This window comes from Strongylocentrotus purpuratus, unplaced genomic scaffold, assembly GCF_000002235.5.
Source record: "Strongylocentrotus purpuratus isolate Spur 01 unplaced genomic scaffold, Spur_5.0 spur5_scaffold_7, whole genome shotgun sequence".
Lineage (NCBI taxonomy): Eukaryota > Metazoa > Echinodermata > Echinoidea > Camarodonta > Strongylocentrotidae > Strongylocentrotus > Strongylocentrotus purpuratus.
The window spans coordinates 30561780-30633868 of NW_022145613.1; the positions used below are offsets into that span (position 1 = coordinate 30561780).

Consider the following 72089-nt stretch of genomic DNA (forward strand, 5'->3'; position numbering starts at 1 on the left):
AATGCAGTGAGAACAGCGGGAATTTTCTTATTCCGGAATAGGCGCTAGTACGGGACTAAAAACAGCGAGTGTGAAAAGCCCAAAAAATAGTCCGGGGTTAAGGATAGTACGGGGCTAAGCAAAACCAGTGTGAAAAGAAAGTAGACTATACTATAATGAATGCTCCTTAGCTTCTTGTTTTTGGAATGATGAAAAAAGATTCTTTAAAGGCGTATCTCTTCACTATGTTATCCTTTTAGCTTTTTTTTTGTTGGTTGAAATGATGAAAATGATTCCTAAAAAGCGTATTTTTTTTTACCTTGTTATCCTTTAGATTTCTTCTTGTTTAAACGATGAAAAATGATTCTTTAAAAGCGTATCTCCTTTAATACCTTGTTATCCTTTACAGATTACTATTCTGAGACGTGTTCACCATGTTTGATTTTGTAAACACTTCCTCCGTGCCGCAAGAGGAGGAGGACATGGAGCTCGATGTGGAGAGCCTGGGTGCTCGAAAAAGCCTGGCGGGATGGTTGGGCTCCATTGCTGTCTTGGGTTTCTGCGGGAACTCCCTCGTCGTTCTCTCCGTCATCCTGTACCCGAAGCTGCGTACGATCACCAATGTATACATCACCAGCCTTGCATGTAGCGATATCCTCTTGAGTTCAACCATACCCTGGATCATCGTTGGGTTGGTATCTACCCGGGGTTGGCCGCTACCGAATGAGACCTGTATCTTGGTGGCTGTACTGCGGTTCACCTGCAGCGGTAGCAGCGTGTGGCATCTTGTTGCTATTGGTTTCAACCGCATGTTTCTCATCACCACTTCAAATGCAACGTATACAAAGGTATCATTAATAAGATCCTTGCTGCTGCGTGTTTTTTCCTTTTCGTTTCCTTCCTATCCCCTAAGGATATTAAAGAACGCAATTACTGTAACCAGGGGAATTGGGGTTGGAAAAAAATACTTGCACCCTCTGTTGTAACATGTTAACTCATTTTCACATTGGTCAAATATTAACTGGATGATTTCGTTTAAAATTTATTGGAATAATGATTTAAGTGTTGCTCATATAGTACGCTCGAAAATACATAATTGGTAGTAATTTTATAATAAGCCTTATTTAATTTCTTGTTTCCTCCTTAGATATACAGCCGTGTTAACACAGGCATCATTCTCTTCTTCACCTGGCTGATCCCTTTCTCTGTCATCATCTTGCCTTACGCTATCGGTGCAACGGATCTGGGCTATGATAATGGACCTCATCTCTGCAGTGATCTGGAGGATAGGCCAGACGGAACGGAGAACCTCATACACACCTATTTGGCTGGCACTTTCTTAACTGCTGTACCATTGTTCATCGTATTATGCGTATACCTACGCATCTACATACATATTAAACTGCACGTGAGGAAGCAAAATGCATGGTCCTCTGAGCAGCAGCAACAGCAGAAGGATACTGCGGTAGCCACCGTTAGTTCGACCGTGCAAGGCGCGGGATCAAGCGACAAGGAAAGCGGTAACAACAAGGAAAGTGGTGGTGGGAGCAACGCAGATGGTACTGAAGGCCAAGGCAACTCAGCAAATGAAAAGAACACACGGGTATGAATCGTTAATTTTTAGGGGGTATTCAGTCTTGTATTCTACATATCCGGACCTATCCTATTCCTTCAAACGCGCATTGCGATGTATATCATAGTTGGAGATGTGGTCCTCTGTCCTAATTGGTTTGGGTACTGAGCATTTAACAGAGTCGGATGGCTCAGCAGTTTCCTAGGAAGTAATTGGTGCCATAGTATACCATTTCCGTCATGAAATTTGTTGAATGTCTAAGGCTTGTGGGGGAAATTACACCCATCAGGGCACCTTGTTTGAAAGAATTTCGTAGCGCTGACGAAGATTGTTTGGAGTCATAAGGGCATTATTAATCCATACACATTAACACACAGTTAACACCCTTCTTGAGCTGACCTCCCATTGTACGACATTTCTTGTAGTACTATAAGGCAAGAGCAATACGAATGTGAATCCGGAGCTAGTGCGGTTCCCATTTTTTCGTTACGACTTCTTTGTCACCCGCTTCAATTAATGGTTCAACTGTCTTTTCTTTTATTTGCTCGTATGCTTTCTCAACAGAATCCCACCGCTGCCGCCAAAAAGCCACCAGCTAAGAAAGGCAACGATCTGGAGACCCGCATCACCAAGAACACATTCTACGTTGTCATTGGGTTCATCGTGTGTATTGTCCCATACGGCTTCAACGTTCTCACCAAAATCGGGCCTGACGGTACACCTTTAGGTCAAGCTTTCCTCCTGTTCAACATATGCATGAACCCGATAATCTACGGCACCAAGCATCCGCATTTCAGGGCCGCCATCAGAAATATCTTCACGGGACGAGTTTCGGGTCCACTCGTCACGTCTAATACAGTTGCGCCTGTCAGCCACACTCAAGGGACCACTTGATTATCCACTTAAGGCATTTCTATTTGTGTCTTGTCGTGCCCAACGTCTGACCATAAGCCAGTACACCATTACAAAAAAAAAAATCGAAGTTTTAAATGGGCCGAGGTGTGACCATTCTTTCAAACGTTCATGGCATTTATTATGTTAAATGAACCCCTAAAAAATGCTAGATCCGGCAATATAAAGGTTGAATCTAATATGTGCAAGGTGTTTATTTTTCATTTTGAAAGTGCTGTCACTCCTCGACCCTTTTTTTAATGCTCGTTTAACATTTGTATAATATACTTGCACTTTCTATAATGTAAATTTACATGTGTGGACCTTCTAAGCGCCATTTGCTCATAATTTCAAAGTATATTTTAAAAGCTTATCTGAAATGTTCAAACGTTCATGGCATTAATTATTCAAATAGTAATCATTCCCATTCTGCATTAAAAAAATTATTTGATGTTTTGCAGAGAATGCATCTGCCTTTAAAAAAGCTTTATCTTGTGATTATAAACACTGATATCTTGATATTTACTACAGTAAAAGGGGACAAAAATGAAAGGGCTTGACAAAATCATATAACTTCTAAAAGATTCTATTGTCCTAGTACTGAACCCTATTTCATAAAACTTATTGTTCATACAACTTATTATTGATAATTGATTTAATCAATGAAATCCTTGAATTCGATTGACTGGGAGGAAATTCATCGTATATCTAACAATTGGTTATTTGACATTCATCAATTTCTGTTTTTCACGCATCAAGTGACATTTTGTGTCCATTTTGTACAGAAATAATCTGTACCGTAAATGAGAATGTAATCTGAAGACGCGAAGATCCGATGGAAAGAATTAAGCCAACAGAGAATGCAGTCTCCGATGTGACTACGTCTTTTTCTGTCGTCACCCCTTCATTATTGCAAGAAATAGTGGAAACAGACACATTAAGAGAGAATATCAAAATTTTACTCTTGCTTTCCTCAAACATCCCTTTACAATATATCGTACTACATAAAATGATATTTCATTTACAATAATAGATACCCGAACCTGTTAAAAAATGGAATGGAGCCCAAAACCCAAAAGTGAAGGAAGAAAAACAGGTAGAAATGAAAAGAACTAATTTAGATAAAAGTGCATTTCCAAAAGAATTCACAATTATCCTTCAGTTGAAAGTATAATCAGTATTATCGAAAAAAGCCCCTGGAAATTCGTCAGCCTTATATTATAATTATAAGCCTACAGTTTTATTTATATCGCCCAGATTTTGCTTGGTTTGTCAAGTATAATTATGTTTTTAGAAAGAGTGAACGTATAATTATAGCCAATTCAAGGGCTTTTGCACTATAATCACAATACATGTTTATTTTATCGAGAACGTTGATGTTTTATTGATTTGTAATTTGCATGTCAGTCCTTGATTTTACTTCGGCCTAATGAGACATTTATACACGTATAGTGCATAGACGAGGTCACGTTTACTCAATATAACAGCGTCTATGTTCTACCAAGGATATAGATGTTTATATTCAATTATCATTCGGATACAGAAGCACTTTCATTTTGTCACATAATGAAATAATAATGACTTTTTATATAGTGCAAATCCCGAGCTTCTGAATAAATTACGTAATTGATTCTGATCGCACGGGGGAGGTAATCCTTTCAATAATTATGTAGGACACAGTAGGTCACAATGATATACAAAAATGAACGGAGCTTTTGCATGAATCAAGGGGTGAAATATAGATTAAGGGAAAGGGTCCTTTAAAAAGGTCTTGTAACAATCACTCAGGTAATCACGTTTCGAGTACTTTCGTAGAACACACTATCTGACGATAACCAATAGTAACCAAGAGTACATGTAAACTAATATAAAAAGAGTAAATATACAAAATATACGAATAGTTTCAATAACAAGCACTTGTACTTTTTTAAGTGGTAAAGTCTAGGGTTCATTAAGTACGAAAAGAGTTACGTCATGTACTCGCACAAAATGTGAGTGTTCGTGATTTACCGGCCTGTAAAAGAAACCCCGAAGTGTCGACCCTACCCTTCGAAGATTAGATAGCTTGGATCTAAAACATGTTACATGAGTGATTGTTATAAGCCGGTCACAACGATCTACAAAATAAAACTACAGTGCTTTTGCATGAGGGATGAATTACAGATCAAGGGAAATTAAAGATCATTCAGAAGGTGGTGATATCTCATTCCGTTAACAGTGTATACAAAAGAAAATCTGTTTCAGTTTCAGTTTACTTTACATATCAAGATGAAACTACTTTCATTCTTAATACCCACATGTTTGTTGACACAAAATCAAATTACACAATTGCAATCTTAGGCTAGCCAGTAATGATTTAACATAAATACATGTATGTGTCATAGGCTCTTGATATAAAGACGTTTGCATCGATTCTGTCTAAGGTTTTTGCAAATAGACACATTCTTCATTATTCATGTATTTTGTTTCTTTACACGTATTTTTCCATATGTGGATTCAGAACTCCTGGTTCGGGCTCGATCTAGCCTGAAAATATTTTTTCGACAAACACTCAAGATAATAGGGAAGCAGAGAGAAAGGGAGAGAGAGAGAGAGCCGAGAGAGAGAGAGAGAGAGAGAGAGAGAGAGAGAGAGAGAGAGAGAGAGAGATGAGGGAGAGAAGGTTTCACGTGCATTAAACAAAAGTCTATTTCTGTATAAATGTACTGCGGGACACATTTTCATTTATATGTACTAAGTACTTAAATGTGCCAGATAAGGGTTTTCATCCCCCCCCCCCCCCTCCCGTGCGATTTTCATAATATCAGAGGAAAAGACCACATAAGAGCTTGTTTGTCTCAATCAGAATCATGATTGAAAATTTATTTTCCCTTTCAAAAGCCATAGTAAGTCTATGCTGTCAGTCAGAAGGCTCGTGGTGTAGCTGTAGGTGGGGGAACAGGGGGCATATATATGCCGACCATCAAATGAGAAAAGAGGTGAAAAAAGAAGGAAACACAAGAAGAAGGGGAAAAGAAAAAGGAGAGGGACAATTAAAGGGGACGTGAAATTAAGATGTTTCGTAAACCCCACCTCCTCTTACACCCTCTTCTAAATATAGGCCTACTTTATTAACTTGAATGTCATCGACCGAGTAAGAACGCCCCTCCCCCCCCCCCCCCCATGATGCCGGTGCCTCTCAATGTCTGGACCCATGCATGAATGCATGAAGCACTTTGGGGCATTCGACGGCAAATTCTCATTTCAAGTACATATTTTCCTTCAGTGGTGGCAATAAAAAATGGTTATAAACATAATGAAGATAAATAATGTCTACATTGATTAGATGCAGTGATGAAAACATTTGGACGTCCCTCTTTAAATAAATGAGAAAAAAAACATGGACGGCCCTTTTTCTTTTGATAATACAATGTTGCCCTCATTGTTTGCTTTCACGATTATGGGGAAAGGTTTTGCAGATGCATAATAATTTATCATTATACAAGAATCTCTCTTAATGCCACTGCAGCAGCTCATAAATTATACAAACCCCCTTTTTTTGCTGCAAAATACCAACTTAAAACCTAAAATAGCGATTTCAATGCGGATGTTGTGAGAGACTTTATATGGGGTATGTATGGAGAGCAAGAAGACGTAATAATTTTTTAGAGAGTATATATGGGGAGCGTTTCCATTTCTATTTTTTAATGAAAGAATGAGCGGGGAAGAGAGTGGTATCAAATTTAAAATGGACGAAGTGGTTTGATGTACATTATTGTTTCAGGGGATGCTCTCTTCAAAATTAGTCAAGACTAACTGCTGCAATTTTGTAAAACTTTATGTTTGAAATATTTGATTATATATTAAACATATATAATATAGAATAATGATGAAATAGATCTATGACTTTATAAAAGTTAAAGTTTGACATGTTATTAGAAAATATGTGTTTGATGTTAAAATAACACAATCATTAAATAAATGTTATATTGTAGGTAACGTTTGAGTCGTAATGAAAAGTATGATTTGCGTGAACATCCAACGTGAAATGTGGTTTATGTAAGGTAATCAAACGTATATGTTCGGTACAATGCCTTTTGTGTCAAATTTAGTTTATTTATACGATGTATTTGAAATATTACTGAAATTCTGTGTACATTTTTGAAAGTGAAAGGGAAAGTCATCCCTGGTATTAAGTTGGTTTTAATAGAAATAGAAAAGTGCGAGAAACAAATGAGTGGAAGTTTGAGCAATATCTGATTATAGATAGAAAAGTTATGTTTTTGGGGGTTATTGTTATCAGTGTAACACAAATTGGCAACACTATGACGTATCTTGCGAGGTCCTCTCCTATTTGCTATGTTCATAACATTTCATAAACTTTCATTGTCTTAGTTATTGATGACGGAATAGATTTGTTTTATACAGGGGTTGTATAACATATTTGCAATGAATATAATTTAGGGTAGATGTATGATTGACATTTTCTTATGGGAATATATATGTATGTTTTTTTAGCACAGGGCGAATCGGAAGGGACCTCGCAAGATACGTCACAGCGTTGCCAATTTGTGTTTGATAGATCGCACCTTAAAATACTGTAGTCATAACTTTTTTATTTTAATAGGATTTTGCTCAAAATCTCACTGACCTGTTTCTCTATTTTATTATTTGTTTTCTTCTATTAAAACAAACTTAATATCAGGGTGGACTTCCCCTTTTACAAAGCACATCTCCCCCCCCCCCAAAAAAAAAAAAAAAAAATCTCCTGAAACCTCTCTTTTCTGAAGTGATGTATCTACAAAGAGTGTATATAGTTCATACGTGGTTTGTCACATAATAAACGGACTGTAAATTAATGCATTTTTAAACATTTTCACAAGTGATCTTATTTTTGTTATAAAAGACTAAAATATGTAAAGTAAACAGCGCCACCAGTCAATGTACTTATTCACGTATATTTAGACAGATTAACACAATTTCAGTGACTGGAGAAAAAGGCATTAACGATTTGTATACGTCTCTAAAATAGATTATGAAGTATATACGTATATTATTTACTAAGAAATTAAAGGAATAATGTTTAATATTGTTCATGTTCTAAATGTGATATGTCGTATAGTGATGTCATGCAAAGCGACTAAATGAGGTTCGTTGAGATTGAGAGAGGGACACAAAAATCGAGATCGGGGTAGAGAGAAGGATGGAGATGTAAAGATGGAGAAGTAGAGAGAGAGAGAGAGAGAGAGAGAGAGAGAGAGAGAGGATGACAAAAGAGATAGAGAGGAAAAAGGGGGAGGTGAACACCTAGATGTGGAGCGAAATGAGATGGAGGGAGAGGGATGGAATGGAGAGGGAGACAGAGAGTTATACCAGGGCTGAACCTTTGATGGAAGAAATAAGTGGGTAAAGTAAACACGCTTCCCATACGACTTAATTATATTTATTATTATAACCAAACTTTTTCACCCAGTTATCTAAGAATACAAGCCTTGCTTTTAGAGTGACTCCTCCAATAATACATGCATGTTTTCATTATTTTGTTCAGATCATTATAACATACATGTACTTAGTAGGCTTTATTACCATTGTAAAGAGTAGTTTTAATTTCTTTGGTATTACTTCTCATATTCATTTTGTTACGTTTTCTGACTATTTTCGAAGTGTATTAAAAAAAAGGCAAACTCTGAAACTTACAAATTGAAATAGGGCAAGCTAGGCACATCGAAGCTATATTGTATCAATGTTACACAAATTACAGGAAAATCATATAAGTATGATTTGACCGCACGAGAACATAAAGCGTAATCAAAAAAGGAAATAATATCATATACACACTGTACTATAGGTAGTGGCGTAAACCTTTGCTCGTGCGTTGTGGAATGCTCTCTATCGAGAGAGAGAGAGAGAGAGAGAGAGAGAGAGAGAGAGAGAGAGAGAGGTAACGAGAAATTCGTGAAAGCAGATCAGTTGAAGTGATTAAAATGATCTTAAAACGTATTATTTTGTTCCTTTATGTTTATTATCCAGATGCTTTTATGTAATCTCCTTTTTTCCATACAAGTGCGCCTTCAACCAGTGGCGGATTCAGGGAGGGAGAATTAAACAACGATAGAAAAGAGGTGCAAGAGCATGAGGAATTGCATTTCTTTAAAAAGAAGGATGGGATAACAACCAGGCGCGTCGCTAAAGGGGGTGGGGGGGGGGTGGGTGCGACACCTTCCCACCTGTCAGGAAATTGGCGGCAAAATTGCCCTGCTGTCTGGAAATTGAGAAAAGGGGGAGAGGGAAAGGGGAAAAAAAGAAAAAGAAAAGGAAAAGAAAGGAAGGAAAGGGAAGAGAAGAGAAGAAAGAAAGAGAAAAAAAGAAAAAGAGGAAGGAGAGGAAAGAAAGGAAAAGAAAGAAAAAGAAAGAAAAGAAAGAATAGGAGAAAAGGTAAAAAAGAAGAGAAAAAGGAAACAAAAGAAACGAGGGATGAAAGAGGGGATAATAGCCTGAGAGAAGAGGGTGGGAGTAAAAGAGAGAGAGAGAGGGGGGATGATGGGTGGAGTCACCACGTCGAGGGGGCAAGAAAAATACGCATAGATAGTTTTCGTTGCTTTGTCGGGGTCCGCTGTGTCGGTATTCGTGCTCGATCCTCGTGTACTATATCAATGCAGAAGTCGGTGAGATGTACGTCGGTCGGCCGGCAAATTTGTTTTCCCTACGAACTGTGAATGATATCGGACAAATTCAGACAATGATTAAGAGTCGGTACAACGAATCGTCTTCTTTCCATTATAATTTAATCAAACGTGAAAGCTTCCACGCTTCGCGCGGGAGGGGGAGAAACTGAATTCAGACAAGGATTAAGAGTCGAGAACGATGCTACGAATCGTCTTCTTTCTATAATAATTAAATGAAACGTCATAGCTTCTGCGCTTCGCGCGGGAGGGGCGAAACAAGAAGTAAGAGTCAGGAACGGTACAACGAATCGTCTTCCTTTTCTAATAATTTAATGAATAGTCAAAGCTTTTGCGCTCCGCGCGGGAGGGGGAAACTGAAAAAGAACTTAGTTCCTGGCCCCGGGTTTATAGGGTAAAATTTGTAGACATTGGGAGATTGGCATTAATATATTTGGCGGTAATTGGTGGCTAGTTTTGTCGGTAAAGGGTGGCCTCTACAGCCACCCCCCCCCCCCCCCTGCTGAAAAGGTCTAGCGACGCCCTGATAACAACACGGTTTGTACACTCGAGATAATTTTTGCAAGTACTACTAGTCAAGTACCAGACCATCGTCTTTGTGCATTGTGTAGCAACGAACTATATACAACGTCTCGCGACGTGACAGATCACTTTTCTTTAACTTCTAACCTATCAGGAGGCCTCGTTTTTTCAGGAAGTCCCGGTGCACTAAATTTGGTTCTCAAATTGCAAAAGATCCCTCTACTGTTGGACGGGGTACGAGAAAGCAATTTTCCGTCATATTACTCCAGGCTTGGTCGCAATGGCGTAGACAGGTTCGTACACCTGGGGGATGACTCAGGGGCGGATCTAGCTTTTTGCTAAGGGGGGGGGGGGGTTGACCAAAATAATGACGATGCTCTAGCCGCGAAGCGGCGATCCGATTTTTTTTTGGGTGTTTATTTGAACCCCGTAAGTGATGTTTTCCTGGCATCTATTAACACAATGGAGACCATAAAACGTCATGATAACGTCTTTTTAAATCAAGTAACAGTTAAATACACAGTTATATCCAGAGTTATCATGTGTTTGGTTAAGTTACCAGATGAGTTGAATATCTTCTCACAATATTTGCACTTGAAAGGGTTTCTCTCCAGCGTGCGATCTTTTTTCTCCTTTTTTTTTTCTTTCTCTTTTTTTCCTTTTTTTTGTTTTGTTTGTTTTTTGGGCCGCCCAAGGGGGGGTTTTTAACCCCCTAACCCCCCCCCCCCCCGTAAATCCGCGCCTGTTTAATCTTGTGGTTATCTTGTGGTTTCCAAACCACAAGATAACCACAAAATACTTGTAAGATTTTCTTTTTTTTACCGTCTGAATTGGCTTTCACCGTGTGAATGCGGCTAATAACAATAAACACAATTACAATAATGATGAGGATTATTATTATCATCATCATTATTATTATTGAATATTATTATTATTATTATTATTATTATATTATTATTAATATGAACGGTGACAGAGCGCGCTGGTCGAGCGGTTTAAGGCGCTGTTTTTAGTAACATCACCTATTGTTCGCAAGAGTTCGAATCTCATCTTCGACAAAAGTTTTTTTATTTTTTATTTTTTATTTTTTAGTCTATTTTTTTTCGGCATATAAAAGTATTAATGACTGCTTTAATATTCGAGAAATAGTTGTTTTTATACGCTCTCGGGAAGGTTACAATTGGGCTATTGCCCTCGGCACGCCTCGGGTAATAGCACAATTCTAACCTTCCCTTGAGCGTATAAAAACAACTATTTCTCTCAAAGCAGTCATTAATACTATATCATTATTAATATTATAATTGTTATCATTATTATTATTACTATTATTATCATCATTATGACTTATTAAAGGTACTATGTCCTTTTTGCAGGCCAAAAAATGAAAAAGTTAAATTCCAACTGCATTTGAGAGATAATACTTATCTAGAACTTCCCTAAAAAAGGTGGGGCTTGAAAATGTCTTTAAGTGGGAAAATAATGACTATTAGTTGTCAAATCGACTTTAGGGCTATAGAGCCAAAAAGTAATAGTCTTGATTTTCAGACAATTGTACCGAATGGTCTTACGTTTTATGTTGCGCAAAGATTCAATCAGTTTAATCTTGGCCATCACAGAAGTGTGTTATTGATGTAGACAAATGCTCATGTACCCTTTACAACTCTTTTCATGTATGTTATTACCAAAGAAGAAAAAAAGCCAGTCAGTCACTCAATAGTGTCTGACAGTGAAGTCTAGCAAGTAAACGGGTTTCCTTGCATAATTTGAATATGAGGACACTGCTAACGTTTAAATTTTACAGATAGGACATACATGACATATTCATAATTCCTGCAAAGTTCTACAGAATTTGAGGTTGGCTTCCAAAGGAACAGTACCTTTAAGTAAGCAAATATCATTCCCCAAAACCTAGGGGGGGGGGGATGATTGTACATGCCATCCCCCCACCTTGTGAGGTGGGGGGATACATCCCCCTCATCCCCCCCCCCCCCCCCCCGTTGTCTACGCCCCTGCTTGGTCGCACCGCTCCCTCGCCCTTGACGCCTCGCTCCATCGTTTTTCATATATTTCACCCGAAACGATTTTGTTCCCCCGGCCCCCGGTAAGAAATTCCTGGATCCGCCACTGCCAACTCTTGATTTCAAGTGTATTCGGCGCCGTATAAATCTCATATTATCATTATTATTATTATTATATGGGCATCTTGCGGTTTCTGATTTTTTGTTTTTTTCTTCGTATACATTCTGATCGACGAGGAAGTGATAGTTTGCCATCGCCTGAAACCAAAAGGTGATTATTTGCTTTATATTCCACATCTAAAAGAATTTAACTACAAAAAAAAAGGACATGTATGCATCTACATAAAAGACACCAGGCCCAAATTCACACCAAAAAATTAAAAGTTTAACCTTACCCCTTGAGGGTACGGTCCGCGCATGTGTTTGCTTTTATTGCGCTCATTGGTAATGCTGCGCTCATTGGTAATGCGCGCTTAATTACGCCTGTTTTAGTGCGCTTTTGGATAATCTTCAGTGAAAGTGCGTTGCACTGTGTAGGTAGTAGTACTATCTACACAGTGTAACGAACTTTTTGCTTCACCCATAAAATAATAATGGGCGAACTATCTTTCATCACGTGATTTACTTTTGACCAATCGTAGAGCAAGATTCTTAGTATGTGGAATATAATACTTACTAGCTCTATATAGTTAAGTCGATTCGACAACTCGTTATTTTCCAACTTAAAGAAATTTTCAAGCCACCCCCCCCTTTTTTTTAGGGAAGTTCTAAATTAGTATCATCTTTCAAATGCCGTCGGAATTTAACCTTTTCATTTTGTTTGGCCTGCAAATGGGACATAGCACCTTTAACGACGCAGATCGGATCACCACAAAACATTTTTCGGGAATCGTTTAATGTTCCACTTATAATTCACTGTGGATTTAATTTAGGCCTAAGACTTATCAAGGAGTTATCATGTTGTTCCCAGGCGCGTACGCAGGGGGGGGGGGGGGTGTTTGGGGGGTTAACCCCCCCCCCTTGGTAATTTTATGTGTGTAAACCCCCCTAAAAAAAAACCTAAACCCCCCCCCCCCCCCTTTGGATTTTTTTTTTTTTTTTTTTAATTATTAAAAAAAAAAAAAAAAAAAATTACCCCCATGGCTGACCTAAGAAAGGTGACCTTACCCCCCCCCCCAACGGAACAAAATGTCAAATTTTCAAATTTCAAGACCCCCCCCCCCCCAAAAAAAAAGTGTCCTCTTACCTCTCTCCTCGTTTTTTGTTATGCCATTCGATGGGAGGGGGGGCACGTCCCCCTCCAATAGCTACATGTACGCCACTAATTATGAGAATAAAAATGTATGCGGCCTTTAATTGTTTATGGTTGAGACTGAGAAATTAGGGGCAGGGGCGCTGCCCGGACTATGAAATGCAATTAGATAGGATTTCAATTAATCTCAAGTGTCGTTTTGGGAGGCAGGTTTATGTATTGATTTACATATGGTCAGGGCTTGAATTAATCAGGCCACCAAGGCCATGGCCGTGGATGCCCCTTTGATTGGCCTCAATGCCCCTCTCATTGGCCTTGGAGATTTTTTGGTGCCCTTTCCAATTCTTCCTATTTGTTCTGCAATATAGGAATGTGCCCTACAGAAAAGTGGCCTTGCCCTAAAAATATTGAAATATAAGGCCTGTATGGTAATTAGAAAACATAAATTAAACTAATGATTTCTACCTGTGTTAACAGAATGATGCACTTCCGCACACTAATTATCAGCTGTTGTCTTCTATGCTTCTGTTATGCATGTAATATGTATACGAACAGTACGTAATCAGGATGATCAGTGCATACACGCCCACCGCGCAAGCGCAGTTTTGTCTGCACGGGACAAGATGGCGACCCGCTAGTGGTAAAGTTTCACAGAAAATACACTCTTAAAAATGTGTTTTACTGTCATCTAAAGTTTGATATTATATGAGGTAAAATTGTATGTGTACGAAGTTTGAGGGTTACTGGTTCACTCCTGTACTATTTGGATCGATTATATAAATAGCAGTATTTACGGTCCGCTATCCATTTATTATTTTGGCAATCTTGTGAATGTGAGTTGTGTTGTGTACGGAAGCGGGAGTGACTTGTGGCCTGTGGAGAGTGAGTATAGTGCAGTGCACTGTGCATGTGTGAGCTGTGACTGCCCTAATATCAGGCTAATGACTAATGCCTTTACTTTTACCCGAGATTCTGGAAAAATGCTGAGTTCTCAGTTGTCGGGCTTCCAGTGCAATTTTGTGTTTCTTCCTTCACGTAGTTGGGTTCGTTCGTTCCCCTTGAATCATTACATGAGTCGATGATCTCATTGCAGTTTAATTATGTGACTCTGTCTTGGCGTGCGTCTGTGTCTGTAATTCTGTGAAACTTTGAAATGGAAAGGTTGCTTTGAATCATAACCATATAACGTAGAGTTGATATTGTCATTCGAATTGAACATGTGAACTTGGTCTGAATGATATTGATAAGTGATGACTGATGTTGAGCTGTATATAATTGTAAATGGAATTGCCTTTTTCTGTTGGAATTGCCTTTTTCTGTTGGAATTGAAGGTGAAGCTCCTTAGTCTTGGGCTGGTCTTGAGACTTGGGCTTCACTTTAGGTCTATTAATTGTCTTAGAATCTCTAAATCTACGCTTAGATGTAATGTTGATACTGATCGAGTTGGGCCAAGACTGGCAAAAGAAATGATGATTTAATATCTTCTTCATCTCTTCTTATTTATCTTGCCATATTTTATTATACATATTGTGATTGAGTTTCGACATTGTCCTTTTATTTCATTTTTGTTGTTGTTAGCTACTACCACTAGAGTCTAGGTTTATATTAAATTGACAGATATGTACGAAACTATAATATAATGATAATATTTTAAACATTTCTTAAATACTGATTTTGCATAAATTGAAGTAGACTTTTTTTTTTTCTTATTAAACAATTGCATGCAATTTGGGTAATCAGATGCTTAAAAATTTCGGAATAAAAAAATAAATAAAAAAAACATGCCTTAGGTCTATATGAAAAATACACTTATATTATCATTTGTTTACCATATTTACACACATGTAGTAATGTGTATGAACATGCAGTTTGAAGAATGTACAATGATGTCATAGTTGAAATGATTTTAATCTTGATTTTTTTCTTTTCTTGCTTGGACCTCCCTGTTTTTTAGCAGAGCTATATTTGAACTATCAAGATGGCTATGAGGGAAAATAAGGATGTGGCCAGCTACTACACTACAAAGCACTCATGGAGAGGAAAGTAAGTAAATGGATGCCTCGGCTTTTTAAAATTGTATTACTCCCTTGTAGGTTATTTTGCACTTTCACTCTCTACCAGTCCTTTCACAATCCTCTTGCCCCTCTAAGTCCCAATATCAGAACTATCAAACAATGAAGATGATTATAAAACATAAATTATGTTTTTGATACACTTGCATCAATTCCATCACTATGTTGTACTCATTATTTTCCAATTTGGTTAATTTTTTTATTGTCTTGTTGTTGACCATATTCAAATTCATTTCATTGGTTTCTTTGTCACTAATATTATATATCCATCTATCTATCTATCTATTTATTTATCTGTGTATGTCCCATACCGTAGTCTTGAAGGTTGTTTGGGCGACAATGAAATGGACCTTGAGCAACAGGTTCTCCATTTAAGTGCTTCCCGTCTTCAGCTGTTTTAGTCAGCTGCTGGAAAGACATTCCCGTCCACTTCTTGATGTTATTAGACATGTCCTAGTTGGTCTGCCCCTCTTTTCTGCCCCTCTTTCTTCTCCCATCAGTTCCCCCTAGCGGTATGGTGTTTGCCAAGCTATTCTTCCATCTAGTTAAATGCACAAACCCCTGTAACTGCCTTTTTTTCACAATTGTCACTAATCTAGAGAAAGATACATTTATTAAAATAATTATATATTTTCATGTTTCCAGATACAAGAGGGTATTTTCAGTTGGATCCCATGGGGTCACAACATACAATCCAAGCACCATGGAGGTCACTAATCAGGTACGTTATCTTCAAATTTTCCTCTTCCACTCATTTCTACTTCTATTTCTCAATCTCTTCCTTCCTGTTTTTTCCTTTTTATTTTCCTTCTTTAATCCTTAAGACTCTGTTAAATTTTGCTGGAGAGACACAACTGTTGAGGTATGTTTGTTTAGTTGAAGCAAGGGAATGGAGAAATTAAATATGGAACTTGAAGGTATTTTTGATAAGAATGATGATGAAGGACAATTAATTCAAAAGGAAATTTAATCTAATATTTGAAGTCTGTGGTATTCAAATACCGTTGCATTTTTTAGAAGTACATGTACATGTAACTTTAAAAAAAGTTGTATACCAATCTCCTAGAACACTATTTTATCATTTTCTGTACTGTATTTACAATGGACTTCCACACTGTTTTTTAAAGCTCGTGCTAAAGTGATTTCTATGTTGTCCCACTCATTTTGATACTCCCATTAGTATTCTCATCCACTTTAGAAACATTTGGCTACATGTATCTTCATCATTCCACATGTACACTGTAATTAACCTTTGTGACAGTTATTACATGTTATTACCGCACTCACTCCCTCAAATCTACGCTTCATTTTACAGTGGGCATACAGTGATTTCTATGGGATTGCGCCGAACACGAAAGCTCAACTGAACAACGAATTCACCATCACCATCAAGAAAGGGGGTAAGAAAGGAGAAACAATGAGGTTCTCCACGGAACACAGGGCAGACATCATCACAGAAGCTCTGGTAAGCAAAGCAAGTCATTAATCTACGCGGTTCATGATTCTTTCTAGTCTAGCATACAGGTCTGCCAACCCCTAGGAATAATCCAGAATATTCTGATTTTCTGGATTTTTAGGACCTGAAAATTCAGAATACTCTGATTTTTCACATTTTTTTTGTTTGTATGTGTGTTTAAGCCAAATTAAGCTTGTTTTATCATGTGCCGCGATTTGAGATTTCATGTATTGCGTTCGTTGATCGGCTTTATGATCAAGCAGAGAATTTGTATTCGCTTTTTGGTACAGATTTACCATGTATTGCCACTTACACTGCCGCTGCAAGTGAGATTTCTTATTTTTGCTAAAAATTCCTAATTCTCGTTTTCAAATGTTGGCAGGTATGGTCTGTGTTTAAATCATGTGACATTAGGTGTGTGTAGGGCCTAGGAAGGAAGTAGATATTTACAGGTGCGTGCATGAGAGAGCAGATAAAAAATCTTCATCATCATCTTTCAAGATCCGTTTCACTTACGTTGTAGGGTTAGATGTTTCATGTTTTTGTATGGTCTTTCTCTATTAAAGCCTTCAGATCTTTAGCAGAACAGGAAAGATAAATTTGAAAAAAATAAGAAAATGTACATGTCCAAGAAGATGACTGGCTGCAAAAAAGAAGAAAATTTAAATAATGAGAGGTCTATAAGAGAGTGAACGTGAGAGAGAAAGAGAAAGAGGAAGAGGAAGAGATAGTGAAAGAAAAAGAGAGAGAGAGAGAGAGAGAGATAGGAGGCAGGTTGAGATACAAGAACAACTAATAAGTGAAACACAAGAAAAGAATATCAAAATAGAGAAAGATTTATATATATATATGTACATATATATGATAAAACTGAATCATTCATTTAAAAAGTACTTGACTAATTATGTCATGATATAACACTGACAATAGTATTTGCAATAAGCATTTACATTGAACATGCCATTGGAACCAAATAAGGGTCAGATATACAACTAAACAAAATAAAAAATTGTGGTTTAATAAAATATCTTATTCTGCTTTGATTCAAATGTCCAGAAATTCAGATCACAGTTTGGAGGTGGCAAGCAGGGAGTAGAACAAGTAAGTGTCCATATATCAAATTATGTTGTTTGTAAGTTATAGGTTAGTTATTTATACATTCTATCTTTTAAAGGTACCTTTAGCTGTGAATTACCTGCAAATCATTCAAATATTGGATATTTCATGTTAACCGTTCTGATGATCACAACTAACCCACATGCTTCAATTTAAACTCTTAATATTGTCATGAGTATTATGTATTTTCTGTGTTATAATACAAGTACATGTTGGTAGAAAGTTAAGTCCAAGATGATGAATATTGTACTTAAGTGTGTATTGATAATGATTTATTATTTCTGCAGGTACACATATTTGGATTTTATTTGTGATCTCTCTTTCATGGGTGATGATGCAATAATATCGAAAAAACAACTTACAAACTCTTTTCATGTTCCTTGACAGAGGTACAATGCATACAAGCACCACTGGAGTGACGCCAGAAGGTCTGTTGTTCTTGAGGTGACTCCATGTTCCATAGACCAGAAGGATCCTACGTCGGGAAGAGTCATCTGCTCCTACTACTACAAGGACATTGAGGGATTCACACAGGTGACGGGGTATCCAGGTGGCTTTGCCATTGCCCACGGGGGCTTCAGCAGATTGGTAAGTTTCTTACTTTGTGCAACACCTTATCTGGGGGGTGTTTCACAAAGACTAAGATCAACTTTAAGTTGGACTTAACTATGGCAGGCTGTTTATGCCACTGTTTGCTCTCACCATTTACTGGCATTGGTCTCTCAAGGGAAGTACAAATCGTGGTCACAAATCTACAGAATTTATCTTTTTTGATAGTTCATTATTGAAGGGACAAGTGTTATCTAAAGATCCTAATTGAGAGACCAATGGTAATAGCAACCAGTGGCATGAATGGTCTGCCATAGTTAAGTCCAACTTAAAGCAGATCTTAGTCTTTGTAAAACACCCCCTTGATCTGGCGACAACAATCACTCCTTGCTAACATTCTGCTGTGAACAGAATTCCAAACTTCATCAGTGATACCAATGCTATACCCTAACTTTATACCTAACCCAATGCTCAATCACAACATAAGCCCTAAGGCTATATCATCAAAGATACAAAGACTTGAATGCTTTTCGCTGGAGATATCTTGAACCATTCTTTCTTATATTCTGAAGCTAGTCACCTTGATTTGCTGAGATGCTTATGTTGTTCATGCATTTGTAAAAGTTGAAGTAGACACCTGCAAAGATGTATATATTGACAACGGCATGACGAGACCCTGCGATTCCATTGCCGATATACTTTTGTGTAAGGATGTAGTTAAAGTGTATCAAAATACTTATCACTGCATCACATTTGAATGAGTGTATATTAAAGGGGATATAGCTTGACAAGAATACGTGTTTTTCCCGTGGCCTGACTAGGGGCCAATCGGGTATTATACGACTACGGACGACGCGACCGCAGTATACACGTGTGTGCAACGTACGCAAAATCAAAGCGTGAGGAGAAGTTTGGTCTGTTTCGCGCCCTTTTGCGATTGCTAGCGCACTGACCCAGTTAATCAAGTCCATTTGTTTATGTGCAGTTGTCCGAAAGAGGTCCTAGATGGCATTAACCAGTATTTGCCATAGCACAGCCCCTTTTACTGAACCGTACTTATTCTTCCTCTGTGTTGCTCTATTATTTCAGCACCTCTTTGCCACAGAGCAGAAAGACCAGCTGATCAAGCAATCTACCGAATTTGCTGCCAATTACACAGGAGTCATCCTGAGAATACGCAAAGAGCCCATTTCACTCGAGCAGTTCACCAACAACAGACTCGGCAAATACAAGTAAGTGTGACATGGACCCTCAGAGAAATGTTAACAGAAGTGGAAACGGTCTGAAAATTATTCTTCAAACAGTTATAATACAACTCAACTACATGAACAAAACTGCGCTAAAAGTACCAAAGATGAAATAATTAGTGTGAAATTGCACTGAACTCCTATTTTACTCCAAGCCCAAAATGATATATATTTTCATATTTATATGTTATATTTGCGATATTGTGCTGATAGATATAGCATACCTGTCAGGCTAAGCTAATGCAATATGTGTACCAGATAACTACGTGTAGTCATCACATTGCCATTTACAGAATGAGATGTAGAGATCCTATACAATATTATTGGAACTAGATGATTAGATTTCTTCCAATTTACTTATTTTACCTGTAATTGTGGTGCAGGTCCTATGCAGACCTACATGTAGTTCTACAATGTAGGGAGACAAGAAAAGTGGTCTTTATAGGTGGGTGGTCCTATGTACAGGTTTCTTTAGTACATGTTTCAATGAGAAACCATTTCCAAGGGAAACAAAAAAAGGGTGGTCTTTGTACACAGGTGGTCACTAAAGCAGGTTTGACCGTAATTTAATTTCTTCTATTTTATGGATGTTCACTGTAATCGTGGTTTGGTTCTCTTTCTCGTAGTGGGGATGAGGCGCTGACATCACTAGCCGAGTTTGGGGTTCAGAAGTGGACACCACGACACAACGAGCCACAGAGAAGAGTGCTGTGTCTGACAGAGACGTGTATAGTAGAGAGAGATCCTGGTAGCTATAGTGTTATCACAGTCAAACCTCTATGTGATGTAAGTCAATGTTATCAAGGGGTCACTGACACAAAGACGTAACTCCATTTTTGCCATTTTGAGAAAAAGTGGTTTTTGTGTCACTTAGCACTTCGGCCTTAAGGACTGAAGTCTATGTTTCACTAGTCATTATCTCCAATGGGGTGTTGGTTGGAGTTATGTCTTGTGTTTCCTGGAAAACCCACATTTTTCTGAACATTTTGATATACTCATTTGGCAAAATATGGAGTTATGTCTTTGTGTCACAGAACCTTCGTTATGTGATTAATATTGTTGAATAGTGACTTGGGGGTTTTACGATGTGGAGGAAAGAGTCTAGAAATAAGGAGAATGAAAGAATATGTCGTTGCATGCTTGGCTGAAAGATGTGAGCTGGGGAAATATGTATCATTTCATGTTTTGGAATGGGAGTACCATTTGATGCCCTACTACCAGGTGCACATTATTTTAAAGTATCCAGGAAGAAATATTTGAAAAAGGACAAGACTACCAGCCATAATAGAGAGAGGAAGGGGAAATGCAAGAAAGGGGGTCCATGCAGTATGATACCCGCAGGATGATAAACAGTAATGTGTTGAAAGTCTGTCAGAAAAAGAAAAGTATGACAAACACATCTTTTTGTTCTAGCTAATTGTTTGTTTGTGTTTTTTCACTTTGTAGATATTTGCAATAATCCGTAGCCAAGACAACCCACAGATGTTCTTTCTAGAGTATGTCAAAGGTCAAGTTAGAAAATACACATCGACAGATAGGTAAGTTTGAAATTTCTTACATTAGCTTTCATATTTTGTCTTTCAAAATAATGTATTAATATGTATTTGTAGGAATAATTCTGTGTATATAATTATCAATAATTTAATTGTATACCTTCTTGTAATTTGTTTGATATCAAGGTATTGAAGGAGTCCTTGTAGGCAGTTTTGACTTGTATATATGAATGATAGAATATTAGAACATCACGCATACATGACCATGTAAAGGGAAAATATTTCTCCGTTTGGTTCCAATGTAGTTCCTTTGTAGTTTTATTTTAGTGCCAGTTCAGATTGAGAAAACTTTTTTTGTTAAAACCCCGAATATCGTAAATCTCTGTGTATAAGATGTGCCTTTTTCCCGACCTCTGCAATATAGTGGTCGCAAGCTATAAACACGAATACACGTCCGTACTTGATTTATTAGCTTCATTTAAACAAATTAAAACCCAGTCATTGTTCCAATGCATGCCCGACAGCAAAGTCTCTGTTTTTGTTCAGTGATTTTTTTTTCCTTCCAATTACATTAATTATTTGTGAATATTGTGATTTCTTTTGATTTTCCTATTTAAAAAAAACAACAACAAAAAATTAATCGTTTAACCAAAAAACGTCCAGTTTCGAACAGTGGTTAAACGAAAATTGAAATATCCTTGATGTTACAACTCTATATATGTCACTATCAAATGAATATATTTGTCTTCTTGTAAAAGCTGTTAAATATCTTGATCAATAACTAAATTTGTAACATGTATCTAAACTCCTTTCATGTGATTATAATACAAAGTATTGTTTTGTATTGTAATATTTCTATCATGTGAAATATGGAAACAATAAACTGATACTGAAACTGAAACTTGGTCACACTATGAAGAAGGAAAACAAATTGTTTTTCATGTTAACATGTTGGCATGAATTTATGGTGTTTTTTTCTCTCTTCCAGGAATAAAAAAGAAATGCATTCTCCTTGCCAACATTACCAATCATGCAATGTGATGTTACAAATTTGTTTTGTGAGAAATCATTGAAAGAAATGCCAAGAAAGTTATGATAGGTAATATATCATTTTATATACGGTAGGAATGGTCACATGATGTGACCCCTTTCAATATAGGCCTATGGATTTGTTTTGGTTCTAGGACAATTAACCCCTGTGGACAATTACCCCCCGACAGTTTGACAGGACAGTTTGATTTTTCTTTCATTTCATATGATCAGAGATAATTTAATAGCTGGAGTTCTAGATGGCGTCAGAGCGAGTGGCAACAGGGATGTATGCGTGAAGATGACCTTCACAGATAGAGGTCAAAGGCAGCAGCCCTTGTACGTGCCGGTCGACGAAGACGTCGAGAGCCACCATTTACGCTTCTTAGCAGTGCCATACAGTAAGTTATTAGGCAGATTTTAAACTGTATTTCATTACATTCACCCAAGCAAAACATAACATTTCACGCTACCGCATTAACGGACGGACATGGCGACTTTCTCAGATTCAGCATTCTGAAATTTATGGGTTGATAACACAGAATATCGGTTGAAATCATGTTATGATAAATATTCATATTTGCAAAAAGGGAGTATTAGTAACAATCTTGGAATCTTAATTAACATGTGAGTTTTCAATCACAACCATTACAAAATGTTTCCATTGAAACAGTAGAATTTTTGTGTTGCTGAATCGTGCCAAACTCTATTCATTTAAGAAGCACAAAAATCTTTGATATTTCAAGAAAATTTTGTAAAGTGTGGAGGAAATCAACTGCAACAGCTATTTATGCTTTCAATGTGCATGAAAATGCTCTGTAAATTGTGCATACTATATTTAACCGAGAGCTGAATTTAAATATGTTATTGGGTAATATATTTTCTTTCAGACAACAACTTTGATGAAGCAGTTATGAGGTTCAACAACAACATCTCATACAGCGGTCTTTTACATGCTGTAACTCAAGACGTAAGTAACAAAATATTGAAATACACATATAATTGTCATATCTGTGAAAGAAATAACATAAATATCATTATAAATCTCTATGTAGTGTGTTCAATGTCAACTTGATTAATAGTCACTTTCGTAAATTAATTTGAACTTTGTATATTATTATTTTAAACTGAGCAGATGTATTTGATTAGAAAGAAAGAAAAGAAACAGACATGATCATGGTATATTTGAAATACAACACCTGCAGTCATTTATTTGGATTGTCTATTTTCTTGCTGTAGGGTTTCTTTGCTGAGAACAAAGAAAAACTCATCAATGGTGCTTTGATGGCTCTTCTGGCCCATGAAGGTAAGTTTTAGAGATTGAGCGAGATTTTCTCTCACATCCTATGCTAAGATATTGAGCCAAAAGAATGTTAGCTCATATACTTTTACATAGAGAGTTGTTGCCCTTCAGGCGCTCAACATGTGATATGTAACAAGGGACCAAGTGATATATGATTAATGACAAGTCTGAAGGCTGCGGTGTCATCCAACTCGTTTTCAAACTTACAATCTCTTGGTTCCTTGATAAATATTGTATTCTCTGAGCTGCTGCTCCCTTTCTTATGGGTTTATAGTTCATTCGCCAAACTGTAGTGTTGAGATGAGGTTCAGAAGATAAAAATATGTGGCTCATATAACAAAATTTAAATATGCAATTGTTACGGATACCATCTGCATTTAGAATGTGGTTATGGTACGTTCAGAATACTACCTCCTAGTATGAAGGATGAGACTTTATTGTTACTGAGGTCTCAGGTAGCTCCTTACTTTCTATATTTTATCAGGTGACCCTATGACAATGCAAGCAGAGATCCTTGAAAGTCATATTCAGGCCCTGAGGAGATTGGTTGCATCCAAGGCCGGCTTTGGGGCATTCACCAAATTACCAAAGTGAGTATAACTATATAGTAATTGATGTGTCATGCACGTAATAGTTAGGGTGCGTTCAAGTGATTTAAAAAAAAAGCTAGAATCACAAATCAAAACGCTGTTTAATTACAAAAGACGGTTATTACCGGAGATCGTTTAAGCTATTTTCCATCAACGCTAATTCTTGCTCATTTCAAGCCCAGCCACTGCGCATCACACTGCGCAGTTTGACAAAGGAAGTATAGGTCAACTTCGGCGCTCGCTTTTTGAATTTGTTTACGGTTGATTGTCGACATAAACGGAAGCAGGCCACTATAATAATTTTTTAGCGTTTTGAAACACGTTTATTTTTACTACCAAAAACAACAACAAAATTGCTTGAACGCAACCGTGTTTTAAACTTAATGTCTTTGAAAACCGCATTTCTAGGGTAAAAAAGTGTCGCTTGGACGCACCCTAAAAGGAATAGAGTGTCGTCCTGTTTCCCCCTAGATGTATTATAGGAAAAGGGTCGTTAGTTTCCATGTGCAGAAGCTCATAATTCGCTGACACCAGACTTGGTTGGAAAACCATTAATGGATGTACAAGTCTGCACACAGCAAACCTGTAGTCCCATCAAGAAATACCCTGTATTCTCTTGTAGAGTCTTTGGGTGAGGGAAATGTAAGATACTGAATTTACCATATGGGGGAATGGGTGGAAAATGCAGAGCATTACATAAGGCCTGTTGTTCATAAGACTGAAGGCTTATTCCGGTGATTGGCAACACCTGTTATTGGGTAAACACCCAAATGGAGTTGAATACCCCCATATGCATCTTTACCCCATTGCTAAAGGGAACTGTGTGGTTCCTGTATTAAGCCTATTTAATAATATATTACATTTATAAAGTGCTTAATACAATGTTTCTAAGTGTTTAACAAAAATACATAAAATAATGTTAACCTACAAATTACAACAATATTATCCATGATACATAATTCTGATAACCGATTCCTAATAACAATCATACAATAATAGTAGTTAATATTTACATAACACGAAATATAGGATTACTTAAATATTGAGCAGATAAATCTTAAGTTTACTCTTGAAGGTTTCTAGCGTTGGGGACTCCCGTATTTCATATTTGGACACGATCCCTTGCCTATTGACAAGTTGTGTTGCATTATTTTTCTTCTCTAGGTTCCGTGAGAGAGTGGGCATCCGTGTAGTGAAGGCCTTGAAGAGGCAGGACGATGGTGTAACACATGCAGCAATAGACATGCTCTGTGCCCTCATGCAGGTATTTCACTGAATTGTCATCAGGCTTTAGGTTCAAAACCCTAAATAAACAATGCTAAACTTTCAGATTGTAATACCCTTTCTCACCGTCCAAAGCATGTCTAGAAATCAAGATGTGCCATGTAACAAATGATATGTGCAATATTTATATGTACAGTCTGGGCATAATGTAGGTGGGTAAATTGGCTTGGTACTCCCTGTACAAGGTTAAGAAGACCATCGGTATCAGGGAGTTTAATATCTAACGAGGTTATTTTACTTGCAAGGGAATGGAACATGCAATCTATGAACAACAACTTATTTGACTCATTCAAACTCTAGAAAATTGTCTTATGTTCATATTGCAAAGACAACTGTAACTTAACTTTTAATTTTCATTATGTTAATTTCATTTGCCTATATGTGTTTTTCTCTGATTTGCCTTATTTTTGCATGATTGTTTTTCTGATTTTGCTCACATGGCCCCATGGGAGACCAACATGTTGAATGGTTGATGCTGTTAATGAAAATAAATATAATAAATCCTTCTGTGGCTATTCTCATGCTGTATTACTCTTTGATTTCTATGAATTTTAAATCATCAAGTTTGATGAAATGCGTTACATGACCTTATGTAATTTTCTTGTCTGTTCGTGTTTGCTTTTTATCCTAGCCCATGCATGATGACTATGAGCTAAGAACAGAACAGCTCAACAAATCCTCTCTGCTTTCATCCAAGTCTTTCCTTGAGAGTCTCCTAGACCTGTTCGCCCAACATGTGGTAAGAAAACTGTCAATAAGTATGATTCTATTTTGCTTACAAATTACAGTTACCAGCTAAGATCCCATTATCCGTTTCTGATGACTCAGGTAAGCCTTTAAATTGTACGTGTTATGATTGAGCAGTACTGCTCACACTGTTATTTTGATAGAAAAGATATGGGGAGCAGTCAATAATAATGATGATAGTAATGATGATAATGTGATGTATGTAATGATGATAATGTGATGTATGTAATGTCTTTCTCTTAGGATAGAATAGTATGAAGTCCTGTATGCTCCACGCATATGTATTACTAGTTGCAAATATATATTACCGGTATGTACCATTTCTTAGCGTTTTTTAAAGTTGTGATTTATGAGTTCATATTCCTTTTCCAAACGAGTAATTCAAAGCATGGTAACAATTCAGATTTTTACTTCGGACAATTCCTTTTAAAATGCAGTTTCTTATTAAACAAACTAGATTTAATTTACCTTCTAAAGATGACAAAATGGCATGTAACTTTTCCCTCTCCTCTATTCATTCCTTTCACCCGACACTTCTGTTCTCTGGTCTTTTCTTCATCAGCTACGAGGCACAGGGGCACTGGTGATAGTCTCACTCCTAGACTTTCTGACGTTTGGTCTGTGTGCGCCGTACAGTGAGACGACAGATGGAACGCTATTTGATCAGCTCTTGGAGCTGGTAGCCAAGCAAGGCCGTGTCCTCTATAGACTATTCCAGGTAAGAATTGATTAAAAGGGGATCGTTGTTCTGTGTATAGTAGAGCCACACCCTATGTTTGTTAGCTGATTCTGTACCACCGAGTTTGTGAACAGTTATTGAATTAACGTTTTTGAGTCCTGTTAATTAAAATGCATTATTTTTCACTGTAAAAAATTGGTAATTAGTAACTTCCATTGTAATAAACTTCTCAGTAAAGGCACTTTTACTTGTTTTACACTTTTACATTGTTCGATTGTAAAACTGTTGGTAGAGGTTTGCCACCTATGGTACAGAAGGGCCGATGGTATTTCTATGTATGACCATGTGTTACTTCCATTATAATTGAAGCCATCTTTTATATATATATTACTACATGTATACAGTAGTATAAATCACTTTGCAATAAGTTTCAGTGATAGAGAGATTAATTTTGTTTCATTGACTTCCGCATATTTTTATTTTGACAGCATCCATCGATGACAGTGGTAAAAGGTGCAGGACTTGTGATGAAAGCCATCATTGAGGTCAGTTTATTTCCAAAGTCCATGAGAGTTATTTTAGCAATCCCTATAAGCCATATTGGGAAATGCATACAATTCTTAATCATCATGTTATCATTAGCTCAGATAAACTCCCCACTTGAAATGTACATTGTACAAATACACCCATGTACGTATGTAAATAATACATAATTTTGATGATGAATAGTGATCGAAATAGTTTGTCACCTCTAGTTTATCTATCACTTCACACTACAACATATTGAAGTGTTAGTATCTTGCTTTAATTATCACCAGAATCCAAAGAAAATGAACAAAAATTTTTGCTCTTTATCCAGATTCGCACATTGGATGAAAATTGCACTTGACTCAAGTGTGCAATCAGAAATAAATATATATATATGAGGAATCTGTTATTTATATTTAATTTATGTAATGTTAATGTTTCCTTATTATGTCGAAATTAAGTTTTTATTTCTAAATCATGTATTGTTGGATGTGGTTGGTCGCTTTGTGTAGGAGGGCGATGCAGAGATCGCTGCCAAGATGCAGGAGCTCGCGTTGGCAGAGGGAGCCCTACCCAAGCATCTCCACGTTGCTATGTTCACGGGGAGCACGGACACCCGCATGCTGACCAACAGACAGCTGAGCAGGCATCTGGTAGGTCTCTGGATCACGGGTAACCCAACGGCTATGGCACTACTCAAGAGAATCATGGTAAGTGGAATTTTTTGATTTAGTATGGAGCTGGGAATGGTGCCATGAAGAGACACCCTATGGCAAGGTCTGTCACCTGGAAAGCCAAGTTTTAGGCTTTTGCCAGATTTGAGACCCTGCCATGAATCTATTTCATGGCTTTTTAAGCCTTTCCAGGCTTGCATCTGTATTGTGGATCAAACGTATATGTGTCTGGAAAACTTTTAAGTGTTATTGCGTAAAACTAACTTTTATCCCTGTTCAGCAAGCTTGTTAAGAGCATGTTTGTTGTTGATCTTCTGTTTCATGACTGATGGTTCTTACCACATTTAGAAGCCACCCTCGTTTTAGAGGCAAAATGTTTCAGACATAACCTACACATCAAATTCTTAAAAGCAATGTAAATGGAGAAATGGAACCCAGAGTGCAGGTGAAGTGCTTACTGAAGTAACACCAACAGAACTGGATGATCACTTTACTTTTATTGTTTGTTTGTTTAATACAAAAATCAGTGGGGATCAAGAGCAGACAAACATTGTGAAACACTTCCTAACTGTTTGTATAAAATTGTTCTTGTATCCTAGCCTGCTGGTCTCCTGTTAGCCCTGGACTCTGAAGACAAGGTCCCTGAGAAGGAACGGGACATGATCAACATCAGGGACAACCTCAAGATGGCCCTGGACCAGTCAGGGCAGTCCAAGTCCAACCTTCAGTGGCACCAGATTGAGAATGTCCTGCTCCACTGGAGGCAGCGCATTGGCCTGCAGAACAAGAAGCAAACAACAAAGCAAGATGTGAGTGTGCTCCTGTCAATTCCTTGGTTGTGTAATAATAATAATAATAATAGCTAGTTCTTATAAAGCACTTTTTTAAAGACCGAAGTCCCTCTCAAAGCGCTTTACAGATATTATTACCCCAGTCATCATTCAGGCTTACCTGCACACAATGTATGCACATTCTCCACTCCCTTGGGAGCATTCCAGTAGAGCGTGATGTGTTCTGTAGCAGTGTGATCTTAGAATTGAGTGTGTCTTTTTCGTGTATATAGTTTAGTATTCAGATAATCATATTGAAGTGATATTCAATTGACAATGGAATTTTGAAAAAGTTCGATATAACTAAAGAAATATATTCAGAGAATTATGTGCACTAGATAATTTCTCTTTTGATGGATCATGTTATCAACCCCTAGGAGCTTGAAGAGATATTAGTAACTGTGTATACGTGCCAATCATGATATGATCTAATCAGTTTGGGATGATAGAATCAGGTGTCATTCTTTTTTAATTAGCTTAGCAACAGCAGAGTGTAGTTTGTATAGTTACTCACAGCATTGCTTGTCTGTAAACCGCCTTCGGGTGTTTTGGGCATGTCAATGATATTTCTTCATTCATTTACAAACAGGGTTAGCAGATATGTACCATGATCTATTGTTTTCCATGCCTTCCATATCAAAGCTACTTTTAATCCACAAACCATTTCATGCTTTTTTATAATTTTCTTTTTCATGTTTTTTCATTTAATTTATTGAAGTAAAAATGCATGTAATATCATGACAATTTTTGAAGTTGAAATGGGATGAGCAAAATTCAGTTACGTAAAAGAAGCATTTGAAAGGTTGAATTTACTTTCTACATGCCCTCTTATCAAAAGGTGCTTATGCCAACAAAATAATTGTGTTTGCTTGATCTAGCAACAACTGATGCATGCAAAATGTTTATTAACAAAAGGAAATCAATTGTAATGGAATGGCATAATGAAATGTCCTCAGCAAATGTGCTAAGATGAGAACCTGCATCCATTCGTTAAATGATTATGAAAATGATCAGCCAATGTGCCCACTTATATCAATCATTTAACTGAAAGGAAAGCCTTTCCATAAAACCATGTTTCCTATTCTTTCATTGATTTTGCAACCATGAAGCTCACAGAACTAAACCACTATGCTTTTTATATTTTTTAGTTTTAAAAGCACTTAAATACATGCATCATTTGCTTTGAAAATTACTAACTACTTACTATAAGAAATTTATGTTAATGACCTACAAAATCTGAAGCATTCAACAACAACAACAACAAAAAGGAAAAAAACAGAGGAAGAAAACAAATTTAGGGGAGGGGGTTCCCCTATATTCATTATTCATATTCAAGAATGCCTATGAACTTATTCTGCTCTCCTATTTTCTATCATAAAAAAAACATTGCTTTTCTCCAATTTTCTTTATCTTTTCTCCAATATTACTAATCTTCTGACTGTTTCTGACATTCATGCAAGCAGCCAAATATGGTAAGAAAATAGTGTCTTTTTGTCTTCTTCTGTGCATGCACTCATGTAGCTAAAACTGAACACTGTCTCATGAACAAGTCTTTAAATTTCTCCTTTTTGAGCTTACATTCAAAATATTTTGATGTTCTGTTTATGTACAGTTAAATTTTCTTGTGGATTGATTAGAAAATGTAAAATATATGACGGTTTTGTGTAACTGGACCCTAGATGTTACAACTCAATAACCAGGTGCAAAGGTCAACTAGCATATGATAATACAAAAAAAAAATGATTTGTACTTAAAGTTTTAAAAAATTGTTACAGGTATGTGTCCGCCCACCAAAGGTTGTCCCATGAGACATTAAAGGCCCATTGCCTTTCCTAAGTAGACATTTTAGTTGTAAAATGGTTTTTCCTTATCTTTAAGTATGACAGAGTGAAATGATCTACTACTACATCTATAATTTAGTAATACATTTGTAGATGGATGTACAACAAATTCATTGTGCCTTTCAGTTTTAGTTTAGATGTACATGTAGCTCTGTATTAAAGCAAGCTAACATGAATCAAATATTTAATTGAGAGCTATTTTTACATTTTTACGACCAGAAACCCATCGTACTGAGGAAGAGGAGGCAGAGGATAAAGAGTGAAGCAAACTGGCAACTCTTCTATTACCAGTAAGTACTTCAGTAGTACTCTTTATTACTTCTCCCGTTTTACACCTTAATCCAGCTTCCACTCCCTGTCCTGGTCTACGTATCTATTGTTTTCGTACCCATTAATTTCTGACATGTTTTAAATCTCTGAGTGCAATAAAACAATTTACTTATGAAATATAGTTCCCCTGCTCTTTAATATCAAGATTGTTAATTAATGCCTAAAAAGTACACAGAACTATATGTAATGCACTTACTATTTATTTTATTGATAGATTGATATGTCATCATTTTATTCATATTTATTCATTTTTATAGGTTCGGCAGAGATCATGCTCAACCCAATCTCATATGGAATTATAAGGTGAGTTCATATTTGAAAGTGTTCCCTGACTATAAAATGAAATGTGTTGTCATGTTGGTTGTCATTTGTAGACACTGATTTCAATTCATGATTGTCATTATGATACATGCATATTTTTGTCAAATAAGCTTCATAAAGAATGAATTTACTTGAATGAATGCTCTTACAATAGTGTACAGTGTATATTCTCTTAAGCAGAGCAAGAAATATTCCTTGAAAGAAATAAAACTGACATCATATTGAATATATTAAAAGGAGATAAAGGATACAAATTGAAAAGTTTAGTATTTGAGTCAAGACAAGAGGGAAGATTAACTTGAGATTTCCTATTCTTGAATATCAGTGGTGTATGTCTCACAAAAGATTTTTTGATTTTCCTTCCAATAATTCAGATTGCCTGTAAGTGGATGTATAATATGTTTTTCTGAGGCCAGGCCAATACTGGATATCTGAAAATGTTATATTGATTCACTGTTTTGATCTGATTACAGACAAGGGAAGAGCTAAGACAGTCTCTTGAAAACGAGATGCGAGCGTTCAGCGTGGACAAGGAGCTTGGGGCTAGTCACATGATCTCCTGGAACCACAATGAGTTTGAGGTGCACTACGTCTGCCTCTCAGAGGAGATCAAGATAGGAGACTACTACCTACGACTCCTGCTGGAAGCCGACGAGAGCGACGAGGAGATCACAGCAATCAAGGAATCGTAAGACAAATGTGGTGGTGATTTTTATGATGGTGGTTGTGAAGGTGATTATGATAATGATGGTGATGATGATGTTGGTGATGATGATAATTGATGGTGATGGCATTGGTGGTGTGGATCTTGATGGTGTTCATGATGATGGTGATTGTGATGTTGATGGTGAAGATGATGGTGATGATAATGGTTATGATGATGATGATGATGATGACAATGGTGATGATAATTATGATATCACTGGAAATGATATGAAAAGTTCATAATGATGGTTTGATCCAAGATGATAAATGAAATCTTGGGAATAAAAAATTTGCTTCTGATGATGATCGAGATCTTCTGAATTAATACAAGAAAAAATAATGAAAATAAATTCATGGAACAACAACAAAAGATGCCATTCCTTTCCAAACCATCCCAGGTACGAGTTCTTCAATGATCTATACCACCGGTTTCTTCTCACAACCAAGATCCCCATGAAGTGCATGTGTTTACAGGCCATGGCCATCGTTTATGGCAAATGTTATGAGGACATCGGAGCTTTCAACGACACCAAATATATTGTGCAGATGCTGGATAGGGTGTGTATTATTTATCAAACATTAAACTTTGAATTGTGTAATAACAAGATAACTCCTTGATATTTTGTAAGTTAAGGTGGCTGCCATTATAACATATGTGGACTCTCTTCCTTATACCTTCTATGGGGATGATCATTTTTCAGGCTAATTGTCTGATTTTAGGCCCTGACATCTCGTTTTGAGCTTTTATTTGTACACGTAATTTGGAGCTCTTAATGTAATGGGTCTCTCTTTAGGCTTTGTAGTTGAAACCATCCGGCATTCTTGATACTATTTTGGTTTTTGGTATCTTCAATTAGGCATACCTGCCAACCACCCCGATTTAGGCGGAGTTCCTCCGCTTTTTACATACCAACTCCGATTTCCGAGTGCTTGCCTCAAAACTCAGATTTTTTAAATAATTTTTTTATTTTTTTTTTTTTTTTTTTTTTTAAAGAGTGTAATGCACTTGGAGAGTATATAACTATTATGTTTGTATTTTGAAATGTAAAGCGCCTTGAGCATGTTCATGTAAAGGCGCTCAATTAATACCAATATGTATGTATGTATGTATAAGACTAAAGCATAACACAGCACTGATAACCAGATCACGCCGACATCCGCGCTCGCGCTCATAGAAGATGTACACAGCGCAGCCCGAACGTGATCGTTAGTTCCGCAGTCACCCCCTGTGTACCCCCCCCCCCAATCTACGGGCCACTACCCCAATCCTTCGGTGGTTCGCGACCTCGTAGTCCATCCAGAAAAATTTACTCCTAATTTCTCTTGTCTCAGGTTGGCAGGTATGAATTGGGTCTAATCCGGCATGTTAGAGGCAGTTGGACATGAAAGCTAAATTAGTTATAGAAGTTCATCAGTGTTCATGTGAAGATATTGTCCTAATGATTGGAAGACTTCTCAAACTTAAGTCAACTTAGTAACAAAGTTTTCATCACAGAAAATTTGCTTGTTGTTCAGACAGTCTTATTATCACATTTATATCTTACTTTAATCCTCTTACAGAGTACAGATAAGCAAGAGAGGGATCGCATCATTCTTTTCCTCAACCGTCTCTTGAACAACATTCGCAACGTCAGACTTCTCCTCGATGCAGGAGGCATCAAGGTTCTAGTTGACCTCTTGACCTTAGCTCATTTGCATGTCTCCAGGGCAACCGTACCAACACAGACCAACGTGATTGAGGCATCGCCAGATTCTATGGTTGCGCAAGAGAAGGAGTGGTACTACGGCAATGGCCCAAGGGAGAGGTTAGGACCCTACAGCTTCAGCGAGGTGAGATATTGTTTACTGTCGTAGCAGTGAGGATGATCAGGATGAGGAGGGAATGAATTGGGAGGAGAAGAGGAGGTAGAGGAGAAATCTTGATTGTATAATTTAATACAATTTCAATGAAAAGGAATGAATTGATTGTGACTGTGGGTAATGTATATTAGCTGACCAGTTAATCATTGAGGAGATTGATTAACCTAGGAGGAATTGATTTTGAGTGGTAAATGTGATACTTCACCAAAGTCTTCTAGTCCAATCTGAGGGACTTGGTAATGGTTGATCATTGTTTTATCTAAGGGCACTAGCGCATCAACTTGGGTTTACAATTTTGGACCTCTAGGTCACGAGACCAGTGTTCTCTCTATTAAACCCATCACGCCTCCACTTTTCATCCAGGATATTCCTTTAGACCGACAGCCCATGAGACCGACAACATGAATTTCCATTTTCAATAAAAACAATACAATGATAAGCATTTGTAATATATAAGAAATTGAAAATAGGGAACTCAGTCTCTTGAAACCTCAGATAACTTTCCAGAAGTCCTGTGAGACTGACATGTTGGTCCTGTGGGCTATCAGTCCAGCAGGCCATCTGTCCCATATGCAATGTATCAAGTGGGCTGTTGTCCTTGTAAGCTGTAGCCATTTTTCACCACCAACACTTCAAAGGGTATCTTTGTCTCAGATGCTGAAACAAAATTTTCCTGGGTTTAGCTCATGCTGCAACGATAACTATAAACCTTTAGGTCAGTCAGGAACCCCATAACTTTTACAAGCCGATCGTGTGTCTGATTATCAAGATATTTATGATTGGAAATCAAAATTTCATTTTTTGATAACACTAGTCTTTTGGGGAAAATGAGTATGGTAAAACTGGTCATTCAAAGATTTTAAATTTTTTTTGAGGCACTTTTTGATCATTTTGAAGTGCAATTTTTTTAGGGCTTCAATAATACACCATTACACAGACACTGATGACACGTAGGGCCATGCATCTTAGATTTAACATTGTTAAACAATGCCTTGAATATTAGTCAAAAGATATTATTTCATATGATTGGTAATAAGAGCTTCCATTTCCTTTTTTGAGAGGGGGGCGTTTCCAAAACTGGTCTTTACCTTGAACCCTTTTCCCATCCAGATGAAGGACTTGTGGGATGACGGCTCCCTGAATGCCAAGACGAGGTGCTGGGCCCAGGGACTGGAGGGTTGGAAACCACTCCACACCATCCCTCAACTCAAGTGGTGCCTCCTAGCAACGGGAACTCCCGTCATGAACGAGAGCGATCTAGCCACGCTGATTCTCAACATGCTCATAAAGATCTGTGACTACTTCCCAAGCAGGTAGGCAAGATTTAGTAATGTTCATGTGTTTCTTTTTCATTTTTAGGAGAGAAAAGAACAAGAAATGTCTGTCAACTACACATAAATTCAAACTTCCTTCCATTGTATATTCTCACTAACCATTGCGAATTCTATTGAATATTTCAACATACTTCATTTATATCTTCCTGTCTAAACTGGTATCAGTTTACATAATTAAAGGAGGGATACATTGGGGAAGAGAATTCCTTTTTCTAAATCTTATTTGTTCATTAATTAATTGGGGTATGTTTCTTCCTTGTTGGTTTATTTGAAATCTTGCAGGGATGTAGATGGTGCAATTATCAGGCCTCTGCCAAAGCCAAAGAGACTTCTATCAGAAGCAGTTAACTTGCCACACATCGTTCAGGTAAGATATATCTGTCGCCTCTTTATCTCTTGTTAATGTGTTCATGTTTCTGCATTGAATTAGAAAATATAGAAACACGGGTGAACCAAAGTTGAAGTGTAAGATAATCAAGTCAAGGGTGTACATTACACTGATGTAAAATTGCATGAGAAATATGGAATCTGCACAAGCAGGTATGGAATTTATTCAGATAGGAGTGAAGAATTACCCAGCATGTAAATTACAGGGTAGAAGAAATATACAACATATTTGAGGAATTACATGTACCCCATGGCCAAAATTTGAAAAAAGGAGGAATGTAATGTACAATTCCAGCCTTTTGCAGTGTTGCATTGATATTGTAGGTTCATAAGGTCAATACAAACCTGAATTAGCTCATTTCTGATACTTAAAAAAAAAAAAAAATGCAAACACAAAAGAGTTTCAATTTTCATGTTAAATATTGCAAGCTGGGATAAGGTTTTCTTCTACCTTAATGGTAATTTAGTGGGTATTAATTAGACATGCTTCACTGATATGTAGAACACAATAACTACAGTTTGAAATAAAGTGTTGGTGTTGCTCTATCCGTCTTTCCCTCTTAGCTTCTCTTGACCTTTGACCCGATCCTGGTCGAGAAGGTCTCCGTCCTGCTCTTCAACATCATCCAAGACAACCCTCAACTCCCTCGTTTGTACCTGAGCGGCGTCTTCTTCTTCATCATGATGTACACAGGAGCAAATGTTCTTCCACTTGCATGGTAAGAGGAATAGCTTCCAAAATGTAATAAATAACAATATTTATAAAGTGCAACATATCCATCTCAAGAGATGCTCAAGGCACATACAAATATTTTATATCAATATTCAACATACTTAAGATTAAAGAAATATTAAATTTTAACTTACATTAGATCCCACAACTTCATGGTGCCATGGTAGATAGCAGACATCAAAGTGTCCATTCTTACATACACAATATATTGTCTTGTAATAGAACCAGTTAGAACCAGTTAGAACCAAGTCACACTGCTCTGTTGTCTGTTTGACCTCATTGGTCTTACCTCATTGGTCTGACTGGGATGTAAGAGAAGTGGATACCTCCATATCATACACCAATTTAGAGTTTACTCTATTTTTATTGGAATGTTCTTTTTGTCCTATGAGTAAACATGATTTCATTCATCTATTGTTTGAAATAAAAATGTACAGGGGGAAATTAACAAAAGAGAAAGAATTAGAACGGAAACTGCATGACTGTAGACATTCAAAAAGGTTTGACATCTTTCTGCCATTCTATCATATTTTTTTCTTCTATTCAGGTTCCTGAAGTACGCACACATGAGACAAGCCTTCAGAGCTGAAGACGTAAGAAGAAGAAAAAAACACAGCAGATTTCAAATCATTTTAGATAATGTTTGATATTAACAAATGTACCATAGCAGTTCAGAGTTGTCTAAAGGTTTAAATGAATCAGCTTTTTCTCCTCAGATTGGTACCAATTATTTGTGTTTTCCACCATTCATAGTTTTAAAAAAAATAGAAATAGATATTAAATCAACCATTGTTAATACAAAAATTACCAAAAAAATGAACAAGAAATTTCTCTGCATGTTGCCAAGTTAGACACTTTACTGTTTATTTTTGATCAATTCTTCTTATTCATGAACAGCACATTGTACTGCAACAGAAAGGGACTCAAATTTTCCTGTAATTTTTGCATTTTCTGCTATTGTGTATTTTGTAATTTAGAACATTCTAGGTCAAAAGATGAAAATATAACATCACATCACTAAACGTAGACACCAATCTGCTATGGGTTAAAACCTATGTTTGTATATGGTTTTTTTTGGTCATGTTGACTATTTTGAATTATGTATTAAATGTTTGACTTTTAAAAGAATGAATATATATTTTAATCTTTCAGAACAAAGGTTCAGATATCATCCAGTGTAGTATCTTGGGACACATCCTCCCAGAAGCGATGGTACACTTCCTAGAGAACCACAGCGCTGAGAAGTTTGCTGAGACATACCTAGGAGAGTTTGATACACCAGAGGCCATCTGGAGCAATGAAATGAGGTAAGAAAAATTTTGGGAAAAGAGGGAGGGAGGAGAGAGGTGAGAGGAGGGGCGGATGGGAGAGAAGGAGGAGAGAGGGGTGTGTCAGATGGGAGGGAGGGAGGAGAGAGGGGTGTGTCAGATGGGAGGGAGGGAGGGAGGAGAGAGGGGTGTGTCAGATGGGAGGGAGGGAGGAGAGAGGGGTGTGGCAGATGGGAGGGAGGGAGGAGAGAGGGGTGTGTCAGATGGGAGGGAGGGAGGAGAGAGGGGTGTGTCAGATGGGAGGGAGGGAGGAGATAGGGGTGTGTCAGGTGGGAGGGAGGGAGGAGAGAGGGATGTGGCAGATGGGAGGGAGGAAGGAGAGAGGGGTGTGTCAGATGGGAGGGAGGGAGGAGAGAGGGGTGTGTCAGATGGGAGGGAGGGAGGGAGGAGAGAGGGGTGTGGCAGATGGGAGGGAGGGAGGAGAGATGGGTGTGTCAGGTGGGAGGGAGGGAGGAGAGAGGGGTGTGACAGATGGGAGGGAGGGAGGAGAGAGGGGTGTGTCAGGTGGGAGGGAAGGAGGAGAGAGGGGTGTGTCAGATGGGAGGGAGGGAGGGGATGGGTAAAGTTGAAGCAGCGGTACAATTTCTAGAGAAGTGTGTCGAGACATACCTAGGAGAGTTTGATACACCAGAGGCCATCTGGAGTGTTGATTAGAGGTAGGAGCAGTCACATGGAACGTCAGACAGATATGCAGAGTAGGTGAGAGTTCTGATTCTTGAACACTCAAAACCAGCTTTTTTCAGCTCTGAAAAACAAGAAGATATTATTCCATAAGAACATTGTAACTTTTCTAAAAAAGAATCCAAGGAAATGTATGGTTTAATGCAAAGTAACGTTTGCAGAGAGAAGTTTTAGAAGTAGTGGTATTGAAAACATTCTGTTTATTAGACTTGCGTTTCACAGAACCCAGTCCTGTTTTTATGCAGAAAGATAGATGCATTTTCATTGTGCGAAGTAAGAGTTTGATCTTTATATTATAAAAGAAGTGTTTCTTCAAAAATATGAGTAAGTATAATTAATGACCGGCCAAGGCCCTGACTTACAAAGAGTTGTGATTGATCTAAATCAATTCCAAGTCCTCCAATCAATCGCGACTTTGCAATCTCCTATCTTTTATGTACATAGTTGTGATTTATATCAACTCTTTGTAAGACGGGGCCCAAAAGTACATGTTGCTCCCTGATGGCGGCAAATATAACATTCTATTAAATCCAACCTGAAACCTGTATTTTTAACATGCAATCCATATAGGCGGATGATGATAGAGAAGCTTGCAGCTCATATAGCAGACTTCTCCCCCAGGCTACGCAGCAACAACCGCTCCCTCTACCAGTACTGTCCTATCCCCGTCGTCAACTACCCACAACTCGAGAAGGAACTCTTTGTCAATATCTACTATCTCAAACATCTCTGTGACACCACCAAGTTCCCTGACTGGCCGATCAGTGAACCAGTAAGTCACAACAAGAAATATTTTATATGGTGGGCTTACGGTTGCACCATGTGAGAGAGGGGGAGGAGAGGGGAGAAATATTTTGTTGCAGACTGTCCCATCATGGAAATTATAACGTACCAAGCTGCTCTAGAGAATATTTGACTTTTCTAAATTGACCAAATTTTTTGTTCCTCTTTAAAGAGTGTTTGTCATTGACTCATGTATATACAAACCACCATTTTATTTATCTTTTAAGAGATGTTTTTCTTTCATTTCCCTTGAGCTATTTACAGTTATAGCACAATTGCAAATATATTGCAAGAAATCAGTCTTAGGTTAATTCCGTAGCCGTGTATGTTACTTTTTAAAAATCTGTGATGTTGCTGGTACATAACATCAACATGATTTCTGTCGGCAACACAGTACGTTTTTGAGTTTGACTTTTTAATAGTTCATTTTTTTTAAGTCTATGTGATCATCATTTATTTACGTGCAGGTTTTATGAGAAGCATTAAGGGCATTTGATTCATACCCCTCAAAGTTGAATTCAATCCCTTCTGGTTCTCTCTAAATGATATGTGGTTCATGCAGACACTGTCATGAACTACCGTATATTCAGATTATTCAGATTCAGATTTAATTTTATCAGTCCATTTGAAAATTCATTTGTTGGCATTACATAAAGCACATGAACAATATACAATAGAAATAATATACACAAATAGATAATACACAGCAGAAAATTTACACTGACGTAGTAATGGAAACACGGATATAAACCGTTTTTACGCAGTGGAAAAATATAAGAAAATAAATGGACTTATAACAATATTGAAAATGTATGATTGAGTAGAATTCGATAATATTATTTTTATTATCTTTTATTATTATTATTATTCTTCTTCATTGAAGGCATTCAACATATAAATAGGTAGAACACCTGCTTTGTTTAAGGAGTTTCATATTGTTTCTGTTAATGTTAGGTGAAGCTATTGAAGGACATCTTGGAGGAATGGAAGAAGGAGGTTGAGAAGAAACCACCATCCATGTCGGTGGATGAAGCCTATGAGACTCTCAAACTATCCACAGGAACCGGAGGGTAAGAAATGAGCTCCTTGTGACATCTCTTTGTTTCAATCTTAAAGGCTGTCTGTACTAGTTTGGCTAGGAGGGATTACACCACCCAGGGAGGTCTCATCAACTCAGCTCTTAATTAACATGAGAAAAAGAGGATCATGGGGGACCAACAGGCACCGCTTAGGCATTGTTTTTTATATAGAGGGAGCAAGTAGCTACAAGTAGTGCAGTGGGGCTTTAACTCGTTTTCGTCGACACAAATGGTAGACCACCACTGTAAACTTTTTTTACAATGTATATGTACCATTACCATGTACTCCAAACATTATGACAGTCCTGGTTTTAATTCCTTAGCATAGAGTTGGATTTAATGTGATGCTTGTCTGTAAGCTTAATGCCTACCTACAGGGAAAGCTTATTCTACTTTTTGACCTTTCTTCGGGTCTTTTTTCTGTCTTTTGCCCTTGTATATTGCCATGCCCTTAACTTTAATTATTTTGTTTCTACCAAATTTAAAAAAGTCTGCATAATGGATTTTTGTAAGGGGAATTTTTGAAGTCAAGTCCTAAGATTGCACTGGAGGCAAACACAAAATGATGAAGGCTGTAAATTGTAGGTTAGGTTGCGTGGCAAAGGAAAGAGAGGAAGATAGAAAATTGCTAGAATACTTCCTAACTTTACTGAGTGTTAAAACCGTGATAATATTAATGAAGTCTTACAATATCAATAATGAATTTTCCTATGTTAATGCTTGAGAAATGAGGAGAATTCAGTTATCAATCAGTTCACAAATACCATGCTGCAATGATATATCATTTCATAGTTTGTTAACTTGTAATCCTATATTTTTTTTAAAACAGACATGAGGAGAGCGACATCAGGAAAGCCTACTTCAGATTAGCTCAGAAATACCATCCTGACAAGAACCCTGAAGGGAGGGTAAGTAAATAAAAGATTTGCAATTTAAGAAAAGCAGATTTAAATAAATCTTCTTGTGTACCTGAATGTTAGGTATCAGTGTTGGTTGATTTGTTGAAAATGTGTTATCATTTTCTTGATACTTGTACAAAGTTTACTTTGAGTCAAAATCCATAAATTGTTCTTAGATTTCCTTAATTTTAGGGGGTCTCTTTTCTTTGTTGGAATGAGATTTTTACTTCTTGGAATAGAAAATTGTTCTATATTTAATAGGGAAAGCACATTCTTTCCCTAACCACTCATTGATGTGAGTTGTAAAAAGGTGTCCATAAATAAATTGCTGTGCTACAATTATTATTATCAGTCTTACATGTAAAGAACTGTCCCCTTCACTCTGCTGGCGTTCAAAGCAAACCAAAGTGTCACAAAGTATATCGCCTTGCTGAAACTATATTGATGTTTTTACGTGATCTCAAGACCCTAATTAGCGTAGACAAATAATGTTGATGTTCTGAGAAAAATCTTTGTGTTTCATATTTATTGTATTCTCTCTCTCTCTCTCTCTCTAGGACATGTTTGAGCAAGTGAACAAGGCGTATGAATTCCTGTGCAGCAAGTCATCCCGTCTGACAGAAGGACCCAACCCAGACAACATCGTCCTCATCCTACGCGCTCAGAGCATTCTCTTTGAGAGATACAGGGAAGGTGTGTACAGAGTGGAATCAGTGGAAATGTTATTACTCAACATGCGTTTCATTGGAGTAATAATCAATGTTTTGAAACACATGGCCACTATAGACAGGTGGCAATTATAGAGAGGTGGCCACTAAGACAGGTTTGACTGTATTTGTATTAAGATTTTTAGAGCACCCCCCCCCCCCCCAACCCTATGTCTTTTGCAAACTAAAGCCAGTATCCAACAGAGCCCAGCATGTGTTTGATCACGCCATGCTTACCATTTGACAAATCGTTTTGTATCTTTTCTCAGTGCTGGAGCCATACAAGTATGCAGGCTACCCCATGTTGATCAAGACGATACAGATGGAGACCAACGACGATAGTCTCTTCTCCAAGGCGGCTCCGCTCCTGGTTGCAGCCAGCGAACTGGCCTTCTATACTGTGAACTGCTCGGCTCTGAATGCAGAGGAGCTCCGCAGGGAGCAAGGCATTGAGGTGAGAGAAAGGGAGGGACAGAGGGCTAGCGGTTGATTGAATTGGAGAAAGGAGATTTTATTAAAGAGTGTGAGAGAGAGAGAGAGAGAGAGAAAAGGGGGGGGGGGGACAAGAGATAGAAAAAGAGAACTTCACATTTAGGTATTAGATGTGAGATAGAAAGTTGCTTAGGGATTAAATGAGAGAAAGGGAGGAGGGATGGAGATAGAAAGAGAGGAACGGATATCATAATAGATGTAGCTAATTAAATATACTGTACATGTGTATAGACAAGCAGAAGGAGCAAGAGTGAGAGAGAGACGGGTGGGGAGGAAAAAAGACAGACAGACAGACAGACAGACAGACAGAGATATATAGAAAAAGCAAGAGAGCAAGAGGATAAGAGGTGGAGAGAGTGTGAAGACAGAAGGACATCAAAAGCAGGCAATCATTTTGCTCTCTATAAAAAATAGGAATAAATAATATTACAAACCTTGTGTAAGAAACTCTTCAATGCACTATAGAATTTATTCTTTTTTATCAATTCTCTATTTACAGACATTACAAGATGCTCTGACCCGATGTGCGGCTGTTCTCAGTGCGTCCAGTAAGGCAGATGACATGGCTGTGATGGTGAGTGTCGGTCTCAATTACCACAAAGAAACTCTGATGAGAGATCAATTTACACGTAGATCTACGATATATGCTGTGGTGACCATTGTTCTGTGATCAATTACTACAGCAACCAAATTCCATCGAATGCTCTACCTACATATTAAGCCTAACCTTTACAATAAACCTTTCCTTAAACCCAGTTGCAACTCTAACCCTATCCCCTAAATATTCATGTATGATTGAATAAAGCCTTAAAGAAATGTTACCCAAGTAAGGTCACCACTAATTTCAGTGACACCCAAACATGCTATAATATAAATGAAGAGAGATGTTCTATGTTGTTATTTTGCTGGTGGAATAGTTAGCTACTGTGAAACATGAGTTTGTAGTTAAACCTTACTTTATCTCCCACCTGACCTGTGTTTAGGTGTGTCAAAACGTGATCAAGTGTTACGCCGTTGCTGCCCAGTTTGAGGGATGTAGAGATCGCATCACCGAGATACCAGCCATTATCAAGGATGTATGCAGGGCTCTCTTCTACAAGGTGAGAATGTAGAACTTTCAGACAAAGTTGAGTATACTGGGGGTGTTTCACAAAGATCATAAGTTGAACTTATCTTTAAGTTGGACTCAGCAATTATGGAAAGCCGTTAGCATCTTTGAAAAATATTTTGGAAAATTTATTTTAAAAGGCATAAAATCTTGATTCAAATCATTCATATTTTCTATTCTCAAGGAAATTTCATGTTCTTGATGTGGAATTTATGAAAAATCTAATATATTGAGTTTTTGCTTTTGAATGGTTCTCCATACATTTTAAGTCCAACTCAGAGTTAAGTTTGAATATGATCTTTGTGAAACACCCCCCAGGTCATGCAATTACATTGTGAAAGAAGTGTCTGGAAACAATTGGGAGAGGTTGATTGCATAGTAGAACTGATGTAGAACCGATGTAGGTGTTCTGGAGTGATCAAAATGAAACAAAATTGATGCAATCTTGCTGAAAATCATATGGCGCTGCAGACAGAAATGAGTATTCAGTACTACATACAAATGAAAGTTTGGTCCAATCTTTAATTTGATGTTAGATATTCTAAGGGTGATAACGGCCTTTTGGGATGATGCTTCTGGTACTTCAATTATGTTATCTTGGATATAGCTGAGCCACTGATATGAAGAGCTCAAACATATTTGGGACCATTTACACCTGAGTAGAGGGTAGCAAATGTAGATTAATGCCTACCAAAGGACAGCAGTGTTGGGCAGTGACTCGACCCTCAACCTTTTTACTGAAAGTCAAGTGAATGAACCGCTATAGTAACTTCTGACATATGTACATATGTAGCACATTTTTCCACTGGTTACGAAGCATGTTGAAATGTCATCCCTGGATCAGCATTCAAATGAACATACTACAAATTACTAGTTATACCATATTACCTCATTCTTTGTTTCGTTTACGATTCTTAGAACCTGCCCATCCTGTGCTCCGTGGTGGCCGAGTGTGTGAGTGCCTTCTCCGTAGACAAGTATCTACAGGATCATCTCCAGCAGGCCGGAGTCATCTGGCATCTCCTCGTCTATCTCTTCCAGTATGACTTCACCCTCTTTGAGAGTGGGGTGGAGACAAGTGAAGGCACTAATCTTCAGGTAAGGAGAAGGAGAATGATGGTGGTATGGTGTTATTGGTGGTGGTAACGATGATGATTGTTGTGCGTTTGGGATGATAGTAGGGGGGGGGGGGGGGTATTGTAGAGGTAATTGTTTTGATATTGGTGTTGATGTTGATGGCAATGGTTGGTGTACTATAGCGGACGATTGCAGTAGTCGTGCTTCAGTAGCAGTGGTTATTGTGATGATGATGATGATGATGGTAATGAGGATGAGGTTAATGATGGTGATGATGATGATGATGGTGACGCTAATGAGGATGAGGTTGATGATGATTATGATGATGATGGTGATGAAGAGGATTGTGATAATGATGATGGTGATGATGATGATGAGGATGGCGATGACGACAACGATGTCGATGATGATGAAGATGATGGTAGTGATACTGATGCTGCGGCTGCTACTGATGGCAATTAAGACACTACACAAAAATAACAATAAAGCTGCTAGCATTACCATAAATACCATGCACCCGTTTTTGATAGGTCATAATTGTATTGTACATGTGTTGTATCTTACAGCAAGTGTCCAACACATTAGCCAGTCTGTGCTTCACAGCTTTAGCCAGGCTAGCTGGTTACCAGGAAGGAGACAAAGCTACCCCACTCAATCCAGCCATCCGTAAATCACTCAGCGCCTTACTCACACCGTACCTTGCAAACCAACTCGGAACAGAAAACCCCAACCAGGTAATTGTTTGGACTTTTATTATAAGTTTGATAAATTCATTTGCCCCCAAAGACGGTATGATAGATAGATAAATTACAACCATGTAATCTTGTTATTCACTATTTATGTCAGGGTACTATTACTTACAAGTTTTTCAAACTTCCTTTTTAGTCTCCACTTTCTTCATTCCAGTATTGTAAGATTATGATTGTTTCATGTTACTTTTGTACCATTATTTTATGGTTTTATGATTGAAAAAAATGAATTGAATTGAATTGAATTAAAAATTGAAAAAATGTAAGTTCTTTCATTCTCCCTTCCTCTGTTTAACCCTTCTCATTCCCTCCCCTTCCCCCTCAGGTGCTGAAAATCTTGAACAGTAACACAGAGAACCCTTACCTGCTTTGGGATAACTCCACCAGGATGGAGCTGGTCGAGTTTGTCAAGGAACAACAACAGAGCAAGATCAGGACCGTGAGTAGTATTGTTTGGTTGTTTCACAAGATGTTCTGTATTTTGCTTAAAGGGAGTGTAGTGGATCTTCAGTTTCCTTGTGCACAAGGCCATTTTTTGCTGACACCAGACTTGGTGAAAATACCATCAATGTGTGTACAAGTCTGCACACAGCAGACCTGTAGGCCCATCAAGAAATACCCCCAAGTCTCTTGGAAAGTATATGGTGAGGGAAAAGTGAGATAATGCTTTTACCTTATGGGGGAATGCGAGGCATTACTTAAGGCCTGTTAACTAGTCATACAACTGAAGGCTATTCCTGGTGATTGACAACACCTGTATTATTAAGTAAACACCAGACAGAGCGAATTCCCCATGAGAGCCCACTCCTATGCGTCTTTAAAAATTGAAGATGGTAAGAACTACCTCATTGTCATATACCTGTAGCTCCAATATGTTTTGAATTTCAAATGATTAGACTTTAAGTTCAGTGATTCCTGCTCTTGCCGGATTAATACATTCAGGACTGTAATGTGACTTGCTTTTCATGTCTCCAAATTAGCAAAAAATTCTTGCATTCAAGTTAAATAACTCAATCCATGTGTAGAAGTTTAAGAGTTTGTTGAGTCTATTACCACTCTGTGTACAGAAGAGAGATGGGAACCAAGTAGGATGTTGAAATCTATTCTTATCTGATTCTTCATACATCCATATGCCCCTGTTTAGTATCAAAATACACTTTAAATCTAAAGTTACTCATATTTGATCAAAATCTATTCTATTTTTTTTCAGGGAGACTGTGATCCTCTGTTTGGAGCTGACTTCACCTTCAGTGCTCATGCCAAAGAACTCATCGTTGGAGATATCTTCGTCCGCATCTTCAATGATATGCCAACATTCCCACTTCAGGTAGGTGACAATATACAGCATTCAGAGTGTAGACATTGTCTCACTGAGGAGTTATATGGTAGTGTTACTGAATGGGATTTGTTTCCTTACACTCAATGGATTTCCTTTCCTTTCTGTGTAGCCATAAGAGAGGGTAGGGGATCTGTAGTATCCAAAAATTATAGGGTTCTCAGAAAATCTCCACATTCAAATGTCCATGCTTTGAAAAATTATCTGCTATGTAATACATGTATGTACTGCATAACGTTATGAATCATTGACTTTTAAAATTTTAATTTTGAACTCTGCTGACCTTGTGCAACATTCTTTGTTAACCTGGTGTGAAACACATGTAAATATTCATCTAATTGCTCCTCTATAAAGAGTACAATTTTCTATGTTTTCCCAGCGTATGCTAACATTATTGAAAACATGAGTACAAATTTGTCTGACTAAAGGCTTTGAACTGCTTGCAATAGAACCTTAACTCACATGCAAATCCTCCTCCAATCTCCTCCTGCAGAATGCCATAGGGTTCACCAACAGCCTGCTGGACTTCCTGGGTTCCCAAGCCCAGTACCTCCACTCCCTGATGGCCCTCACGTCCAAGGAGGTGGACACCAGTCAGTCCAGCCAGCAGGCAGAGCGTCTCAAGAACTGTGAGATGGCTCTGGACGCCCTGGCCAAGGTCATCTTGAATAACTCGGGCACCGAGATTCAATGCAACGGTCACTACAAGCTGCTCTTCTCGCTGCTCAGGCTGACCGGTGCCACGCAGCTACAGCTTCTTGCTCTGGAGGTATTTACTCTCTTCTCATTCATTCTTTTTTTTTTCATTATGTATGAGAGAGTACATATATCCGTATATATCTATTTGACATATTTATACAGGATAAAAAAGAAACAATCAAATCAGCAAAGCTGTTTTTCATCGATGTCCTGTTGTCAAGATTAAACATTTCCAATTCTAACCAGTGGGATTCTTTTCATTACATCAATCAACAACAAAAATAAGGCTTTTAAGAAAGAATAATATAAGGAAAAATTCGTTTGAAAGATATGTTTAAAGTGCAATGTATATGTGTTTGAAATATGACTTAGAAAGATAGGCACAAATAAATTCTTTTATGATAATCACAAGGCCAATTTCACACTTCTATTTCATCTTATTTTGATGAAAGTACATGTAGTAACAACAAAAAAAGAGACAATGAGACTGCCTAGGAAATTTTTTAATGCAATCAAACTAAAGGAGATCAGGAAAAGAAAAGGAGATCAGAAGAGGAAGACACAGGGTGGGACTTATAGATGAAATCACAAATCAAACATTATCTCTATTTATCGTGGTCAGTGAAACATCATTTAGGTCGCAACCTGTTGGTTACGACTGGCACATCATTTAGGTCGCAACCTGTTGGTTACGACTGGCTCAATCAAACAAAACCCTTAGAATTGTCTGATTATTTTTGTTTAATGTTTAACTCTATGTATCTCTCACTTTTCCTTCCTTTTCCTTTCATCTTTTGCTTGCGCTTATAAACATTGTATTAAGCGCTTTATAAATATAATTTTTTATTATTATTGTTATTATTATTATTATTATTATTATTACATGTACTTTCTAATTCTGTTAATCAGGTGATCCGTAATGTGACTGGTAATCAGGATTGTGTGACCAATATAGGAGACTCAGGGGTTGCTGGATACCTCCTTCTCACCTTACACTCATTACCATCAGGTGAGAATCATTTATTTCTTGTACTACACTACTCCTTGAAAATCAACTTTGAAAAGAGAGTGGAGTGGGAAGGGAGGGAGGAAGAGGTGGGTTAGGGTGAGGGTGGGAAGTTATAGATGTATAGATTCATTGTATGCACTGAACACAGTCACAAAGTGCTACAAAGTCTTGCAAAAGATAAATTTTAGGGTAATTTAAATCGTTGAAAGTTTGTTCCGTATTCTAGCTTGCTCCTAAAGTTTACTTACCTCGGCCCTTTAAAGTGACTCAGTAACATTGCCTCAGATTCTGAAACAAATCCTGGATTTAGCTCATGCTGCAATCATAATTATAAAACTTGAGGTCAGTCAGGAATCCCATGAATTTTACAAGCCTATCGGCTGTCTGATTGTCAAGATAGCTATGATTGGAAATCGAAATTGCATCTTTTGTTTTCCTAACGGTTTTTATAACACTACAGTCTATTGGGGAAATGAGTATGGTAAAACCGGTCACTCAAAGATTTTTACTTTTTTGAGGCACTACATTATGATCATTTTGAAGCTCAATTTTTATTTGGGGCTTTAATATTACACCATATCACAGACACTGATAACACGTAGGGCCATGCATCTCAGATTTAACCTTGTTAAACGATGCCTTTAATCATGTTGGTTGATGTTGTTTCATCCATGTCTTTTCAGGTTGTTTGTCAGTACTGGAGACACTCTTCGCCTTGGTTTCTCATACAAAGATTGTGAAAGAAATTGTGTCCAAGGGTGAGTATTTGTGTGGCATGGAGAAATAATATTAAAGTCCCTCTGCACAAGTTTGGCATGGCGAGATTAGACCTCCCTGCAAAGTCACTGGCAGGTGGTTATCTCATCAAATCAGCTCTCAATTAACATAAGAAAAAGGGCTTCATGGGGGATCAACGGGTACCGCTTAGGAATTGTTGGCTGTATAGAGGACGCAAGTAGCTATAAGTAGTGCAGTGGGGCCTTAAATGAATTTTACAGCAACGCAATAATCCAAATTGGCAAGTTTTAATTTGAATTGAAACATATTCATACAAGTATGTTTATGAATGGTTGTGCGATTTGTAATAACTTTTGATAGAATTAAAGCACAATTTATTTTACCCTACTGAATGGATGTTAACCCATTAGCAACTAGATATTTTGTAAAAAATGGCCTATTACTGACTGGAAGATGTTGCAATATTACTCTCATTTTACATTTTTCTGAACAATATGAAACATGCGCTATTTTCCTAGGCAGTTCAATGAGTGAAAGGAGGGGTGGTTTAGTTATTGGGTTAAAGAGCATTTAAATTTGATTCCTGTGTGGGCTGTACAATCATTCAAACTTCTGGGAGGAGGACCTAGCAAGTTTGACCCAACAACTCCAATCCCCTTTCCCCTCTTCCTTCCATCCCTTTCACACCCAGGTGGTCTGATCTATCTCCTTGACCTCTTCTGCAACTCCATCAACCCCACCGTCAGAGAGAAGACGGCCGAGCTCCTGGCCAAGATGCAGTCCGACAAGCTGGTCGGTCCCCGCATCCGCATCCTCTGCTGCAAGTTCCTCCCGACGGCTTTCATGGATGCCATGAGGGACTCTGCAGAGGCCAGCGTCGTCATGTTTGAGAGTGAGTAGGGCGGAGATTCAAATCTCATGAAAACATAGCTTTTTTAGTATGAATGTTTGAAGTCATTCCTTAGATCGATTAGTGTCAATTCGATTTTTGAGATGAGGTTCTTTTCTGTAATACTCAATTTTAATGTGCATCCTTCAAAACTATATATATGGAAATAACCCATATTTTTTCTTTACAACTGCAAGCCCCATGATTATTTGAAGAAATGCATGTTTGGGGCTTTTGATAAGCTATAAAAAGAAAAATGGAGCGACTTAAAAAAAAAATTAAAATGAAATAAATAAGTATATGCGATAAGAAGAGAAAATGGAACTGAGGGGAAAATGACTGAAAGGGTAGTTGAATGAAACCAGAAGTTATGTTTCACATTTTATTGTCTTTTTAGGTGTGCAAGAGAATCCAGAGTTGATTTGGAATGAGGAATCGAGAGAGAAGATCTCAAACCTTATTGTCAAGATGAAGAACAGGTAAAGAAAAAAACATTCTCATAGTACTTGTGATGATTAAAAGGTGTGTTCAAATGGTTAAGAGCACCCAGGGCCCCATTTCACAAAGAGTTGCAAATGATCCAAATCAATCGTAAGTCCTCCAATCAATCGCAAGTTTGCAGTCTCCTATCAACATAGTCGCAATTGATATAAAGTACGTTGCGATTGATTGAACTCTTTGTATGACAGGGCCCAGATGTGATTTGAAATGACATGTCAAAAGAATTCATCTCATATGTTATTCTTGATATAAATAATTGGAGAGGTAAGATCTTCTTGCATATAAATTATTTTTAAATGTGGGGAGTCTCTCTTCAACTTTGTGATCAGAGGTCAAGTTTTACAGGTCAATCTGGGAAAGTATAAAGAATTCCAGGTATGATTAACCCAAGTTGAAATTGAAAATCTTTCACCATTCATGTTCAAGGCTTCCAATAATGTTTGATTCTTTCTCTTTTCTCTTCTTCTAGGCATTACAAAGAGCAGAAGGACAATCCAGATGTCACGTGGAAGGTAAGAAATAATATTAGAGGTGGCTTAGTCGAGTGGTTTAAAGCTTTGACTTGAAATGCAAAGGTCCTCGTGGGTTTGATCACTGACATGGCATTAATGTACTTTGGCAAGGCATTTATCTACATTTGCCAGGATAGAAATTGGGACCTAGTAGGATGACGAAAGCATTTTTGTTACTAATTGCCATATACCCTAATGGTGACTATATGGTAGGAATTCTCCCCAGGGAGTGGAGGTGGTGCTCACTCCGTTAATGCATTCAATGACTGGGGTAGTATTATCTGTAAAGCACTTAAGAGATGGAATTTCCTATTAAGCGCTATATAAATCCAGTTTATTATTATTTGTCTAGGCTCCATAGTGCAACTATATTGAACATGTAGGTTCACTAGCTCTCACAAGTATCATTCATATAGTTCTACGTACAAACCAACTTGAAATCCAACTTGTACCTCTTACTTTAAATATAATTACAATTGAGGCAGTTTCAGAGTTAATAGTGCACTTTCTGATGATAAGGAGGTTATGAATTGGAAATCATGCTTTGATTGGTTTTTGTTTGATAGTTTCTTGTCATTATAGTATTGACCATCAGCATACTTGTTCTAATCAGTCGCACTATTTTGAGATATTGGAGGCAGGCTGTTTGAATGTAAAGAAAAGGAGGACTGATCAATCTCGCTTTGGCTTTGACACTGATTGATTATGATAATCATTAGACATGAAGGTCGTGTAAGATGCCAATATCATCTTAAAGGCCCACTGTACTACTTGTAGCTACTTTTGAACCCTCTGTTTAGAAAACAATGCCTAAATGGTGACCATTGGTCCCCCATGATCCTCTTTTTCTTATGTTAATTGAGAGCTGATTTGATGAGATAGCCACCTGTTAGTGACCTATCTGGGTGGTCTAATCCCTCCTAGCAAAACTAGTACAGATGGGCTTTAATAATCGTTTCTTTGACTTTGATTATTTTGCAGCTACCGGAAGACTTCTCCATCTCAAGCCAGATCACTGATGAGGTTGTCATCGGCGGTGTCTTCCTTCGTCTCTTCATTGCTCAACCATCTTGGGTTCTCAGGAAACCCAAGGAATTCCTGGTGGAACTCCTGGAGAAGTTCACCGAGTTGGTCGGCATGGCCAGCCCCAAAGTAAGCAAAGAACTTTTTTTTTAGGTGATATAACTTGTTAATTTTTCTTGGTCCATTTTGAGGTAAAATAAACAAATATGCTTTGTGAATGATCCATTCACCGCCCAGCCTGTCCTGGCAGACCAGTTGCTTGACCTTGGTCATCTACCCCTGCCCTCCCTTAGCTGTGCCACTGCAGTATATCTTCATTACCTGTCATTACCTTGACCTTTGTTATTATTTTGACCTGTGACCGCCCAGAGCGATACTTTGGAAATGGTGACCACTGGTGTGGTGTGTTTCTTCGCCGCCCAGCCTGTCATGGCAGACCAGTTGCTTGAGCCTAGTCATCAACCTCCCCCCCCCCCTTCCCCCCTTAGCTGTGCCACTGCATTATATCTTCGTGTAATGTCATTACCTTGACCTCTGTCATTATTTTGACCTTTGACCCTCAGAGCGATACTTTGGAGATGGTGACGACTGGTGTAGTGTGTTTCTTCACCGCCCAGCCTGTCATGGCAGATCAGATGCCTCAGCTCGGTCATCTGCCCGTCATCACTAAATGTCTCAAGAGTAAGAATGAGGCCATTCCAAAGAGTGGTCTGATGGTGCTTCACAGCATATCAAACAGCGATGTGAGTATACTATAGAGACATGAATATAAAGAATTGTATAGATGGACTGATAGTTGAATAGATAGATAGATAGATAAATGAAGGATACAGAGATAGATGAAAGATGGATGGATGGGTGAATCAGTTGAGAGATAGTTGAATAAATGGATAACTAGATAAATATATAGATAGGTAGATGGATAGATAGAAAGATAGATAGATAAATGAAATATACATAGATAGATGAAAGATAGATGGATGAATGGATAGATGGGTGGATAGATGGAGAGATATATAAAAAGATAAATGAATAGGTAGACAGATATGCATAGATAGATAGATGGAGAGTCTGATAGCTAGCACATCATTAAACGATGTGAGTGTAGGGACATGGAAAGAGACATAAATAGCTGGGTCAGTAAACAGTTATATGCATGATAGATAGATAGATAGATAGATGAATAATTGACATATATATGTTGCCAGTTAAAATATAGAAACACAAATGACTGCATACTACTACTAAACTATCTTCAGGGATTACTTATTGAGCTAAAACTTAGCTACATTTACAGCAAACCATTAGATATTTTAATTTAAGATTTCATAAAAGTAGAAACATGGTAAAAGTTGGGATACAGAGAGAAATAGAAAGCTAGATAGGACGAGAATATGAAAGAGATCAATAGATACATGTATGCAAAGAGGGTTAGGAAAAAACTTAACAGATATAGGTAGTAAGTGGTTGAAGGGAGGGGGAAATGGAATGGTCAGGAAAGAGGAGATTTCATTAATTATTCTAGTGACTCTAAAGATGTTATTCTAATTTGTTATGCTAATCTGTAATATTTGAATTTATTCTACTTTTAGAACTGCGTGCGTAGCCTTGCTCAGATCGACTGTGTAGGCCCCATCCTGGCAGCCATGAAGCTTAGAACAGATACCACTGCCCTGGCCTGTGAACTGCTGCATAAGATGTTCCAGAAGAATCATCCTGAACTCGTGGAACAGGTGAGGACTGCTCTCTCCCTCGAATAGGGCTTCTTTTTGTCGTAAATGTCTTGGAGTTAAAGAGATGTTTAATTGTTGTTTCTAGAGGGAAATGATTAAACTAACCATTCGTTTGTAGAGCACTTACAATATGCATCGTATCTTGAATGTTTTTTTTAATAATCTGAATTGGAAAATAATGTGGATTGTACCTAGTAATCTGGGATGATTTAATTTCAAAACCTCTGCCGTAACACCTCACTTGCACTGCTAAATTGACTCAAACCAACATCCGACAAAATCTAGCTATTTGTGATAATGCAATTCTGTGTTCAGTTTATGGTTGGTCTGTTGTTGGTCTCCATGGTGACTGGTGTATGACCACTAAATTATTGTATATATGAATAGTTTTTAAAACCTTCAAAAGCTTTCTGAAATGTCTCTGTGATCAGTCAGAATACAATATAATTTGCAGAGTTGACAATACTTATATAATATTGGATGGCCTTGAGTGTGATACAAGAATATATTGTTCGAGCTATGACAATATTGGATGAGTTGAAGAAGAGTCTAATATATCTTAGCGAGAGAAATATATTCTTGTATCGCACAAAAGCAAAGCCATACAATACTATTATCTTTGTAAGTCTGACTAGCGAAATAACAAAATTTGTCTTACCTCGGTAAATATGGCTTTGTTTTCATGTGATATCAATATTGATAGTTGAAGTTCCGGATGACTGAGCAATACAAAAACAGTATTGGTCAGTCATCCGGGTTCTGTGCTAATTATATTGAATACACTGATTTATTGTACCACTTGGAAGCCTTATATAGATAATACTTGTATATCTTTTGACCTTATCCTCCAGGCATTGAGCTGTGGTCTGGTACCGTACCTACTGAGCCTTCTGGAAGACAACCTGAACCACATAGAGAATGCTGCAGCTACCAAGGCCCAGATCGTCAAGTCTCTCAAGTCAATGGCCCTGAGCTTGGAACATGGAGAGAGGGTAAGCAGGATGGATGTGGTGGTGGTGGTGGTAATGATTGTGGTGATGGTGACAATGACGGTAATAGTGATGATGATTATGACGATGATGATAGGTCCTAATGATGGTGGTAAAGATGATTATAAAGAGGATGACGATGATGATGATGATGATGATAATCATGATCATGATGGCGATGGTGGTGATAAGATGATGATGATGACGCTGACGGCGACGACGACGATAATGACGATGATGATGATGATGATAATGATGATGATGATGATGATGATGATGTTGATGATGATGATGATGATGATGTTGATGATGATGATGATGATGATGATGATAATGATGATGATGATGATGATGTTGATGACGATGATGATGACAACGAAGAGGATGATCATGATGATGATGAGTAACACAAGGTTGGTGAAAATGCTTTGATTAAACCTAACACATGTATAAAATAGTAAGTAAACAAGTTATATAAGTTGAAAAAAAAAAAAAAAAACCTGTTAGTAGCATCTATAAAATTACCATCTACAATGTCATTAGAAATGTTCACAATCAATCAAGAGGAATGGTGATGTGGTTGTCTTTCAGGTGAACACACTACTGGAGAAGTCATCAGTCTGGGCTACATACAAGGAACAAAGGCATGATCTGTTCTTGAGTGACAGCCAAGTATCTGGCTACCTAACAGGTAAGATGGTGCTATATCAGGGTACTACTCTTCTGATTCACATATTGACCTCAACTCTTATAGAATGTCATAGATCTGTATATCAATACTAAGAGGGAAAAGGATTATTTTGTCAGTAGGAAGCAGGAATAAAATGTAACAGAAGCTTCTCAAGAAGGCTGATTGGGCTCAGATTCTGTAGTGTGCAAAGTGATGAAATAATGAAATGTATCACAGACGTACATGTACATCTGTCTCACAATAATAACAACAGAAAAGATAGTAAGATAAACAAGTGGTTTGAATTAGTAAATTGCAACATCTGTTTAAGTGCTTCATGTTCCTATACATTGTATAAAGTTCTTGCGTCTAAAAAAAACCCCAAGACCATTATTTATTAAATAAATCTGTAAGGAAAAAAAAATTTGAACTTTCAAATTTACATTCAAATTTGCATAATGAACATTAAGAGTTTCTCCATAATTCTTCAATTTGATTAACTATTTAAAAAGGGAAGTGCAGAAATTTCCAATGATATATTTGAAATTTTGGAAAAGCAAATTTGAACATCGACGCTCTCTTCTTTGTTTCATTGTCTTTCGTACAGGTCCGGGTGTGGCGGGTTACCTGACACAAGGAACAACATCCACTGTTTCAACCGCCCCACCCCCCGTCGATACCACCCATGACAACCAGGTAAAGTAGGATACCGGTATCAAAGGGGCACAGACGGATCAGGGCGTGGTCTAGAGGGTGAGAGATGAAGTGGTGTTGGTCATGTGATAGGGGGTTACGAATGTCAATGCAGAGTGGAGATACTGTATATCCTCTTTCTTGTCCTTTCTACTAGGAAGTAATTGATTTTTAGAAGTGAGAAATGATAACATTCTTTCCTTCATTGTACAGAGCCAAGTACATGAGAGCGAGCCGAGATGGTCGTTAACAACGGTGATTATTTTAAGTATCATACAGCATTCAATACTCATGATGTCGGAAGTAAAAGAATCAATGTAATGTTGCAAAGTGGAAAGGCATTGAGGGTGTGCTCGACCATGCTCCATGCTACTTTTCAATTATGAAACAGACATATAGAGCACAGCCTCTTTTCAGGATTTTTCCTGATGACACGATCATTGTCTCCATGATGTGAGCCACATGTCCCTGTATAAAAGCATGGAGAAGATCGAAAATTAAGAATTCAGAAAGGATTGAATATGAATAATCGTAACTTTGGGACAAAAAGGGCGCTAAGTCAGTAGCAAATTCATAGATGTAGTGTTGCTGCCATCTGCAATCTAATGTTTTTGTAAAACTAAGATAATTTTGTTATGCTTTAGATGTATTTATGTACTCATTTTGAACAAAACATCAATAACAGAACCAACTGATTCTTTAATATTTACATTAAATAATATTTAGATATCAATATATAGCTCTTGTCGTATAAAACAAGAAAGATTGCTATATCGAAGGGAAAGCCTTACCCTCATCTTGTACTCTTTAATTCTTCAAACTTTTAATTCTTCAAACCCAGCTTGTTAAATGAACAAAGTTCATCACCAATGGCTTGGGATGAATATATTATGCCTTGAAATATCATATTCATTTTCACATTCCTGGATGGTTCAATGTATGTGTGTTTGTTCTATTGTAGCTAACAATTGTGTACTATTGATAATTCATAACTAAATTAGCTCTTCTTTAGCGTACTGCTACTAATTTGCTACACTGATACTGACTTTTTCTCATCAGAAAATCCTATTTTATATTATTAATAATTTACTTCTGGATATTTTGATGGCTCTTCTATACCTATTGCTCTGCATTTTTTCTGATGATATTGACTTTTTCTAATGAGAACATTTACCATGTGCAGTATCAATGAATTTTTTCAGAATTAGAGTTAACTCTTCTTTGCGTACTGCTCTCAGTTTTTCTGACAATCTTGACTTTTTATAAGTAGAAAATGGCAAAACTAATTTTAGTGTCTTGATTTTTCTTTTTCGTGTCTTGATTATGTTTGCATTCTTCATGTGAGGAAACAATTAGAAACACAGAATTCCACTTGTTCAGCTTGGTATATTACAGTGCAATTTTGTGATTAAGGAGCTTTGTCAATGCATTGTTGATTATCTTTTATTTCCTAATCATGGTTCAACAATTCTTAAGGATTTAGTCTTGAATTGTGTTGATGAATAATCAGACTCCCCAATTTTTATTTGAAATGCAGGTATAAGTTCACACAGAGAACAGAGCATTTATTTGCAGAAAGGACTTATGTATAACTAATGAGTCCTTTGAAAAAAGGCCAAGTAATATGTGAGAGATAACAGGTTTAAATGTGATGACATTCATTCATCTTCGTACATTTTGGACAGAGGTGCCAATATGATTATTTAATGGAGAACATGTCTTGTTGTACTCTCAAGATTAAGAGTGAGATGTGGTAATTCAGCTTTCACATTAATACCAAGAGGTTGTACACTTTTCTATTTTCACACTAAGACAAATATTTCATTTTCTATTTCTTCATGGGACACAATTTGCATTATCATACTTTCCATGAGTAAATATGCAGTAAATATGCAGTAAATATGCAGTAAATATACTCCATAATCCTTTCAGTAAGAGATGCTTTATTTTTTCAGGCCAAACAAAATATACTGTTATGTACATAGAAGTTCTTGTATGAAAGAAAATAAATTCAAAGCTGTATGGGGAAAAAAGAAGCATATATGTAAATGCTTAATGATGGTAGATATGAGTGTCCAGCATTTTTAAAGGCATTACAGTTATTTTTTATTTTACTTTTGTTATTTGTGATTTCATAACAGTCATCTCATTCCATGTGTTAAAAGTAAAAAATGTTTTAAGCCATTACTTCAGTGTACTGTATATTAAGTTAATTCAGCCTTATATAATGTTGCTATGGCCAACCCTTCATCACAGTTTAAAGAATACCTATGGGAAACAGAATCATATTTCTTAACAATTTTCTACAGACACATATCATCCTACACTTACATGTATGAACATTCAGATGACTTTTTGTCATTTTTTTAATTATCAGAAGTAGGCAAAATCTTCTTCTACCTTTTGCAACTCGATGCAAGTTAATTATTAAAGTAGTACTTCCCATGCAGAAGTCATAGAGAAACTACCAAAGAGGTCCAAAGAGGTTATATGAGAGCCATAGTTAATTATAGTGTCACAAGGCCATAGTTACCCCTCTCCCTCTCTCTCTGTCTCTTATTGTACATGAATGTATACATGAATGTATACATGTACAGGTTTATATAACAGGATAATCAAAAGACAGTGTAAGATGATGCAAGTTTATGTACATGTACCAGGACGCAGGGTTTCCAGCATCTTGGGTGCTAGATTTGGATAGGACTCATTTTAACCCTTCACTGTCCTTGGTCGACTAATAAAACGACCAGTGGACTGCCACAGGCAACTTTTGTCACACATACAGTGTACATGGATGTGTGTATCTACTGCAAACAATGTTGCAGTCTTAGGTTTTGATCCATGCTGGGTAAAGAAGTAATCGCATACAGTCAAACCTGTCTGTTAAGGTCACCAAAGGAAAAGGGAGACAGTGGCCTTTCTTTACAGGTTCTGCAGCACGCATTTCTCTCCCCCATGGGAAACAAAATGCATGGCCACTCTAGAGAGGTGGCAACTAAGATAGGTTTGACGGTACAAATATGCAAGTTGCCTAATTTGCCAGGAAGGTGTAAACGATGATGTCATTTCATCCCTATACATATATACATGTATATATTTTCTAAATTTTATTTTCATTATTTGATTTGTTGCTGCTTAGAAGTGGCTTTGAATCTTGTGCCTATTTATGTTTCTGTATTATCATTTAAGGTACTATTATATACTACCTATTGTATCTTTGCCATATACTTTAAATCATGATCATGCTCTGTGTATTATGTGATATACACTTTATAAAAATAGAATGTACATGTAATGATTATGTTCTTTCTATTACTATTGAATCAAAGTATGATTGCCTTTTTTTCCTTTCTTCAAATCGTTTTCCTTTGCAATGACTTTATTATGAAAGATCTGTTTAAAAAAATGTAACCTACATCAAATAGAATTATCAAGAAGATGTGGAAGGAAAAAACATGGGAGGATAAAGGCGTGGCTTGTAAATGCGTGACAATTAGTAGAAATTCCAATGAAGAGGACAAAGATTTAAAGTCTAAAGGAATGTCATTTGGTGGGTAACTGCTCGTTTGATAGGTTTGGTTTAGTAAGTTAAGTAGGAATGATGGGCAGTGATGGCCTTGACTAGAGATACCTATTGTGCTTTTGTTCCATTTATCTGATCTAATGACAGAATTAGCCGCAAAGAATGTACTGCAAAACTCCAGCAAATAAGAGGATTAGGAAAATACAATGACCGACAATATATGAGGTACATGTTTAGGCCTTCTATATGTTGACAGACATATTGATGTAAATTTATGTTTGTTATTGTGTAATTCATTGTGCAGACAATTTCAACCTGCATACTCAAGATATTGACCATTGAAGGGGCGGAGAGCAAATAGAAGTTTTTATATTACTTGTTTATTCTTTTCTTTAAAACAAATGTAACTCTCTTTATTTTAAATCCCTTTTGCTTCTGAAATTATGAATTTGAAAAGTTATCCATGATACAGTAAAATGAAGTTTGTTATAATGTGCATTGTCAAATTCTAAAATGTTCAAAGTTTCTTTACATTTATTAATCTAGACGTTCAAATTTGGGATTCCATCTTTGATAGAAGCAGGGGATACAAAAGTGTTTGAGATTTTGTATGTTAACGCAAAGAGTTGGAGACGGTGTACCGTATCTCCAATATTTATTTATGAAATGTACTTATATTCAGGAATTTTGATGAGATTATAAGAGAATTCAATACCTGTGAGTTATCTATGTTTTGTTTTATGTAGAAGAGGAAAAAAATGAAAGCAATGTAAACGTGTTTATGTGGAACTCCATCCCATGATATTATTGGAATTATTTTTTAGCATAGACAAAGATATTAAGTTATGTATGGAAATCGCTTTTAGAGTGATATGGATTGAGCAAATAGTGTATATGTTTAATTTGTCATTTTAAATTTCGAATACAATATATCTTTGTATGTAACATGAAATTCCAAATATATACTTGTCAAAGTACATGCGTACTTCTATTATGATAATGTGATTATTCAAAGATTTAAAATCAATAGAAATATATTTTAGTAGAAATGGAATTCTATCGAATCACATGATCACATCTTAATGTAAATTCTGTTTTTTATGTTGATATGGCTTGAGATTTATAACGGTTTCATTGTTTTATGTTTGTTGAGTCAGCTTTGATACGACAAACAGCTAATTAAGTGTGTTTAAAGATGTGATCCATACGTGCTCTGTATAGCCTGTATTACATTGTTTAAACAGACATTTATGAAATGTATATTATGAAAATAAATAGTTGGCAGGCTATGATTATAAATCGAAATGTGTGTCTGTGTTTTTTTTTTTTTATATTCTTGTTTGGTTATGATCTAGAAATAAGAACACTCATTGTGTGCTTAGGTATGCTTGCTCATTATTTTCAGCAACAATGCAACCTCGGTGAACATGTTTCTGTTTTACCACATTGATGGGCCAACTACAAGACAGATAGTAACACTAACGGTGATGTATGACTGTAAAGACGGAATGATAGATAGAGAGGGAGAGATAGGAAATTGGGGGGGGGGGGTGGTCGTTGAGAGATGGAAAAAAGAGACAAGAAATGTAATATGCAGACAAGCAGAAACAGAACCTGCAGAGCTACCCTTGTGTCGTCTCTGTGGCAGGCTGATGATATATTAAACTATAATAAAGTTTTTTCTTTTGTAAAGAAACACAAAGAGAGAGAGAGAGAGAAATATAATAATGGTGATATTTTGACTTTATTTTGTGAAGGATTTAATAGTGTTAGGGCTTGGTTTGTGGTTGGGTATTGGTTAAATGTGGGTGTAAGATTACATGTAGATGAAAGCAGTACTGTAAAGGTATATTGTTCAGTCCAGGGCTAAAGTTAGATAGGTTATTTTGTCACTGGAAACATGTTTTCATACCATCGGATTAGGAGAGGGAGGGAGGGAGAGAGAGAGAGAGAGAGAGAGAGAGAGAGAGAGAGAGAGAGAGAGAAAACAGAGAAAGCAAGAGATGGAGAGCGAAGGGAGGAGGGAGAGAAGAAAAAGACAGAGAAAGAGAAAGAGAAAGAGAGACAGACACAGAGAGAGACATAGGGAGAGGGTGAGAGAAAGAGAGAGACAGAGGGATTAATAACTGCCTCTTTAAAGGTCATGACCACCATCTTTTAAATTAAACCCCAAAACAAAGGGTGTTAATGTCGTCATAGAATCCACGCTTGATGTGGGAGGTATATGTCAAGGCGGTGGTAGGCTGACTTCATCACCAGTTATATCTTAACTAATGGTCTTCGCATCATTAGGTACATCACCCTCAAGTCTAGAGGAAGTGAAGTACTGCCTTAAAGGTGTGAGAGCAAAATCAAACAAAAAACGTGTGATGCACAAGGCTACCGTGACATTGCTTAAAGTTAATTTTTCGAAAGTCTTTGCGATTGTCTCGATAACAGAAACTAATTTTAAAGCTTATTACTTATTACTGTTCTGTTTACAGTCCCTTTTCTAAGACACTCGCAATAATGATTAAGGTACTCTATTCTTGTTCGGGGTAGTATGTTACACACTTCAAAGGTTCAACACAAAAAAAACTTTGGAGTTATCATCCGGCTCTTGCCTTGTTGCCCGGATGCTGCTCTACAGCTTTCAATAAACTTCTTTCTCCTGGCACCCATTGGACTCGAGGGGACTCACCTGGGTCGAGTGTGGAAAATTACGAATAATGCCCTGCCAAAGGACGTCAGTGATAAAGATCGAACCATGTTCCTTGTGATCCACGGTCTGGTGTCTGATCCACTAGACAACACCAGCTTTATAATGACCAGTGATTATACGTTGGTTTAAGAAGGCAACCGGAAATGCCACAACATCTTTCAAAATCGGGGACTGTAAGTCTAACACTTTAAAGGAAAAAATAGGCAAATAGAAGAAATGTTTGAGGACAAAGATGTGGGTCAGGACTTCTGGTGTCAGTGGAAGAGGAGGCAATATTGGCTTTTCTTGGGCGGTCATTAAGCCAGCTCATTACGAGCAATAGCTTACTTAATGGTCTGCGCGCCATTAGACTCAACACGTTATCAACCTCTCAGGAGGGTGATTAAAACGCCATAAGAAGGAGACAATCAAGCCACCTACGAGGACCTTTTCCTGGCAAGGAAGTTATCTGTATGATGATGAGGTCGTCGGAATAATACCATCATGACTATGGATGAGTTCCATCAGATGTGTAGGTTCTTTCTGAAGAATACATTCTAAACCTTCGATAAATTACTAGGAAAAAAATTAGACTATTCAATAAGAACAACTGTCATATATATTCAAAGATTACCAAAGCAAGATGATTCCATACACGATGTACTACGGTGACAAAATGACTGTTCATGATAAGTGATTAGAATGTCTACCCAATTTTCAAAATTTCCCAAAACTTTGTATTACCTTTAAAGAATATATAAATAAACAATATAATAGTCAGTATTTGCTTTTTATCAATATGAATGTCTAAATTGCAATTGAAACCAAGATTTTGATATCTTTATACAGACGGTATTATATATTTGATTTATGTTAAAGAAATGTAACTCCAATATCTTGTAATATTATGACAGATTATGTATATGTTATCATTTTGTTATTATTTATTGTGCATTGAATGAAAAATAAAATAACTTTCAAAACAAACAAACATTATCGAAGTTGCCATGATGTAAGCCGCATTCCTTCGCTTCCTTTTAATGTGATCCTGTTTTGCGTCCGACAATATTTAAAGAACGTCCGAGTTTAAACAACAGCTTGATATCTCATTATATTTTGTAACATGTTCATAAAGGGACAATATATTGTTTCTCAGAACGGTCCGGCAACTACCCTTGGACAACTGTCCCAAATAACTATCCGCTGAAAACCATTCCCTTCTCATAAATCCCGGATAACTACCCTAAAAAAATAGTCTTTGGGTTGATTCAACTTAACTATACTTTACTCCGAGGGGGAGTTTCCGGGGATAACTTGTTTATATATATATCTTGTGTCTCAGATATAAAATTTTGTCTGCGTATGATTCACAGGCAATGTTCTATTTACACGGAAATATGAAATAATTTCGAAACAGAGCGCTACATCTGCAGGAAGATCCCACTCGTATTGCCCTATTTAACTTCCGTTCATCATCATCATCTTCATCATTTAAATACACTGACTTGCGATGTAGGCCTTCGATAAGGCTTGGGAAATACTGACATTGCTCCAAATAACTTTCTTTGCGCAAGTTAGTCAACTGCAAAAGAATTTCATGTTGCCTTTAAAACTCGAGGTCAAAGACACGAGGTTGGTCTAGACCATGAAAGGGGGCATCAAGAACCTCACACGCCGGACTTTTTTCCTCCAGCGAAACCCCCTCCTCCGTCCCTCGATGCTCGTCCTACTTTTAGACCTTACTCCAAGCCTAGGGGTACATCCCCCGGGGCGTCGTCCGATGGGACGTACTCCTAGCCGCACGCAACGCGAGACGTGAGGACAGACATACATTAGCGCTAAGGAAAATAAAATTAGCTAATATCTTGTACGCGAAGGGGGAAGAGTGAAACTAATACTTCCGTATTTTGAAATTTGATAGCTGCTGGTGGGACAATCGGAGCTTCACGGTAATTTAAAAAGTGGCTAATTACGAGGAAGAAGCTTTGACATAGATAAAGACGAAAGCGGACGTTTTAACATCCGAGTTCATTGAACATGAACAAGGTGATCGCAAAGATCAAAGCAGTGGGTCCTTCGTCGGGAATGCGAGTATGGCAGGCATTCGATGCCAAAAGGTCAAAAACACCGATCTTTTTAAAATCAGTCAAATCAGAGATCAGTTTAAAATTATGATCATTCAGACAACGACTATTATCCCTACAATCCAATCGTCTGTCAGATATTTTTTTGGAAATGTAATGATCTTTGATAAATGTTAAGGTTACCTGTTTTCGATTGACGGACGGCTAATTAAATGTATCTCTTTCATTCATAATATGAATTATTCTATTTATTGATTAAAAGGGTTGATACACGAGATTGTATGTTTTTTTAATCTACCAAGGTTGATCTTTTGGGGTTGATCTTTAAGGCATTGAGTGCAGAACATAGGTCCCTCCACTGGGATGTACCAGAGTGAAAATGACGTCATTGCAGACGTTGGAGCTGTGTTTATGTGCGCACACAAAGAAGGGGCCCAGTAAAGAAACTATTAGGAGCCCCCTATTCTTCTTTTTTTGTTTTGTTTCCTCGTCGATTCATGGTGAGTTTCCAAGTCTTGATTAATCTGAACTTGCTTGACTTGTCTTCTCGAGCGAGGCAGAGAGGACTGGTGTACTCTGGGCTGTGTCATCTGACATTTGCAAGTATAGTTCATTGGTAAAGATGCAGGAAAAAGTGTGACCAAGAACCCATCAATAGATTTTTTAACACACCTCCCCTGGTGGACAAAAAAGTAGCAAGATATCACAAAGAGATAAAATGTATTGTTCAAAGTGCTGGGAAAAGCCGATAAGAGAATCAATTTTCGGTTGTTCGGGAAAAAAGTTCGGGGAAAAAGTTTAAGGTATGTTCTCTGCAGAATAAATCTAATAAGCCCTTGAAATGTTTTCAATTTTTCATGAATAATTTATTCAAGGTATTTTGTGAAACAAAATATATTGAACATAATGACAATGTTCTATGTCTCTATTAAGCAGTCAAATGTACATATTATTTTGTCAATTAATGAACACTTCGGCACCTTTTTAAATGTATTTGTTTTGAATTATTTGTCACCAGTTCTTTATCGGTCATTTTCATACATATGATCTTTTCTTTAAACGTTTAAAATCAGAATTATCTAACGATGTTTTAGATTTTTATGGATGGAAATGTCTTAAAACTTTGTTATCTAAACAAAAAAGTTAAGGTAAGCGATACCGTAAGAGATTAAAACATTTTGAGAATAGATAGGATTATTCGAAAAACTAATTTATTCAACAAAGTTCATGAAGTTGGATGATAAACAACCTAATACTTTGTAAACAAGTGCCCCACATATTTACGGTGACGTTGACAATGTGTTGTTTACAATGTATCAGCAAAGTTAATGACACTTTAAAGAATCTTGGATGAACATCTGCTCTCGATTGTTTCCAGCCCCAGTCAAAGAAACTCGAAAGTATCGAAGATGAGTACCCCACGTGACGTGTTGTTTCTACCAGAGGATGTCTCACTGAACTTGAAGATGCTATCTAGAAAAGCATCCTCTCACCTCTCGTCACCTCCGATCTCCGACTATATACAGAAATTACACATTATTGGCGTATCCAGTGATATATTGATAATAGGGGCGGGTGTACCTGGAGTTCGTCAGGCAGGGTAAATCATCTGGTGTTACTGTTTTACTTTTTTTTGCCTGAAAACCATGAGACAATTCTATCAAAGCATGTGTGTCACCGAATTTGAAGAAACAATCTAAAAGATCATTCTTTCGCCCCTCGTCACCTCTAAGATCTGACTATATACAGAAAATACACATTATTTAGTGGTCAGTGTATCAGGAGATTTATAACAAAGAATATGGGCGGCAGTAGGCGATTAACGGTTTATTATCCTCTCGAAACTGTTATATTATGGAATACAAATTTTCCAGTCCGAGCGACTTTTATACTTCAATGTCAGATGAAAATCATTTCTAGACTAGATTTTAGTTACATTCTATTTTTAAAAAATATTTTCATTTATTTATTCATTCATTTTATCATTAATATTATTATTATTATTATCATTATTATTATTATTATTATTATTATTATCATTATCATTATTATTATTATTATTAGTAGTAGTAGTAGTACTATTAGTATCGTTATATATTTTTAACTGTATTTAATTATACGAGAAAAGGTCCCTGAATCTCCTTCCCCAGCTGTCGCTTCTTTCATTGACAACAATGACCCCCATGAACCTTCAGTTAGTGTGCTAATGAAGGAAGTTTCTTTTCCATATCTTACACTCGATCTGGGAAGTGCAGACAAAAGCAGTCTGCATGTACATGATTTGAACTCACGAGCGAGTAACGATGTCAATGTTTGAGTAATTTCCACAACATTAATTGAATCACTCATAAACATTGTAACTGACTTATGGATAGGCAACAAAAGAGCTGTCTCCTGGGTGTCATCAGCTAGGCCTACAGTAAATCAGCGGCTCTGGCTTAACTCTTCATGTAACTCTTGATATGCCTGTACTACACTTCATTTCTCGGACAACTACCCCCTAGGCCCTAGGACAACTACCCCCGGACAACTACCCCCGGACAACTACCCCCAGACAACTTCCTCCTACGACTACCATCCTCTAGGAGAACTACCCCCGGACAACTATCCTACGGGTAGTTGTCTGAGGAGTAGTTGTCCAACAGGGGGTAGTTGTCCGGGGGTAGTTGTCCGGGGGTAGTTGTAGTAGGAGGTAGTTGTCCGGGAGTAGTTGTCCAAGGGGCCGGGTAGTTGTCCTAGGGGTAGTTAAAGGTAAAGACCAGTAATGGTCATGCGATTGCATTGTGAAAGAAACGTTGTGGAATCGATCAGAAAAGGTCGATCATCTAGCATCTAGCATCTGCAAGGTTCTGGAATCATCAAAATGATAAGAAATTTGGCTCATTCTTCGTAAAGTTACAAGCACTATACACAGAAAGATGTATATGGGACTACCCTATCTCTCTCACCAGACCATGAGAGAAATAAATTTACCAAATATATGAATTAGTAGGCGGTTTCCCGGCAAATTTTTTATCATCATGTATTAGTCAAAACATATTCTTTCACATGATTGGTAATGAGAGCTTCCATTTCATTTTTTGAAATTGGGGCGTTGCCAATACTGGTCTTTACCTTTAACTGGGGGTAGTTATCCGGGGTAGATGTCCAGGGAGTAGGTGCCCGAATACGGCCGAATTACACTCATGACACATACACACAAGAGAACGTGCCGATTGGCGCTCGTGGCATATGACAACTTAAATGTAACTGCAGAACTAATTTATTAGCTGATACAAGAATTCCGACTTGTAATCATTAAGAAAAACATTTAAGGAGTTGTTTACTTACAAGCATTAGCTGTCAGGTGAAACCCATCAACAAATAATTGGTTTTAATGTTCTCTCTTCCACACTCTACCAATTTTTTTGATTTGAGTTTCGAAGTATAAGGCCACCCCTTCCCCGCTAGCGTCGAGTAAGCCCAAATCCCACATGCATAGGCTATACCATATTTGAACCTTAATGTTGTTTTATAACTTTTTAAAGATCCGCTGGGAGATTATGATAATGATGATGAAAATGGACCGAATCGTGATAAGAAACTAAATCGACATAAGTTTCATATCCCGGGCAAATTATGAAACGGACATAATTGAACTTGTCTGTACACCACAGCGGGATTATGAACTCGAGCTATTTATTTTCATTGCCTCATTATTTTGCCCGAGGACGAAGCAAAATCAATATGGAATGGATTTAAGCAATCGTGTTAATGGGAAAGTTGAAGCGTAAAAGGGAAATTTCTCGCGAAGTTTGACACCAACAACTACGGAAAGACAATTAGTCGCAAAAGTTCTTGGGTCACACATATCGTCCTTCCTGCTGCCTTTGAGGCGAACAATCTACGCCTTGGCATGGCCCTCCAATACAAAGTTTTATCCCAGCGCGTCAATCAACGGGCGGGACTGAAGACAGCACCTTATCACCCTCGCTTAGCCTTTCTAAACCAGAATCCACAATGTTCTCTCCAAGAAACGATTAAACGTTTATTTTCGTTCAGAAAAGAGAATGTTTGGGGAGTCTCGAGACAACCGCTGAAAGACTGAATGATGGCGGAAAGTATTACTTTCGACGTAACTGCGTCATCCCCAGCTTCACTGAGTGACACTCGCGAAATCATTTCTGAACAATATCGAAACGAAAACGGTGCGCGCGGAAAATTAATCAGAATGGCCAAAATGACAAATTGCAGGGCGCCCCCGAGGGAGTTGAGCATGTCTTCGGGCGCTACTCGGGAACAGGTCGGAAAGAAGTTGGAGAGCGAAGGAAGAGTGCGGTCATCTAATGATAAAGCATCATCAGTAAAGCGAGCCTGGGAAACAAATTTACCAAAATATAACTTTTGGGGTGAATATTTCGTAAAGTAAGAATGCGGCTTGAAAAAGAAATCAATAAGTAGTTTATATCAGCTTTTGACAATTTCGATTATAAAGTAAGCTTGGTCTTTGGTAGTAAAACAAAGATAAAGACGAACGAAGGAGGAGGAATGTGAAAAGAAATAGGAGATATTAAACGTGTGAGAAAGAGCAGAGCAACAAAAGGGGATGGAAATTAACAGTAACTCAAGAGCAAAGGGAAGAGAAAGAGAAAGAGAAATAACTAAAATATGACAAAGAGAGAGAGAGAGAGAGAGAGAGAGGCAGATGTATTATGTAGAAAGGGAAGGAGAGGGGGAAGATGAGAGAGAAAAAAAGACTGACAGATATAAAAAGGGAAAGAGAGGCAAAGAAGAGAGGGAGAGAGAGAGAGGCAGTGAGTCAGAGTGCGTGCGTGGGGTTGTTTGGAGTGTGCGTTTGCGCGCGATAGTATGTGTGGGGGTGTGTGTATGAGTGTGTGTGCGCGCGTGAATGATAGATTAATAGGCCTAGATAGATACAGTGAGAAATAGTGAGTGAGTGAGAGAGAGAGAGAGCAAACAGGGGGGGGGGGGGGGGGGGGTGTAGTAGGAATAATTTTTCTCAACATGTGGGTATTATTCATATTTCGCCTGCGGGCTTTTCGGCGCATAGAGACCATTAGCCGTTCACGTCCGATTCAAATGAACGCAGGAAGTAACATCTGAACAATACACACATAAAGGCTCATTAAACCAATTAAGTGATAAATTTGATGCTTTTCTTTAAGAATTTGAAGAGCCGCGTGCTTATCGCTCTTCTTGAAGTACGTGAAGGGAATTTGGATGCGGTCAAAACGATAGGAGGAGACGAAATGCCCTTGGGTGTAAACTGGGATGTCAGAGAAAGTATGAACATAATTATCTTGAGATCAAGGGCTTTCGAAACTTACAACCCTAAAGATTATCTTTTTCCTATTTTCGGAAACTTACAAAATGAAAGACAGAATAAAAACCCGATTGAAATGAAAGCTTGTGAAATCTGAATTAAAACAAATTCCTAGAAAAATTAACGAAATGAATATAGTTTATGGATATATTTCAGTCTATTTTGTGCTTTTAAAATGATCTAGGCCTACAGATATTATTTTAGAAGGTTTCAATTTTTCAATTTATATTCAACGGGCGAAAATGTTTTGAGTTCAATTAGTTCCTTTAAAACTGCAACGAGAGATTTACTCTTTTTTTACCGAAAAAAACGAGGAAAAAAGAAAATTTTAAAAAGAATTTTAGACAATGGGAGATGACACTTCTCAAACCTCAAATCAAATTAGTTTATAATATTAATCAAAAACATAATAAAAACAATACAAAAAGCAATAAGGGAAGGGTTACAGAGGTGAGTATGCAGTAACTAAAAACATATTGATACACTTAGTTGCGAATGCATAAAGTGTGAAAGAAATCGTCTAGACTCTAATAAGCGAGAAAAATGAGAAGAAAGATGATGATTTATCAATATTTTGGAAAATAGGTCTAGCGGAGGGGGATTCTCGGTTACGCCCTGGGGCTAAATGGGGGTGACGCTTCGTCATTTGGTTGTGCCAGAGGGTTTATTAGATGACTCTTCTATGGGGAGGGGTGGTGGAGGGGGTGATGGAGGGGGTAGAAGGGTGAACCCTTGGGAGAAGCTTCTACTCTCATTTGGTGGGGTGGTGATATAGAAAGATAGTAAAGCCCGGGATCTTTTCTTTCAACACTTAAAAAAATAAAAATGATCAAGTCCCTATATGCATACATGCACATCCTCCTTGATCTTAGAAATGTATAGCGGTAAAAGGTTTGAAACGGTTTCTTTGAAGTACAGCTAGAAACTTTAGAATGCATCACAAGCAACGAAAAACAATGTAAAACGTTTCTCCTTTCAATACATCTTGCTTTCTTTCTCTAGATATTTCAAATCCGATTTGTTTTTTGTTCTTTATCCATCACATTTCCTCATTTCCCTATACCATTAGAATAATTTATACCGTTTATCACTTGTTCTTTTTTCTCACGAATATCAACATTTTTTATTTTATTTTTTTTAATTTTTTGTAATATGACATTGCAAAGCAATGAAGCGTTTGTCACACCCGTATAGCGGGAAACTAATAAGAATATTTGTATTGAAACAAATTTTAAAAGGAACTCTCTATTTTTTAAGATTCGACCACTTTACAGATTTATTTTTAATTTTTGTTGTTATCCCAATTTTGATTCTTTCCTCTTTTTGTTTTTTATCTCAGCATTCATTTGGATAATTGCGTAAAGCGCTCGTGGGTGCGTGCAGGCAATCTTTAAATCGGTTCATGTACGTACAAACGAGAATAAGAAAAAAACCGCCACACCACTTTAACACTCGTTTATCACGGTCGCTTTATGTAACATCTACGCTCCAATGCCCCGCGGGGTACGCACTTAAACACGCCATTTTCCACCAAAATTTTACACGCGTCCACCTTTCTAAAGTTCGATGGTTGACTGGTGTAGTGAAGGTGACAGTAATTGTCACTTTTAAACCCCATCACCCATCTTTATTCACAAATCTTTCTATAAACCTCACGATCGCCTGCAAATGTTGCGTCTAATTGCGTGACGGACGCACGCCTACGTGTATGAAATGCTCAAACGAAACGCTGGGAAAATGTCTCTCCTCTAAATATACGGCCAGCCTGCGGGGCGCGAGCATGCTTTCTCTTTGCTACCATATGAAGTCGTTTTATAATTATTTTGACAAATAAAACCCATAAAAGACATAACCGGGGGTCGCTATAAAATGGAACTGTAGGCAAATTCATCAAGTGTTTTCACTATCATGCGTTAAATCTTAATTGCGAGTGGTCAACCTTCGATTCTGATTTGGATTACTTTTCGTCTGGTCAGTTGCATCTAGCTAATAGCCAGCGTTTCCCTTGATTCCTTCATATTATTTGCTTTAAATTTATTGATAGATTCAGCAACAAATTTCCCATGCGTTTGTTTGGTCATAAGACCGATTAGAATTAGTTCCTCTCACTCTCCGACACACTGATCGCAAGTCACCAGACAGTACCGAGGAAACGGGTGACTGATCACTTGGCTTGAGAAAGTCCACAGGAGTGGACGTAAGCTTGCCCACAAAATTCAGAGTTGGTAGTAGCTTCAAAAATGACATTAAAGATGATTTAATAGTTTTGGATTACTGTGTCAAAGGGTAAATACGTGGTTGATCAGTTGATGTGACTTCAACAAATTAAAACCATCTATTAAGTCCATAAAAGGCTGGTAAAGTGATCCAATCTTATTTTATTGAAAAGATGAACTGCAATTATATATTTATTCTGCATAACTTCTCCTCTTTCTCCTCCTCCACTCCTCCTCATTAACAATTTCTCCTCAAAGCCCCATTCCACCTTTTCCACTCCTCATCGTCAAACCTCCTTATCCTTCTCCTCCTCTTCCTCCCTTCTTCTTGCTCCCCTTCTCTTGATCCCCTCCTCCTCCCCAACCTCCTCCTCCTCCACCTTCATCTATCCCCACAGTCCCTATCCCCTTCAATTACTTAAAGCAAAATATCAAGTTCACTCTACTCTATAAACTCTTCCACCAGACGATTAGGCGCTAGTACGTTAAAATAGAAATCAATATTACGTAGGCAGTACGATTTGAAAATGATGGGTAACAAGCACAAAAATACTTCAAAAATA

General features: G+C 37.4%; 2 protein-coding genes across 5 annotated transcripts; both read left to right on the plus strand.

Annotated features, from left to right (window-relative positions):
- The first annotated feature begins 393 nt into the window (after window positions 1–393).
- LOC105443551 (G-protein coupled receptor moody-like) lies at window positions 394–4865 on the plus strand. Its single transcript, XM_030975033.1, has 3 exons — window positions 394–827; window positions 1127–1582; window positions 2117–4865. Exons 1-3 carry the CDS (start codon window positions 414–416, stop codon window positions 2444–2446), a joined length of 1200 nt encoding a protein of 399 aa, XP_030830893.1. The 5' UTR covers window positions 394–413; the 3' UTR covers window positions 2447–4865.
- An 8606-nt stretch (window positions 4866–13471) lies between these two features.
- On the plus strand, window positions 13472–57921 carry LOC576810 (dnaJ homolog subfamily C member 13). 4 transcript variants are annotated; one of them, XM_030973702.1, is made up of 53 exons: window positions 13472–13537; window positions 14852–14940; window positions 15615–15690; window positions 16285–16434; window positions 17482–17526; window positions 17929–18129; window positions 19180–19322; window positions 19964–20123; window positions 20784–20875; window positions 22094–22260; window positions 22750–22829; window positions 23099–23165; window positions 23647–23752; window positions 24917–25016; window positions 25668–25775; window positions 26346–26501; window positions 26951–27007; window positions 27503–27700; window positions 28264–28473; window positions 29958–29966; window positions 30555–30625; window positions 30923–30968; window positions 31460–31674; window positions 32090–32249; window positions 33252–33521; window positions 34662–34864; window positions 35168–35252; window positions 35837–35991; window positions 36553–36598; window positions 37158–37312; window positions 38585–38786; window positions 39752–39867; window positions 40706–40784; window positions 41333–41468; window positions 41752–41936; window positions 42474–42548; window positions 42958–43074; window positions 44001–44180; window positions 44726–44893; window positions 45234–45347; window positions 46119–46235; window positions 46738–47013; window positions 47853–47952; window positions 48636–48710; window positions 49382–49582; window positions 49977–50058; window positions 50550–50592; window positions 51574–51744; window positions 52179–52358; window positions 53208–53348; window positions 54200–54340; window positions 54929–55028; window positions 55615–57921. In XM_030973702.1, the coding sequence occupies exons 2-53, from the start codon at window positions 14876–14878 to the stop codon at window positions 55710–55712; spliced, it is 6693 nt and encodes a 2230-aa protein (XP_030829562.1). In that variant the 5' UTR covers window positions 13472–13537; window positions 14852–14875; the 3' UTR covers window positions 55713–57921. The 4 variants fall into 4 exon arrangements, with proteins under 4 accessions (XP_030829562.1, XP_030829559.1, XP_030829560.1 ...); XM_030973699.1 differs by having other exon boundaries at window positions 13501–13607; XM_030973700.1 differs by having other exon boundaries at window positions 13501–13607; window positions 14855–14940.
- Window positions 57922–72089: the final 14168 nt, after the last annotated feature.

Bases quoted from the DNA above. Each gene is read 5' to 3' on its own strand.
- LOC105443551 (XM_030975033.1), top strand. From the start codon at position 414: ATGTTTGATTTTGTAAACACTTCCTCCGTGCCGCAAGAGGAGGAGGAC. The intron at 828-1,126 runs GTATCATTAATA...TTTCCTCCTTAG, and splicing joins CAAATGCAACGTATACAAAG to ATATACAGCCGTGTTAACAC. The intron at 1,583-2,116 runs GTATGAATCGTT...CTTTCTCAACAG, and splicing joins CAAATGAAAAGAACACACGG to AATCCCACCGCTGCCGCCAA.
- LOC576810 (XM_030973702.1), top strand. From the start codon at position 14,876: ATGGCTATGAGGGAAAATAAGGATGTGGCCAGCTACTACACTACAAAG. The intron at 43,075-44,000 runs GTGAGAATGTAG...TACGATTCTTAG, and splicing joins GCAGGGCTCTCTTCTACAAG to AACCTGCCCATCCTGTGCTC. The intron at 48,711-49,381 runs GTGAGTATTTGT...TTTCACACCCAG, and splicing joins GAAAGAAATTGTGTCCAAGG to GTGGTCTGATCTATCTCCTT.